The sequence below is a fragment of the Zingiber officinale genome, chromosome 7B, assembly GCF_018446385.1.
Source record: "Zingiber officinale cultivar Zhangliang chromosome 7B, Zo_v1.1, whole genome shotgun sequence".
Taxonomy (NCBI): domain Eukaryota; kingdom Viridiplantae; phylum Streptophyta; class Magnoliopsida; order Zingiberales; family Zingiberaceae; genus Zingiber; species Zingiber officinale.
Genome location: NC_055999.1, coordinates 20,794,460 through 20,866,548, shown reverse-complemented (window position 1 = coordinate 20,866,548; position 72,089 = coordinate 20,794,460). Strand labels below are relative to the sequence as shown.

The window sequence follows — 72,089 nt, the reverse complement described above, 5'->3', positions numbered from 1 at the left end:
TAAACCCAAGCTATGTACATCGGCATTGATAAGGGCAGAATCATGATCAACTGTATCAGGATCAGAATTCTAAGCTGTGTAACATGACATTTAAGCATGGTGCTATTTCTTGGAAACATCTCACTACTGCTTAAATTTGTGATATGTCCCTTATGTTCAAGCGTTTCAACAAGAGGGTTAGATAAGCAACTTGAAGAAACATGGGAAACATCTGTCGTCTTTGGGGCAAACTGAGCTGGCAAACATGTTAAAGATGTAGGCTGATGTCTGAAAGTGTTTGATTTTATAGATTCACAACCAATGAAACAGTCATCCACATCTTCCTTGGGTTTTGGTATGACAATGGTATCATCATCCCATGCAGATATTAAAAGGCCAATCACTATCTTGAATCTACTGAACAAATTGTAATTGTTCTGATGATCCTGAGACTTCACCAGCCATATTGCTTTCAGGTTCCTTTGAAGTTGTAGCCACTTCATCAAGCTTTTCTTGAGGTTGAATTGGACTTTTCATCAGAGCAGAAGGCAAAGTAGACCTTTTGCTAGTCTCTACATTTTGCCTGGCAAGAGTTTCAGAACATTGTATGCTTGAATCTATCCGACAATTTGAACCATGAAGACCCCTGAATGTGGTCAGAATATTAGTAAAAAAGATATTTTGTGGCATGTAAAGTTAAAAGCAACATACCATGAAGCAGATGTTGGTAAAGCATTGGATTTCCGGAGACTACTATTGGGAAGAGAACCTTTGACCTGGCTAGGAGCACTCTGTATGAACACCTAGTTTGGAAAAGAATGAGATAGAGCATAAAAAGAACAATGTGGATCTGCTCTCATAGAAGGTAGCATTTCTTATCAAAACAAGTGCATATAGTACAGTAGATTATTGACTTACATTATTGGCACCTTTGACTGGATGCTTAGTTCCATTACTGCTGGAGTTGTCTACAGGAGGTGGCAGCACACATTTCCAGTCCGTTGTTGTAAACTGTTCAAAGTAGTTTTAGGAACTCTACTCCTGAAATGCCAAGCTAATCCATGGATTAAGTCCAGTAATAGAAACAAGTTTATAAGCAGAAACTAGAGTCTTAGTGAGAAAAAAGTATGCTTAAGAGGCAAAACTAAAGAATCAGTTGGCTTGCTTCTAATATACTTAAATGGTGCAAGATAAAAATCAACTAGATGCTTATGTAATTAAAAACACTGCATCCGTATGCCCCACAATAAGCACTCGAGTATGTTTTGACAAGCTTAATATGTTTAATAGTTTTTGACCTTCACCTTCCAAGGTTTCTTTTTAGTTTTATGAAACTTCCAATAGCTTCTGCATTAGTAGGTTTATTTTGAATATCACCATAGTGATTTCCCCTAATGTTAAGATTCCAATAGCATGGGAAAGATGATTAAGAGGAAGAAATTATCCAACATTCTCAAAATCACTTGTAAGCACGCATATCAACAATATGCTAGTCCCACTATTTGGGGCGGGTCAGCCACATGGATCTGACCACTATTAACTCTATCCAAAGTTCTATCACTAATAATATCTAGATAAACTCTATCTTGTATATCCTTAATATCTAGATTTCTTACATCACATAAATTATTTTAATTAGACTTTCTTAGTCTCTGTCAATTCTTATAGAAACTTGTTTGATTATAAAATTTTATCAATAATCTTCAGACATATCTTAATTATCTTACCCTATTCCTCTTATTTTTATCATATATTGAAGCTAAACCTAATTGCTCAAAATAGTGACATTTTTTTCCTAGTCACCACATACACCATCTACTACACATATCCAATTTAACAATTGAGTGATCAGTGATACATATTGTACTAAAATACACATTCATCAAACCCAAGGGTTCAATCACCTCAGACAAACATCTCATTATACTAGGAAATCAAGATTACAAAGTTCATGCAAACTTTGTGAAAGAAACGTACCAAGTTACTTAACCATGCACAGCAATATTTTGTGGTACCAAAGCATGCTCTAAGAAAATCAATTGTCATAGAATAAGAATTTCAACTGATGAGTGCAAGAAATCAGAGGTCAGGTTATGTGTTCACCTCAAGGTTTTCCCCTCCAAAACATAATTATGTGTTGCTTGTATGCATCGAACAGCTTCCTCCTCTTTGGCGTATGTGATATACCTAGACATACATGAACGCATGGAATAGTTGAATACTTCACACTGGAGAAAGGATGACAAATACATGCCAGAAATAATTTCAGGACACAACTTCGCTTATCTGAAAGAAAGTACAAACAGTGATATCTTCAACATCACTTGAATGCCAGTTAACAACAGTTACCAAAGTGGTATGTAATAGCTATCCAGAACTAACTGTTAAAAACTTTGTCGACAATGACGTGTGTAGTAATGATAACACTAGCACATGAAAGAGCTATAGTAATGAAAAATAAAGATTAACAAGATTAGCAAACAATAGCCTAATAATGTTTGACACAATTAATTTCACTGCTAATAGATCATAAGTAAATGTCTTCACAATCAATGCCAGAGGAAAGCTAAAGGAGTGAGTTTGATGAGACATACCCGGCAAATGTTTTCTGAGAAGTGGTGCCAGCAGGACATGAAATTGAAGCCTTTAAAACTTTACCATACTGCCCAAAGTATTCATTGCGTTCAAGAATCTGGCAAACAAACAAAAACGTTCTATCAATAAATGTCAAGCGCACAATTTGATTTATTTCTATTTCTGAAAATGACATGAGCATACATTTTCATCACACAAGTTTCCTGGTAATCCAACAACAGATACAAGATTTTGTGCATTACTCTTAACACCACTAAGGTGTTTCCTAACTTCTTCAGAAATCTTTGGCTTTGCTCTTTGAGACCTTTGCTTTTTCTCAGAGTAAACCTCAGTTATTATCCTATCTTCAGGGTAAAGAATATTCTACACAATTCCTTAGTAAATGAATAAAAAAAGAAAGAAAGAAATACAGCAGAAAGAAAACAAAAAAAATGAAAATGCTAGCAACCTCTCAGAATTAGCAGCAGCCACTGTGAGGACTCTGTCCTTGTCATAAGGTGTACAGCATGCTGGACATTGAGATTCTGTGTCATCCTTTTCAGCCATTTCAATTATATGATGCCAACACCAAATACAAATCTATTCATAAGAAAAGCAAATCATTGAATGTATGATCATATGCCTCTATAAAAGGAAGAAGTTATAATTTTGAATAAGCTCGACAATGCTAGTACAAAGTAGTAAGACATCAATGAGAGAATTGCAACCCTAGCCGGTATAAAGGTTTTAGGTCAACAGAACAAAAGTGTTTCTTCAGCCTTCACAAAACTCATACCTCATATCCACACTTACAAGGTTTGAGCTAGTGGTCAGTCATGTCCATTTCCTCCACGCACAAAGGGCAAGTTCTTTCTCTGTCGTCACTCGTGGTCCTACACAATAACGATTTCAAACCATGAATTATGAAACAGTATGAACGGCTTGCTGGTTTCTTCCAAAATCCGAGCAATGGATAGATGGACAGAGCAATGGATAGATGGACAGAACCAAATGTTGGTATGTATTAGGCTAGCTAGAGGGGTGAATAATCTAAAAAGAAAGTTAGAAATATCTTGTTTTTCGAACTTAGCAAGGATACCATATTAATTAAACAATCAAAAGAAAATGCATAAAATAAGTAAAAGGATGCAAGAATTACTTGATTTTTTTATTTTTTATTTTTTTTAAAGAACTCTTATAAAAAGAAAAATCATACTAGAAGGGGGGCCAAACCTGACCTTCTAGTATTGCTTATTTACAAAGACTCCACTACTTTACAATAATCTCTAAAGTAATTCAAACCAACTCTGTAAACTTTACTAAAGTCAGAACATTAAAGAACTCTTCCTCAGCCAGATACAAAATAAAACCATATGAATCATGCAATCTGAAAGAATCACCAAACTCCACCTTCAAATAAGCACGAAATTTCAACAGAAACCCATCACAGGGACCATACTTCCACAAATGCTTCATCTTTTCAATCCCAGTCCCAAGCTCCAACAAAGTCACCAACACTGAAGTTGAGAGAAAAGCACAACGTGCCAAGCTCAATAACTTCTAATCTTAATTCCACCATTTTGCAACAGAAGAGAAAATCAACATCCCAACACCATGAAAACTTCTGCAACCGAATCCTTTACCAACAACAACCCCTCAAATACCAGCAAACTCCATATTAATCACACACCAGCTCCTATTCCAACTGAATGTCATGAAACTTCCAAAGAGAAATGGATGCCCGTTGAAAATCTGTCAGCAACTCCAAAGGTCTAAAACCACTCAAAACTTATCAGCCAGCATAGGATATTTAACACCAAAAGAAATGTCACTCTTACACCGCGATCAACAAAAACAGAAGAATTTCAGTCAGCAAGTCAAAATGTACCAGAAAACCAACATAGAATTCAAGAACACCAGCAGCGCTAAATTTAGATTGCACCATATGACAATGTTCCACGTAAAAAGAAAGCTCCACCAGAAAATCAACAAACACCTACACCCATGCACTTCTCTGTTCCCATGCATAAGTGGAAACCACTCCAACAAACAAAGAACTAGCAAAACATTGTAAAGCTCTAATATTTCCAGCCGCATATACAAGTCTCCAAACCTTTGCACTCTACTTATTTCTCAGCAAAAGTCTGCACACTTTTCCATATATCATCTAACCTAGCTTAGAGGAAAACTGAATATATGGAAGACCACTCTTATCCAGGTTGCAAATTCCACGAAGCTCCTTATCAATATCCTGATTATAAAAAATTCTACCTGTATACAAATCAAGAGGAACACTCAAGGCACTATCCACAGGAGAATTAAAAGCTTGATTAGCAATGTAATCAGCCACTGCATTAGCCTCTCTATACACGTGAGAAAAATAAACTTGATGCTTACAAATAATACCTTTGATTTTGCGTATCAGATTGCCAAACTCCCAAGAAAAATAAGAAGATGACAGTATCTTCAAAGCTACTAAAGAATCAGACTCAAGCCAGATCAGAAATAGTTGATTCTCCATACATAACTCTAAATCTTTTAGAATTGCCACCAATTCTGCTCTAACATTCGACCCCACTCCAATTAATCCATGCTTTGCCATCACAACAATACTACCATGATCACGTACAATAACCCCATACGAAGATACACCTGGATTCCCCTTCGAGCAACCATCCACATTCAACTTAAAACATTTAAACTTCGGCTTCTTCCAACTCACCACTGAAATGGTGTTAACAATTTTTGGCCTCACAAGAAACCCCAAATTATGAGCCACATCAGTAAAACTCTTCCAATGCTTTGGTTTAATAATCCCTGCAGCCATACCAGAAACAAGATATTGAAAAACATTCCAAATAATCTTCTTTGCAACCAGCATTATACCACAATGCTTGGCGTCGTTTCTTGCATACCATAAAAACCATATAATCAAGAATGGAATAGCCTCCCTAACATGACCACCATGAGACCAAAACTGACCAACCCTCCACCTTTCCAATACCTGAAACCGATCAAACTCTAAACAACTGGGCAAAATGACTTCACACTTCTAATGCAATAGCTCCATGATAAAACAAATGATCCCAAGACTCCACAAATCACAGCAATGACATTTAAAAGCTAAGCAAACTCCCCTCCTCTACAACACTTCATCCACAGGTAAACGCTTCCTTAAAAACCGGCAAACAAAGACAAAGATATTTGGGAAGATAGGTTTACTCCAAACTGCGCTCCAAACTCCATCCTGCTGCCCAAATCCAGCCTGTTGCTGATCATTCCGGATGCACTGCCAAGCAGTTTTCATAGAAAACCTACCATCCAAAGATGACTTCCATACAATACAATCCATCACACCAGTATGTCCAGCCCTTTCCACATTCTCCGCCCAAGCAGAAACCCCCTCAACAGCAGGTAAAGAAACATCAACAATTTCAGCAACAATCTGATCCGACACAAAACTTTGGAGCGTATTCAACTTCCATCCCCAATTTCAAATAAAATCCGCAACCTTACTATCCGGATTTCCAGAAATTGGACAAGAAAGATAAAGAGGACCACAGTCCAACCAATTATCATACCAAAATCTAATTTCCCCATTTCCAAGAATCCAACCTATATTGCTCTCTCAATAACAACGTATCTTCAAAAGCTGGCACCAACACAGGAAAGCATTGCTCTTTAACAGAACCACACTTGAAGACACTCCGCCACAATACAGTTTAGCCATATAAATTGCCCAAAGAGACTTTTGCTCCCTGAACTGAAACCAATGCTTCAAAGTGACTGCCGTAGCAACATCCGAAAGTCTACATACCCCCAATCCACCTTCTAATCTTGGTTTACAAACATCAACCCAACCAATCCAATGTGGTTTCTTATTTGAACTCGAAGATCCCCAAAAGAAGTTAGCAAACATCATTTCTAATTGATGAAGAATAGATACAGGGGGGAGTAAAACCTGCATTAGATAAAAAGGCACCAAGCTTAGGACACTTTGAATAAGCATAAGCCGGCCACCATGAGAAAGCCTTGAAAGGTTCCACCCAAGCATCCTTGTCCTCACTTTCTCTAACAGAGGTTGAAAATAAATTGCCTTTCGATTACCCAAAAATATCCGAACACCCAAGTATATGATAGGGGTGACCCTTTCTCTAAAGCCTGTGATACTCGCAATTCGGCACCGTCTAACTGTAGATATTGTTTTTAAAGGATAGAAACAACTCTTGGTAGCATTTATGAATTGGCCCGAAGAGACCATATAAAAATCTAAGAACTTTCGGATCCTTTTCACACAATTAATGTAATATACCAAAAATATAAATAAAGATATAAAAATAATTAAAATTTAATATAATTAAATTATTTTAAGGAAAATAAATATTTTAGGGGATAATTTATCAGGAAATATGTTTATATAAATTTATAGAATTTTTCTAGATTTTATATGAGTATTTTATATTTTATAGGGATAAAAGGGTAAAAACAAAAATATGTTTAGAATATCTATTTAAAATGGGAGTTGATTGAATCAATTTTGTTAAGTTTAATTTCCTAAACCTAAGTTTTATTCCCTCCTCTCTCTCACCCGTCCGCGTTTTCTTCTTCCCTTACGCGTCCGCAGCGTTGCTCCGCCGCGCGGACCGACCAACGCTACCGCAACGCAAGTTGCCGGGTTGCGTCCGTCTCCTTTCCTCGACACTTCTGCCAGGTGTCATCCCAACTGTCCACACGTCCCATCGTCGGCGCACTGCCTCCACAGCCACCTCCCTTCCCTTTCGCTCCCCGTCGCATGCATTGGTCGCTTGTCCACGCAATGACGCTCACCCACCGGAGTCACTGCTCGAGTGCCTCCCACCCTCCTGCCTCGACACCACAGTCGGCCACCTGCAATCGTGAGCCTTCAAAGGAGAAGACGCGAGGAACCGCCGCAGACCACATCGTCGCAAGCCACTGCAGCGAGCCGCTGCTGCAAGTCGCCGACGTTGTGCCCATCTCTATTGCAACCCAACGTCAATCGCCAACCTCCCATGCCGCCGACCGCAAACTCGCCAAGAAGAAGAAGCCAAACTAGTTTGTGTAACGAATTAATTAAATCCAATTATGTTTTGATTTACTTTGTTATTTTGGATTTAATTAAGGTTAGGTTAAATTGATTAGGGTTGACTTAATGCATCAATGAATTGATTAATAATGAGAAGTTGATTGAAGGTTGATTAATTAAGATTGATTAATTAATAGATTGATTATTAATCAAGAGTATGAGATGATTGATCAACGCTATTTGATTAATTTAAATGATAAGCTAAATAGTTAATTAGGTTAATTTAAATGGTTGATTAATTGAGGTTACTTGATTAAATAAATAAAGTAATGCTTAATCGATTAAGAGTAGATTGATGAATTAATTAATGAATTGATTAGTAGATGATTAATTAATAAATAGGTTGATTAATGGGTCAATTCTTAGTATATCTTATATGTAGATTCGAGCTAGAGACATGATCTTAGACTTGAAGACATCAAGGGACATTCTACGTTGAGAGGTGAGTAGTTTTGATCATATTGCATGATTAGTTACTGTCATGTTTTGATGAGGTTGCAGTTACGCGTTTACTTTAAATCTATCCTATATTGCTCTTGAATTTAATATCTTATTGTTTGTCTTAATATGTTGACCTATTGTTGATAGCTATGCTGTTATGTTTGTTATTTGTGATTGTGTTTATATGTATGCACGATATTACCATACCATAGTGTAGGACATTGAATACTTTGCTAAGACCTCTTGGTAGATGATTTGAGTTTGTACTTATTGTCACGATGATCATACCAAAGTATAGGATATCGAGCATCTTGTTAAACCTATGTTTGTTATTTCATACCGTAGTATAAGATAGTGAGTATTCTACTAGACCCTTGTTATTTAGGCCTATGACTATACGCTAGTAAGGTTAGACCAAGGTGTGGCTATAGTGTTATATTGATGTGACTTCATTTTTTGCTTATCGACCGTTGGTATATCATAACGACCATTGTCTTCCATTCGTGGTTGAGAGAGTCGTTAGTGACCGTTCGTATATCCTAACGACCATTGTCTCTCATTCGTGGTTGAGAGAATCGTTAGTGACCGTTGGTATATCTTAATGACCATTGTCTCCCATTCATGGTTGAGAGTTGTTAGTAACCGTTGGTATATACTGTCGACTATTGTCTCCCATTCGTGGTTGAGAGAGTCGTCAGCGATTAGGATACATAGGACTGTATGTTTTGTTATACGTGTGTTATATGCTTGTTATGTGCTGAGTTTATGCAGGTGGTTTTGGATGTACGGTATGTAATCCCAATTTGTTAGTTATACTTGGTTGAGCAGGTTAGTGTAGTGTTATGTTATTAGTTATGCTTTTAATTAGCAGAGGATTATGTTGGGACACTTACGTTTGTTAGTAAGTACTTTATCTGAGACTGCATCCTTTGATTTCCTGTCAGTATATTATGCAAACAATATCTTCTTTTACAAGTGGTTGTACTCACTACCCTTTACTTTTCCCTTGACTTTCAAGTTAGTTGATAGAGGAGGCGTTGTGTCGCTCAGAGGTCCTGGCTGCCAATCCCGCTCGAGTTGGGTTTCCGTTGAGTTGCTTTATATTATTGTTCTTGTTGATTATGGTTGCAGTTTCTTTTTGTATCGGATTTTGAGAATGTCCACATATACATGTAGACATACACGCATCATCTTTAATGTGTTTATTGATTTTATATCGCATTGGAGTTTGTGTGGGCTTGAATTTGTTTGATATCGATTTTTCCTATATTGTCGCTAGGGGGTACCGTCTGATTTGGCGGACAAGTATACCCTCGGGGCATTCATTAGAATCATGACATCATCCCCATAAGCTAAATGAGATAATTTCATGGCACAACCAACTTAAAAAAACATTAGGGGATATTTAAAAAATAAATCATCCAAACCTCCTGACAGAAATTCCGCTGCTATAATAAGTAGTAAAGGGAATATGGGATCCCCTTGACAAAAACCCCTTTTGGAATGAAAAAATCTGAATAACTGTCCATTAATTCTTACCGAAAATCAGCAATCACCGATGCAACGTCTTATGATGTCAATAAACTTTTCAGAAAAAACAAAAGCGGTGAAAACCTTAAACAAAAAACTCCATTGAATTCTATTATATGCCTCGGTCATATCCAGTTTCAAAATTAAATTCCCTCCTCTAGCATGTTAATTCAACTTATGGTTGAACTCTTGTGCCAACAAAATATTATTTGATATTAGTCTTCTAGCTATAAAGTCACTCTGTGACTGAGAAATAATGTTATCCAGCATCAAGCTCAACAAGTTTGCCAACAACTTTGATATAACTTTATTAGAAACATTGCATAAGCTAATTGGCCTAGACTCGTGCCTACAATGGACATTATCAACTTTAGGAATAATCACAATAGTAGTTGCAACCATACCTTTAGGAAGAGAACCCCCTTGAAAAAAATCCAAGACAACTTGATACACATCTTCCTTGATAATATCCTAGCAGGCCACATAAAAAGCTACAGAAAAACCATTTGGACCAACTGCACTATCTTCACACATCTCCCATACCACTTGCTTTACCTCTTCAATAGATGGTAAAGCTAACAAAGCTTGATTCTCCATTGAACTCACTAACTGTGGCATAATATCCATACTCACAGGCACACCCAAATCCTCCCCTATCAGTAACTCTTCAAAAAACCGAGCCCCAGAAGCCTGAATAAGGTCATTACTCTCCAAGCAAACCCCTTCTTCCCAAATTCTAAATATTAGGCTAGTCATTCTCTTTTTCTGTACCAGATTGTGAAAAAATTTAGTGTTCCTTTCACCTTCCCCAATCCATTTCACAGCCACTTTTTGTTTCCAATACATTTCTTCCATATCCAACGTACAAAACAAAGAAGCTTAGCAGTTAACCATATGCATTTTATTCTCCATAGTAGGAAAAAGATCAAAAGCCTTTTCTGCCAACTCAAAAACCTCTTCAGCCTTCTTAACATTCTTAAAAATATTTCCAAATACCTCTACATTCCACCATTTCAAATGGGCCTTCAGTCTTTTGAGTTAATTTGAGGCTTCTGAAGGTCAAAACCAGAACACGGCAGCATCCAATTCAAATGTACTGTAAGGGAGAAATTATGGTGCTTGGTCCACATTTTCTGAAACCTGAATGAGGCCATTGGCAGATGGAAACTGGGGAAAGAAATAAATAAAGGACAATGATTCGAAGCCACCTTACTCAAATGCTCCACCCGTACCATATATTCCTTATCACTCCAAGATGGAGATACCAGGATTCTATCTAGCCACTTCCATACTTTACCATTTGTCCATGTAATCCTATCTCCCACAAAACCAACATCCAAAAGTCCAGCCAACATTAGAAAATTATTAAATTCATGTGTAGCACACTTGGCTAGAGAACCTGCCGAATGCTCATTAGGACCAATAATTGCATTAAAATCTCTTCCCATTGGCCAATATTCATCCATAACTGGCTTAACTGCTGATACATCATCCCATAATATCCTTCTATCAATTCTATTGCATTTCGCATATACCACAGTCACCATAATGGAGATGGGAAAAATAGGAGAGCAAAGTTTAAGATGCAAGAACTGAACATGATCCACTAACATAGTACAAGCTATATTATGATCATACAAAAACCAAATTTTGCCAGAACAATTTGAAATAGCACCATGAAGACCCAACCTTCTAGTGATAAAATTAGCGTCAAGAGAAATAAAGGGCTCCAAAATCCCCATGAAATTAATACGATGTAACTTCTTCAAATAAAGTAATCTCCTCATAGAAGCATTATTCCCCAGCCCCCCTTACATTCCATATCAAGCCTGACATTAAAAATTATAAGAGGAAGAAGTTTTTTGTACCGGAGATTTACTTCTAGTAACCATTCGGTGTAACCCCAGATGGTACATTAATAGAAGTTTTCAAAAGAGAGCCCTTTGGATTACAAACCAGTGGAAAAGATGAAGACCTTTGTGAATCCACTGCTTCTCCATAATCAGAATCATCCTCTTCCATGAAGGACTTGGACACTTCATTCCCTTCAAATTCATCCTGCATAGCTGAAAATGAAAAGTTTCCCCACTGCCCAGAATCTTGTATTCCTGCAAAACCAACAGGACCAGATTGTTTCTGTAAAGGAGGAACTCCACCCCCTGCTGGTACCTTCCGCCCTGGACTTGGCACAAACTGCACCTGCCTTTTTTGAACCTATACTGTCAGTTTAGAGACTGCAGGCACCTTCAAATCTGGTGCAATCTGATTTGGAGCTGAAACCAAACCCTGCACATTCTGATTTGTGGGCTGTATAGTTTGTTTTGTGACCTGCACAACCTGTTGTAAGACCTCCTGTTTTGAAAATCCAACTACAAATTTCCCCTTGTCCATCCTTGGTTCAACATTTAGTGCATTAGTTTGACTGTCAACATGAGCTGGAGCTAGGACAGCAGCCAGGTGAGCATCCAACTCATCTAATTTTTGTTCCTCTACTTCCAAATTCTGAAAACCCAAAGGCCCCAACTGACTTTGCCCAATCTTAGTATCAACATAACCATCTCCTCCGGGATACATTACATTTTCTGTCGGGTCAGACGGCCCCTCTAATTCACCCATATCTTCTTCCTCTAAAGTAGATAAGACGTGAAAGCTATTCCTACTTTCACTCCCCTTCTTGTCCACCATACCTTTCTCACTGGCTTCACCCTTCTTAATCCATACTTGTTTTCCCCCATCAGATTTGTTTAACATCTTTTCCCCTTCATCAGATTCAAAAGGCCCTGTTACCTCCTGTTTTCCAACAACATTTCTTCTATTTACACCAACACTCAAATCTTCACCATCATTACCATCCTTCTCAGATTTCCAGAAAGGCTTTGGCCTATTTCCATTAGCATAACATACATCCTCCAAGTACCCAAGATGAAAACATTGTGTGCAATATTTCGGAACTTTTCAAAGATCACGTTGCAATCTTGTTTCCTCTCCAATACCAATCCAGAATTCATCCACCATGGGTTTCACAAGATTGATTTCAACACACACCCGAGCCATGGATAGCCTTGAACCATCAGTAGTCGCCTCATCAAGTTTAATTGGCTTCCCCACAATCCGGGCAGCAGAAAACAAAGAATGTTTGTTGAACATATGAATAGGAAAATCCGGAAATTGAATCCAAACAGGAACCACAGAAGATTCAACCGAATAAGAAAAATTTGGGAACCATTTGAAAATCCAAAGGGGCATACCCCCAATAAACCAAATTCCACGAGTCCACACTCTTGCCATGCCCTCGCTTGAAGATAAATGCAGAAAGATATAGCCCGCGTGAAGAAACCGTACGTTATATAAACCAAAAATGTAAAATATCGGAAATGGGAGAATCACCGTGACAGAATATTCCGGAATTTTTAAAAAAATTCTGGGAATTTTTCGGACACCATATGACTTCGGTTACGGGGATGATTTGGGCTCGGGAAAGCCTGTTTTGGCTACTCATTTAAGCGAGGAGAAGTTTGATTTTTCTTTTATTCTTTCCTTTTCTTTTATTTATTTTCTTTCCTTCGTTTTCTCCACCTCCTCCCCGCGTGCCCGAGGCTTCGCCCGACACCATCTCTACCGTGCCCTAATCGCTCGAGGTAGTTCTTCATCTCCTCCTCTCCTCTCCCGAGCTTTTCCCCATCTCCTTTGCTCGTCTCTGCCCTAATCTCTTCACGCGATAGCCATCCCCGACACCGACTTCTCTTCCACCTCTTCTCTCCCGAGCCGCACACCGTCGGCCGCCTGTCCTCAGCAAAAGAGTGCGCCGCTGACTGCCTCCTCTGCCCAGGCGCTAACCTAGTTCTGCGGCTACCAACCCGATCGCTGGCAAGGGTCTTCTGCCAGAGGTTCGAGAGAGGGGCTAGCTTCACCCGAGCCCTTTTCCTTGTGCAACCGTGCCCTAGATATCTTTTGTCGGCTCCGATCAGTCGTCGCGACTACACAGCTTTGCCCTAGCCGGCTCTGGAAGGTAAGTGTTATATCCTATTCGTGATATAGGACTAGGTCTCCTTCTCTGTTCTTGATCCTCCTATTTCTTGGCTGAGGATTTAGGTCACGGGATTGGAGAAGAAGAGTGAGGTTCTATTCTGTGGAACTGAAATTCTGTTATGTAAGATTCCTTGATTCCGGCAGAAATATCATCCAGTAGCTAATCTTGGTCCAGCAGCAGTAAGGTAAGGGTTTTGGTGTATGGATTGAGTTGGCACGCTCTTGATACATGTTGTTTTAGGTATGAATTGTTACATACATAATTGGTTATGGAATGATTTAGGTACGTTTTAATACATGGTAAATTATAGTCATGTTTCGAATTTGATATTAGTTAGGTATGATCATTTTTGTTGTAGATGAATTATATTCGATGGTTAGTTGATTAGGGGTTTACCCTAATTTAGCCTTAAGGATTTTATTTGGCCATTCCTTTGAATGTTAGCTAAATAAAAGTATATATATTGGTGACACAGGACTTTGACGCGAGACGAGCCTCTCGACGTCGAATTTGGACCGGTTTGGACTTTTCTTTTGGAGGCGGGTACTTTGACTTTATGTCATTTGATATGCATAGTAATGTTTTTAACAAATAGCAATGATTGTATTTCTCATTTGCTTCGGTTGATCACTACCCGATCTGTTACATGCTTGTTTGTTTATTTGTTATGCACATCATGTTAGTCCTTATCTGATTATACATGCTTACAGGGGTAGTGACACAACCATGTTATATATTATGTTTAGGACCTAGGGTTTTTGATACCTTATCTGATCTGTGTACCTTTGATTTGATTCATTGTCCTATGGTACACATTTTATATTTATATATGGATATTGCTATACTGTTCAGGATATTGTCATGCTTAGTGTCATGCACCATTCGCATGATTGCATGTCGCGCGATAGTCTGCTCTATTATTGTTGAGCACATCGTCAGTTTCATCTCTGTCGGTGCTCTGTTGGTCCGCTCATGGGTAGCGTGACGCAACGTGGTAGCACGTCAGTTTTGCTCTTTCGGTGCTCCGTTGGTCCGCTCACGGGTAGTGTGACGCAGCGTGGTAGCACGTCAGGGATCCCTCCCCGTCATCGTGTACCGGGAGATGAGAGCATTGAGCTCCCCCAGTTATGATTTGGGGTAGGAGGATAGGTGTACTCCGACAGCATCCCGTCCACTCGGTCACTCATCAGGGGCAGTGACGGCAGAGTGCACGGTTGTCACAGCCCTACCCACTCGGTCTCACCATTGTGTGTGAGATGGCTGACTGGCGTCAGGGGTGACCATGACATTTGCATCATATGCATGCTGCATTTATTGCTTGTGTTTGCTGCATATATATGGGTGCATATGATTGACATGCATACAGGATTTATGACACTCTCGGTCTGACGACCCTATTGTACTTATACCCTGGTCCTGGTTAGTACAGTTTTCTCCTGCTTGTTTCAGTTGCATTTATCCTTCTTGTATCAGGAGACTGTACGCATGATTAATGCTGAATGTTATTTTCTTTATTATGCATATCAGTTGATACCCGCTGAGTGTTGGACTCACACCCTCCTCCGTTGCTATTTTCAGGTTGATGCTGTCCGGAGAGTTCCAGTCGCTAGTCCCCTGCAGTCCACGAGGACGTTGTTGGTCTTTTGGGTTTCTCCTTTATTAGACTTGTGTTGTTTTGATACATCTGGACTTGTATCAGTTTACTATATGGATATTGTCGATGACTTTCATTCGGATTTGTTTTACTGCATGTCTGCCTAGACGACAGAAGAGGTGAGTGGATTTATTCAGTCGGATTTGTGCTTTATGGGTGTAGTAGAGTAGGAAATATGTTTTGAGCTTTATGGGTGTAGTTGAGTAGGGTTGTTTTTGAGTCTTCTTACCATTGCTTTAGTTGCTCACTATTAAACTGCGTGGATGTTTGGATGTGTGATGTATATTATTATTGTTATGGTTCCGGCCGTGTTGGCCGATGTATATGTGGCCGAGAGGGCATTGTAGAAGTTTCAGATTGTCACCCGTTTCTTCGGACAGGGATAGATATTCCTTCTCTACTCTATGTTGGTCTTTAAGTACTACAAAATCGTATTGTTTTAAAAAATACTTCCATTCACTTTTTCCACATTGTGAAATCTCCCTCGAATTTTGGTGGATGAATGCTTGAATCGACCATCGTCTTATTACTTCAGTCGGTGGTTAGTCAGGCAGTTGGGTTCTAATACCAATTGTTGGTCTGCGTTAGGCCAGCTAGAGGAGGAGGGGGGGGGGGGGGATAACCTAAAAAAAAAGTTAGGAATCTCTTACTTTTTTTTTTTTACTTAGCAAGGATACAATATTAATTAAACAATCAAAAGAAACAAACATATAATAAGTAAGAGGACATAAGAATTACTTGGTTACAGCCTAGGTAGTTGTTAATCCAAGGCAAGTAAAAGTCCATTAGAAATTCTCCTTTGTTGAAGGAAGAGTAACCTCTTATAGACTTTAGAAGCTCACAAACTGGCTAGGAAATGATTACAATGATTGTTATTAAATTTTTAGCTCCAGAGGATTTTTTATAGCTTTTGGAAAAAAGTTACTATTATTTGGAGGCACTTCCAAGGTCATCCAAGACATCTCCAACGTGGATAAAGTTTTATCCACGTTCTAACGGTTAACCAACGGCTCTGACTAGTTGGAGATGCCTTCAATGTCGTTGGAGGCGCCTCAGACACTGAAATTTTGTAGATTTACTCTAGTACCTGAGGCGTCCTTAATAACAAATGAGGCGCCTCAGGTCTTTAAGATCAACCTCCAAGTTGATCTTTTTCGATCCTGCTCGCTTGGGTGATATTCCGATCGTCCGGAATTGGGCTCACCCGAACCTATTTTCAACATTCTTCGAATAGGCTTCCTCCCCGCCTTCTCGTTCCTCAAACGTCGTACATATCTTTTTTGTCCACCGGTGTACTCCTATGTAGCACATCGTCCTTCAGATGTGCTGAGCTCGTCAACTCACTTCCCGTGTCATCCTTATCGCTAGTCGCGTCTTTCGCTTAACTCCTGTGTTCCTAAACTTTTGCACATTTAGACATAAGATATTAAACATAATAAGATATAACTTAACTTAGTTGACCATATCAAAATTAATCCAAAATACTTACATTAAATTATTTCGAGAAAAAGTAATTGAAGGAGCAAAGGTATTGTCTTCTGTAAACTTAAGCATGAATATCAACCACATATTTTTTATCATCGAAAACCAAATACACATTCCCCTAATTGAGATTATCATTTTTTTTTTTTTTTTCTGTATCCATTTTTTATTATTATTATCGCCATTACGCGACTGCCCCTTATCTTTGAGAAAATTAACAACCTTACCACCGCCTTCCAAATATGCATACGGCCCACCGAACAAGTCCGTCGTGTCATCTGGAAATCATTTTTGCGACTGTTTTCCAATTGAAAAACATATTTTATAAGAAAAAGCCTAATTTAAATAATTTAATTTATAAAACTGTAGTTTGTTCTTTTTCAGAATCTAGGATTAAATTTTGGATTACACGAGCAGTTTGCTGTGGGCCAATCATCCTATCTGGCTCTTTACAATTCTAAAGTCGGCTGTGGCGGCGTAGTGCATGCAGCGAACGAGCCTCCTGCTCTCGCTACGTGTCAATAAGCAGGAGCAAGAGACGGACCCACGTCGCAAATACACGTATTTAGCAGCCTGCTCTCGCCCTTCGACGAGATCGCATTGGGAGCCCATTCGCAGACTCCTCGATGCATGATTTCTGAGCAAAGATCGACAGACTTAAGTGTGAGAGGGACGTCGTCGTCGTCGTCGCTTCATTCTCCCGGTCGGAAGCTGAAAAGAATGCACACAGCTTGAGGCACGCAGTCATGCATGTCTATGCATGCTCAAATTAGAGGAAGAAGTACTACTTAGGCATAGATATTTGTTCTTTCGTGAATGTTAAATTAACGGTCTTTATGTTAATAGTTGACAATCAAGAAGATCATGGTATTTGTTGATGAGATCAAAGCAATTCTATTGATTTGTTGATGGCAATCGATAAATTCAAATAATAAGTTTGGAAACAGATTTTATTTGGAAAAAAAAAAAAATTAAGCCCGATTTCGGACTTGTACGACATGATGAAGTGTATAGGTCCATTTATGGGCCCGGCCCGTGGAGAACCCAACTCGTATTAATAATAGGTGGCATCATCGATTACATACGCACACGCAGCACCACCAGCGGCGGCGGCGGCGGCGGCGACGACGAGCGACGGCGTTCTAGCGTATTCCTCTCTTTAGCCACCTGAGGAAGGGGTGAGATTTCTATTCACTTTCTCGATTTATTGCTTGCGTGGTTTGCTTGCTTGAAAAAGGGGGGGAAGTGATTTTGATCTCTCTCTCTGGTAGAAGTAAAGGGAGGCTAGCTTAATTGTTGTTGTTGTTGTTGTAAATTCTTAATGCGGTTATTCATGTCGATTTGCATAGAATTTATTCTTGCTGGATTCATGCTATTTCCTGGCCTCTTTTTTATCCATGTTGAAGTTTGTGGGTATTGAATGAGAATTCAAATTTGTATTTCATAGATCTCCCATCTCCGCCGAACACCTGAGAGATTTATCAAATCCGAATCGAATTTAGAGCTTGGTTCATGGATCTCTCTGGGAATACTATTACTCCATGATTGGTTTTGGATGATATTTTCATGTAATTTGTCGTTGATGTTTGGAGTTCTCTTTGTGATGTTAAATAACCAAGGCTATCATGGAATCCCTGAAATTTCTCGTAGGAAAGCAAAAATTTTAATTTTCGCCAATCAAAATAAACCTAAAAAGAAGAGGAAAAGTTAAATAAAATTCTTACATGAACAGATAAGTTGAACGATGGATTGAAAGATACTTTGAAATTGAGAGGAATAAGTCCCATATGGGTCATTTTGACTTTGTTAGTTGTGATGAAAAGATGAATGGGGCTGAGTAGATCAATTTTAGCATTTGTATGGAAAGTTAATTAAAACTTGTTGGATAATAGATTATTCACCCTTTCTCTCTTGCTCTCTCTCTCTCTCTCTCTCTCTATATATATATATATGCACGAGGGGAGGACGAAGTGAGTAGGATGGAAGAGGGAGGAAGTGTCGTCGATGGGTAGGAGTGGGTTCTAGGAGAAGAGTGGAGCCTAAACTTTGGTAGAAACAGGAGCTGGAAGGCAACCTAGCATTGAACAGATGCTGAAGTTGTGATATTGAAATCACACAACTCAAAGAAAAGATCAATGTGGCACTCCAAGCGCATCTAAATCTACAATTATTTGAAATCAGTTCATGACACAACTTAGAGAATAATTTCTCTTTCATCATTCTCATTTGTTTTCCCATGGTTACTATACATCTCTTGCCAATCTACCATCCCACACAAAATCACCTGTATGCCTTAGGCATGCATTCTCTGCCAACTCCATTCAACCACATAAAGAAACTTATGTTCCTTAACCTTTAGATGAGAAATGTTGCAGTGAATAACTTTTTAAGCTTGGTGAGATTCTTCAGGTTGAACAAATGCATTCAATTTCTGAACAAAGGCTTTTTTCTTGGTTCTGAATGTCAGGTTATCATTTTCCGTGTCAATTTTGTTTAGCTTTAGGTTGTGTTCTTATGTAATGGCTATGCTTGATATTTCTTGATAACAAGCATTTGTCAAAACCTAGTTCTTTGTAATACCTTATCAAACAATATTTGGTAGAGACATGTTAATAATGCAACAATTGATCGGGGACATGCTTCCGCCCTAGGTCCTGTCTCCTGTGATCCGTTTGGTTGAATTCTTGTCATAAATCAAACCAAATTATTGGTTTTCTGAACTTCTACTCTAAATCAAAACTATGTAAGGTATTCACTTCAATAGCTGATCTTATTCACTGCAGCATTTCAGAGATTAGAACAAGCTTCTTAACTGCAAAGCCTTAGATTAAGTTGGGTAACACTATTAAATCAATCTAGAGATTGAGTAGAGCTGTCTTATAACACTTTATTTTTTCTATTGCTTCCTTATGTTGGGAACATTTGAGTGGAATTTCTAGGTTATTCAATCTTTTTAATTGTTAGTGTGGCTAAACAAGCTAAGAAGCAGGAACTAGTAGCTGAAGGTATAATCTCTGCATTTTACGGCTATGCCTTCCCATTAAATTACATGGTGGCCAAATTGCAAGGTCAATATTGTTGTGTTGTGTTGTGTTAGAATTTTGATCTTCGGCCAGAAAAGTACAAGTTGCTACCATTCCATGTCACATTTAGTAGGCTTCTGCATACTTCAAATCAGTGTTAATCTTTAATTCTCTTCCACTTAGCTCATTTATCTCACAATTGAGAATTGGATCTTGGGAAATAACTGGCACATCTATTTCATCATTTTAAAAGGAATAAATACAGGATAATTATTCTAAAAAGAAACTAAGAAATAGAAATGATCCCTAAACTAGAAGTAAATCTCATAACCATAGGAGAATAAATAGGTCTGTACAGAAATTCTAATAACAACAACAAATTACAATCCATTGATCTGAGCTCTCCTATCAACATACTGAGTCATCTGGGGCATCGCCCACTTTCCAACACATAACAATAAAAAGTATTGAATTAAAATTTTAAAACAAATGGGTTACCAAAGTATATCAAAGATGTTGATTAATAATTAGAGCTTAATAATGCCAAAATGATTTTCATGTATCTGAGAATACTAGTTTTTGTAGCATCCTATTGAGATAATTCTATAATTTTTTAAAATTCATGTTAAATAATGCTCTTAAAACATTTATATATTTCCATGAATATATCGTTTTTAATCAATGTAAGTTGGTATTGATTTCTCTATTGGAACTTGGAACTTGGAACTACAGAAGCCATAGAATAAGATATTGATATTTCTGTGCTTCTTCGTGTCCTTATTACTAGTGTTTTCCCTCCTCTCATATGAAGACAATATTGTATCAACTATTGATACCGGTGATACAGTAATGTTTACCATCGCTAACATACAAACCAGTCCAATTGAGACATATGTTTGAACTTGATTTGTGCCCCTCGATTCTCCTGGTTTTAACGATTTTTTTTTTTTTTTTGATTTCAGAACAGTCAGATGGGAATAATAACAAGCAGCTTGCCTTTCTTACTGGGAACAGGTTGCGGCATTTACATTGCCCAAAATTACAACGTCCCCAATGTGAAGGAGCTGGTCAATACATGGGTTTACAAGGCGAAGGGATGGGAAGACAAATACAGGAAGAGGGATAGAGATTAGCCGTAATGTCTTTCTTTTCGGTATCGTTGTTGTTGTGCCAATTCACATGCACAACAATATCTTACGTGTAGGGATTCTTGAGTATGATTTCACGTTTTTGTGAATAACAAAATTTTGTCACTTGGAGTACAAGTTTTTCTTCATATTTTTGTATAATTTTTGAGCTTTGGCATACTATCTTGGGCAAATACTCGGATTCGGACCTGCTTAGGAAGAATTTTGAGTTTATCTGTTCAAAATGACCCATGAAAGCTCTCTCTTTTTCGTTGGACTAATGATTCGACAATAAGACACTACTCTTTTCAACTTAAACATTAAACAAACATAAAATATAAAAGCGATAGAACATGCCAGGAATGTATTCAAATGAATGATAGAAGTTAAGGTGTTTGCGTAGTAACTTAACACGACAGAGCATGTTTATTAAACATTAATCTTTCAATATTGGCAGAGCATGACACTACAAATATAACAAAATGGTCCAGATTGTCAAGCATAGGAGGAGGATAACATCACCATGTACCAACTCCGTAGAATATAAAGTTCACGAGATATATTATCTATTGCATTAAAAATAAACAATAGAGTTAATTACGAGCATCCAGATTGCTAAATCCCAACTGAATAAATTTAAAGCGCAACAGTCTCCAACAATGAAACGTATGGATATACAACCATCGTTTCCAAACCAAGCATCAGGATATTAAATTGCATCACTTCCACTTCTTGAAAAACTTGTGCTTGCCTCCGAACATGCCATGCTTCCCCATAAATTTCCCATGCTTGAACTTGCCGTAGTGCTTGTGGTGCTTGAACTTTCCATGGTGGCCGAATCCGTGGGGATACATCCCTTGCCCATGATGCCCATGTGACAAATGGTGCACGCCATAGGCAGCTGCTGCTGCTGCTGCTCCACCGGCCAGCAATGCCCCCGTGTGGTTGGATCCATGTCCTCCTGTATCCAGAATATGCCCACAGGTAAACACCATGTCACCTATAAACTTGGTATGTGAATGTTGGTCATCAAGAATGGGACTCACCGTGGTGTGGAGCTGATGGACCAGGATATCCAGCCGGTGGATATCCGGAAGGCGGATATCCAGCTGGGGGATATCCTGATGGCGGGTATCCGGCAGGCGGATATCCCGATGGAGGATAGCCATGGCCTTGAGGATATCCCTGAGGTGGATACCCTTGTGGTGGGTATGCACCAGGTGGTGGTGGGTATGCACCAGGTGGTGGTGGATATGCCCCTGGAGGAGGAGGGTAGCCTCCAGGGTAGTATCCTTGCCCACCAATAGTGTGTGCTAAGTTTGAAAATAAACCCTTGTCTGATTCATCATGCTTATCTTTTCCACCTCCCATGTTCAATCTTCACTACAAAAGGGAAAAATATATATATAACTTTGTTGTCAGTGATTTCCAAGAAAGTTCTTACCAATTAGGATAAATATTATATGAAACACTGAAGATAAAACAGTGCAAAATCAATGTAGACTCCAAACAGAGACCAATTTACTTGTGTGAGAGAAGCATGTTCAAAAGCACCATCACCATCATTATCATCAAGCCATGTCGGTTTACAACTATTTGGGATCACCTGATTGATCTTAGCTGTTCAATGAGACACACTGTATTCAATCGCTTAAACTACTTCCATGGTAAGAATTCTCTTTGTTCTATCTATCCCCTAACTATCCAATTCAATTAGTGAAACTGGAGAATATTTTTATCATGTTTGAGGGGGTGCTTGTTTGGGAGGTTTGGAATGGGAATGGAATGAAACCTGTGCTTGGTTTGGGGAAATGAAGGTGGGACCCACGGATTCATTCCTCTAAATAGAGGAATGGGCCATTCCCCACTAATATGAGGGGTATGGGTATTATTCCCATTTCATTAATATTTGCAATCAATCCCATATCCTTTCCTATTCCCTTACCCGAACCAAGTGAATATAATTTTTTTTATCCCGTCTACGAAATGTTATAAACGAAAAGCATTTGCAATAAACACAAAGCTAACGTAGAATTACACATCACTTGCAAGAAGAGGCGCACTATAAAGATGATCAGATAATTAACATCATATGAGGACGATATTGAGCCTTTTGAGCATTAGTTCAACAACAAAACATAACGCATACCTAACAGAAATTCAGGATCAGCTATTCAGCTACAAGAATCAAAGTCCCATGCAAAGAGATTTTGTTTATAATCATCTAAGCCGTTGATTTAGCATTATCTTACCAAACTTAAAAAGTGGTAAGAACTTGAAACAAATTCTACACAGATTAGATTGTTTATATTCTGCACTAGCTTAAGATTTACAATCCAACTGTGCAAAACTCAAAAATCTTGAATATTACTCCTGAAATGAATCACTTCCAATCTATCCCATTCCCCCTATTGTATTCATTACATTCATATGATACTATTACATATCAAAATTACACTAAGACAATAAAAAATAATAGCAATAGAGAGGCAAACCCAAACTAAAAGGATACTATTCACCAGGACAAAGTATTGAAGGAGTTAAACAGAAAATCAAACAAAAAGGAAGGGTCAACAATTCGTATGGATGATGAGCAGTCTTTCATCAGCAGTATTCAGTAAGGCTTGGCAAATATATTTCCAGATTCTAACCCATATCCTAATAATTAAATAGATTGAAAGAGACATAAAACAATAAACTATAAAGAGATAAACATCAAGATAATTTTAGTTAAAATTGGCACTCGTTTTCAAGCTTTATTTGGGCCACTTGCAAGTCGTAGCGAAAGGTAATAGCATTGGTCACCAAAACAATACAAGTGATCCTACCAAACCCATTATCCGGTCTCTCATTGCTTGCTACCCATTCAACTTCAACAAAACAGAAGCAAAAAATAAAAAATAAAAAAATCACATTTTTATGATGAGAAGGAAAACGGTTTGCATCTAGAGATAAATCAAAGAAGGGAAAAAGGCATCGGCTTTCGAGTGGCAAGCTAGAGGACGACGAGATATAGATTCGTCTAGGGCTCGGCAGATTTCAATCTTTGAAAATAGATTTTCTCATCAAAATCAAACTTTTGGAATACCAGTCATGATCTAAGAACTAAATAACAGAAAAAAACCCTAATGTCACGATCTCGAAAATCAGATCATCGCGGAACAAATACAGAGTTTAATCCAATAGAAGCAACAAGAAGCGAGAAACCTAACAGGCTATTTCTGACGATACGATACCGATCGGCTACCTAAGTTTTCTCCTCGCTTATCAGAGAAAATGGATCAACCCGCTGTGCTAAGATATAGAAGAACAAGAGGAATCGATGGAGACGAAAGAGGCACCGCCATTATTTTTTGGTAACGCGCACTCGACGCGTACTCGCTAAGAACTTCCATGAACGGCACTCTACATTTCACCCTCATCTGAGTGACCCAACGCGCGGGACCGACGAGGAAAGAGAGGTAACCCTGCGGGTAGAAATAAAGCGAGTTCAATTAGTAAACCTTTTGGCTCGCCACGCGTAACGTCGAGACGAAGCAAACATATCCAAATATCATCGTTATCGTCGTTATTATTATTATTATCTTCGGGACAAAGAAAAACAATTATTGGATAAAAAACAAAAAAAAATAAAAAAAACACTGTATTTTTTTGAAATAATTAAAAGAATATTTTTTTATTTATTATCAAAATACTATTTCATTTCCGTATATTTTTATTTTTCGTAACCGTTATAAAATAAATGCTCCAATTCTAACCCATATAATCATATTTGTTATAATACGAATAATTCATCAGTTATGATTTCGGTTATAAAATAAAAAAATATTTGTAATTACTATTGCTAACTATTATATTGTCATGGCGAATATTATATTACGGCAGTCCAGATCCTGGATCATAATCTTTGATCCGCTTTTGAATAAGAGATTATTTATAAATGAGATTTTATAGATCCTATTTGTATAACAGATTGAATCCATAGAATTCTACTTATGAATGAGCTAGTCCATTTTCTGGACCATATTTTATGGTCCAGAGGATCCGTGCTCATGTTACGACAATTAGAAAATCATATCGTTATATAACTATGTATAGGATCATAGAAGATACAATTATAGAGGAGATAAATACCTCCTCCGTGTGCTAGTCACTATTCCAAAGACTAGTAGTCGTCCGTAATTTACCTCCTCCGTATTGACCTTGGGACGGGTTTATGGAGACGCTGGGGGCGAGTATATTCACCTTTTGCTACAATAGATGATACAATTATGGTCCCCTCGGGACGGTCTAGTAGCTAGCACATGAGGTGTTGCCACCATGAGGTCTAGGGTTTGAATATCGACAAAGCCGAAGTAAATGTCTCCCTTATGTGCTAGGCACTATTTCAAATGCTAGTAGTCGTCCATGATTTACCTCCTTCGTGTTGGCTTTGGGACAGGTTGGCGGCAGCGTTGGGGGCAAGTGTATTCACATTTTGATATAATTGTGTGAGGTCTTGGGTCAAAATTTTACGGTATGTCTTATTTCATACCTTGCCCATTTATACTAATGGTTAGTAGTCGTCCGTAATTTATCTTCTCCGCGTTGGCCTAGAGACGGGTTGGCGAAGGCGCTGGGGGCAAATGTATTCATCTTTTGATATAATTGTGTGAGGTCTTGGGTCAAAATTTTACAATATGTCTTCTTTCATACCTTGGCCATTTATACTAATGGCTAGTAGTCATCCGTAACTTATCTCCTCCGTGTTGACCTAAAGACGAGTTGGCGGATGCGCTGGGGACGAGCGTATTCACCTTTTGATACAATTGTGTGAGGTCTTGGGTCAAAATTTTACGGTATGTCTTCTTTCATATCTTGCCCATTTACACTAATTATTAGTAGTCATTCGTAATTTATTTCTTCCGTGATTCACTAATCACCTTTTACCCAGTTAATTAATTATTAACTTTTTTTTTATATAGATGATACAATTGTGCCTCAGTATGGTTGAGTTGGGTGAATTAGTAGATATTACTGCACTGGGTAAGGTCAGTGGCCAATCATAGATTGCATTTTTTTACCACAAGAGATGATATAATTGTAACTCGATTACTATGAATTTCTAAGAATTTTTTCTCAAATATGACGTATAATCATGAGCTTCTATATTATCTGAGATAATTGTAAATATTTTCTAATTCATACTAACTATAGATGAAAATTGTTTATATAATTAAATCAATCGTCCCAAATTTAATGTTACCATATTCATCTTTTACAGAGGATCTAATTGTGCCACGAAACATCCTAGGGAACAATCCTAGTGGAATAAAGTTTATCCTATCTAAGGAGACTTTGCTTGATTTCTATTTCCCTTTTAAATACATAGAGCCATGCCAACGCATCACCTTTAAGTCTTTTAACCACAGTAGAAGATATAATTATATAGCAACTACAAAATTATAACAGATACTATAATAAAAAATTTAAAAAATATTTTTAAAAATAAAAATGGACAGACTAATGGGATACTATCATATAATAAATAAAAAGTACATCTATTTAATTTGTATCCATTATTATTCCTTTCAACCACAAATATTTATTAATTTTCCTTTAATCAAAAAATAAAAACACAAAAATTGGTGCCCAAGCGTTCCATTTGAAATGAATGCTTAGCTGTTGAAGCGTTCCTGCTTATCTGTAACGTCTTGATTGATCCTGTTGTTCATGCATTACTTTCCAGGAAAAGAACTCCTCATCAACTATTTATTTATTTATTTTTCTCTTCAGGAATCGCCTTAGATTAGATTTGTACTTTGATAGAAAAAATACATATCCCGAATTACGCGAAAGAAAATAAATTACGAAATAATCGACCTTCACATAATTAATGTTTTCCTAATTGATCTCTGTCCCATGCTAATTACATTCGCACTTGGACTGTGCACAAGTAAATAAAATAAAATTGCCGAGTAAACAGTCATTAACATTCCTGCAGAAGTCACCAGCTAACAGTCAGAAAATTAATAATTGAAGGCTGATGAGGGAATTATATGCGATTGTACCACCAAACAAACATGAATGCTTCCTTCAATGCATGAACTACAATCCAAAACGTCTGCTCTGTTTTCTTGCCCTCATCGTCCTCAATTTAGCACAGTGTACGAACCATTACACCCGTTCAACCTTACTATTTGCCTGTTTCGATGCGATCCTCTCCAGGCCAACTCAACCCGTCACACTGATCCTGACTCAGATTTTGAAAGATTATAAGTTCATCGAAAGAAGCAACTACAAGTTAAATTGATATTGGCACACACTCACTCGTCTCCCAAAGCAACAAGATTAGACAAACGACTGAAACCTGAACAAACCGACTCTGCCTCTGTTTTTTCTTGTTTCTTTTAACCTACAATCCAGCGTCCTGCTTCCTTCACCTTTGGTCCAGCCCTGTTCTACTCCATCAATTCATCTTCTTCCTTCTTTTGGACGGTCATCAGCAATATTTTGCTTTTTTTTTTTTAAAAAAAAAAAAACAGAAATCGAGCTCTGAAATTACTGTGGTAACAGGGAATCCGATGGTGGAGCAGGAGATGGCCAGAACTGGGCGTGCTTCACCTTGGAGATGCTGCTGAGGACTCCCAGTGGCGTCACGTCGCCCACGACCGTCACCTTCTTGGACGCGAAATCGATCTCGAATGATGTCACTCCTAATCACGAAGCCAAAACGAGTAAATGGAGATTAAACTTCGAGAACTGAGATCATGCATTAGCTTAATTTGGGTTGATCGATCGGAATCATTCACCTGCCATCTTGGAAATGTGCTTCCTCACCTTCCCTTCACACCCCTTGCAGTGCAATGACACTCTCAGCGCCACAACCTGACGTGAATCCAAATTAATGGATGGAAAAAATCAGTTAATTCCTCGTTTGGAGCTTAAAAGATCGGATTTTGTCGCGTAAATTTTTGTTTTTTTTTTCAGAAAAAAAAAGAATCTCAACTTGGGACAGTAGCGAACCTGGTTTTGCCTTTTAGTGGCGGCGGCGGCGGCGGCGGCGGAAACAGAGCAGGCGTTAAATCCAACCGGTTCGCTCATCAGCGCTCTCAGCGTCGGCGGGTCTAGCGACACCAAGGGAGCCAAATCCTTCTCTGTTTCCTCCAAGTAGGCGTCGCCGTCGATGGTGACGCCGTCCTCCTCCTCCTCCTCGTCGCCGCCGAGCAGGTACCGCGCTGACCCCGGGACGCTGACCGTGCCGCCGCGCGGTCTCTCCGAGCTCTTGAGCCGGACTGTCTTGGACCTCAACGGCACCTGGGACACGGACGCAACAGCGGTGGACTTGGGCCGCCGGCGTGGGTCGCGGAGGTGGAGCGTGTGCCGGTCGAGGGCTCGGCTGCCGCCGCCGGTAGGCTGAACCGTGGACCGAAGGTCGATGCTGGTGCAGATGGCGGCGGAGGCAGGGGAAACGCAGGAGAAGTTGACACCTCCGCCGCCGCCTTTCTTGTCCTTGAAGAGCAGGGAAGCCATGGCTGGTGGCGGCGCTCACACAAGTCCAAAGCAAAGAGGAAGACGTAGCCAAAGGATGAAGACTTCTCTTCCTATATATTCGTCAATTTTCAATATTTTTTTTTCTTACTTTATTATTTTTTTTAGCTCACGAATTTTAATTATTTTTCAGCTATATATAGGCCTTAAAAAACATTTTCCCCTCCTATAATTAATATTCTCTCCTAATCCACTTAAAATGCTCCACAATTTTATATTCTAATAGTCGTTACGTGACGGGATCTACATCGATAAACATAACAAGTATACATTCTTTTTTATTTTTCTACAATATCCATTTTACCAGCTTACTTCCCCCTTGGTCATGTTCCACCAGTCTTAATTTCAATTTAATGCTGCTTGGACTGTTCAAGGGACACAACCCCAGAAGAGAACATATGATTGAGGAGCAACAGCAAGCTGTCAAAGTTTAACTAGTCCTAAAATTTAAACACTGGATTTTCATATGATATCAGGCCTAGATTTCACAGCAGAATCCAATGGCTTTTTTCTTCTTTGTTTTTCTGATAGAACAAAATAGTTACTGGACTGCATATGCCTGCTTTTCTAATGCACCATCAAGAACAAGATCATGCATGCTCTGTGCAGAGATTCATAGTGACTCTTCGGTCACTCAGAATATATTCCAAGGAACTGCTGAGAACAATGATATTCCTGCTCCACTTATACTGCGATGAAGAGGGAAGAAGAAATTGATGAAGACAGTGGGTGGCCTTTCTCCTCCATTATCTGAGAATTTTGGTCCATCATTCTCAAGGAATCAGATGCCTCTCCTTTCCCTTCCCCATCATCAGATTCTTGTCCCAAATAATTCAGGGAGCTATGAGACTATTTTCGCCTGGAAAAGAGAAATTACAAGGGAAATTTTACAGATGCATCGAATGGAAGAAAATCTAGGCAAGACACTGAGCTTGTGAACTCAAAATGTCAATATTTTAATAAAATTGTGAAGGCTTAATGATGAATTGAGGATGGCACCTTAACCTTACAAAAATTATACTTACAAGGATTCGTTTATTTTTATATATTTTTTTTGCTTGTTAATAATCGTCCAGAATTAATGCAACTCTCGATGTTTTGATCTAGAATTAGAATTAGAATATGCGACTGTTGCTAAAAGATTTTATTTTGCCAATCAAAGATTCTACCTGGATTGTTTTCTCAATCCCACCGGAATCAGGAGTAGGCCCGTTGCTTCTACCTGGATTGTTTTCTCAATCCCACCGGAATCAGGAGTAGGCCTGTTGCCTATAAATTAGGCTCCGATGTTATTGGAGAAGGTTAATTGCAGAATAGAATGGCGAGGAAGAAGGTTACGCTCGGGTGGATCGCGCACGACGCCACGCGCCGCGCCACCTTCAAGAAACGGAAGCAGAGTCTACTCAAGAAGGTGAGCGAGCTCGCCACCCTCTGCGCCATCGACGCCTGTGCCGTCGTCTACGGACCGGAGGATGAGGTGCCGGAGGCGTGGCCTTCGCCTGCGGAGACGGCGCGCGTGGCGGCGCGGTTCAGGGCGGTGCCGGAATCGGATCAGAATTGCAAGAAGACGGACCAGGAAGGGTTCCTCCGCCAGCGGGCGGCCAAGCTGCGGGAGCAGCTCAGCCGGCAGGATCGCAGCAACAGGGAGCTGGAGGCGAGCCTGCTCATGCACGAAATGCTGTCCGGCGGCGGATGGAGGATGTGCGACGTGGGCATCGAGCAGGCCGCGGAGCTCGTGCGGTTGGCGGAGATGAAGCTGGCGCTGGTGCGCAACAGGGTCGAGAGGGAGAAGGCGAGGACCACGGTGGAGCCGCCTCGGCAGGCGGTCGAACAGGTGGTGGGCATGAAGGTGGGTCCATCGATAGAATTTGTGAAGACGCCGGGGCAGGCTGCCGAACAGGTGGTGGACATGGCGGAGGATCCATGGATAGGATTTGTGTTGCCCCCGCTGCAGGCGGTCGAACAGGCGGTAGGCACGGTGGAGACAGTGGCGGAGGAGGAAACCCTAAACTGGCTCGTGGAGGCCTGGAGCGCCGGCGAAATTGCACCGTTCGCCGACGTTGGGGAACAAGAAGCCATGGCTTCATGCTGCATTGATGAGGAGCCGGGGCAGGCTGCCCTAAACTGGCTCGTGGAGGCCTGGAGCGCCGGCGAAATTGCACCGTTCGCCGACGTTGGGGAACAAGAAGCCATGGCTTTATGCTGCGTTGGTGAGGAGCCGGGGCAGGCTGCCGAACAGGTGGTGGACATGGCGGAGGATCCATGGATAGGATTTGTGTTGCCGCCGCTGCAGGCGGTCGAACAGGCGGTAGGCACGGTGGAGACAGTGGCGGAGGAGGAAACCCTAAACTGGCTCGTGGAGGCCTGGAGCGCCGGCGAAATTGCACCGTTCGCCGACGTTGGGGAACAAGAAGCCATGGCATTAAGCTGCATTGATCAGGAGCCGTGCATTGATCAGGAGCCGTGGGATGTTGGGGCATTAAGCTGCATTGATCAGGAGCCGTGGGATGTTGGGGAACAAGAAGTCATGGCTTTATGCTGCATTGCTGAGGAGGCGGAGGATCCATGGATGGAATTTGTGGAGAAAATGTTTGGCGCCGTGCCTTTGTCTTGCTTTGAGCCCGAGTCGGTGGAGCAGGATCACCCTCCATGGCAAGCTCCGTTGGTCCTCTTCAACAACAACTTCGATTGCTGATTAGACTCACTAGAACTCGAAATTAATGTACATATTATTATATTACCTCTCATGTTGTCTCAATTTAATCACTACCGTGATTTGTTTTAGACCAAAACAAAAATACCGTGATTGATTTTACAAATTCTTGTCTGAAAGTTTCCATCAAAGAAGAGATGACATTTTATTTGTACTTGGAATTCTTGCATTCAGGATTATTTTTGCACTCGATTACTTGTGGAACATAATCAATCCCAATAAGCTTCTAATCTTAAATCATTTGGATACAATGGAACATAAACGGTAGACTATATATATATGTAGATAATTTATGACGAACTTTCTGACGAAAAATTTTTCATCACGAAAGTCATCGCCAAACTCTGCAATAAAAATATGTAAATTTGTCACCAATTATACAATGAATATTATTTCGTCGCCAAATTCGTTATGATTTTATAGAGAAAATAAAATTTATTACACAATTCACCAAACACAATTTTTGAATGAAAATCAATTATCGTTCCAGATTTGGCGACGAATCATGTTTTCGTCACAAATTTGCAACAAAATGAATTCGTTGCAGATTTGTGACGAAAACAAATTCATCACCAAATGTAGGACGAATCCATTTTTGTTGCAAATTTACAATGAATCCCATTTTCATCATGGATTGGCAACAATAATTTCAAATCAAGCAATACATATAACCACAACCAAGTAACAACACAAAATATCCAATTAACCAAGTTCAACAACACAAAACCACATCACAACATAACCAATACAAAAAATTCAACAAGTTCCAAACCAAGTTCTAAAAGACTCATAAGCAAATTCACAAAATATTCCATAATCAAATATCCCAAAATATCCGATAAGTCTCTACACAAGGAAAAGATACAAAACGAGATCATTCTCTTCTTCCACAGCAAATACTTCATTCTCCTTCCATACTTCCTTCATCATAAGAAAAGGGAGGGTCGTAGGTCCAATGCCTAGTGACGAAGTAGACCGGCCAAGAGTACTCCGTCTATGCCCAACCTGTTCACACTTTCAACCAAAATTGCTGGAATAAAGTAAATAAAAATTTGATGCATAATGAAGAACATAAAAAAACTTATCATATTTACTAATAGATCAAACGGTGCACGAAATAAAATACTAAGATATCACATGTCATGACTTGAGGAGAAAATACAGTGCATTAATAATTACAAGAGTAATAATCATGGCACATCTTATCGAGGCGAACTATGTTCATTAAAACATGTTAATAATTCCATTAACACATATAAGAATTCCCAAATAAACAATGAAAATCAATCAAGTAACTAAACTATTGAAATAAGTGACTCTTCAAATTTTTTTTTTTTTTTTTGTGCCCAAAGAGAGCTTTCTATAAGCTTGATCCTATCAAAGTCACGATACAAGTTCGGTTTAATAAATCGTCCTTGGGAACACAATAGCAAATAGACAAGCCTGAACCATCTCAAACTTTTTATTCATCAACTAATGTCAACCAACAAATCTCAAGTTTGCAATAAATGAGGCATCAACAATGACAATTACTATAACTAGGAAACTGACACTACTTTTGTCTACCATTCCCACCAATCAAAAACTGAAAAACTCCTAGTGGCCTTAAAGATATTCTCATTATACATCCGGAGTACTTTAAGGAGATCACTTAAGGATAGAACTGAATATGCTGACTTTGTAGAAAGTCGATACAATGAATTGGAGTATAAAGTTAGATCATTTAAACATCACAACTCCATCAAGGAAATGTACAACTGTCAGATTGAACACCCCAATCTACTGTTGGCCTCAACAATGTTATAATTATATTTTCTGTCAAAAAATACTTTGTAAAAAGCCGATACAATGAACTGAAGTATAAACTTGGATCGTTTAGAGATAATCAAGGACATGTACCACTCTCAGATCCAACGAAGCAACACTAGTGACAATGACGTACTTGTTTTAACGAAAAAAAAAGGGAAAGCCTCTAAACCGACACAGGAATTCTAAAAGAATCAATACCAGTGCACTATTCTGAGTTCACCAATTAGATCATTCAGTAACAAGAGTTCAAGGAAAAAAACGCATTTTTATGCTTCCGAGCAAGAAGTGAGCAAAAGAGAACAATCGGAAAAGCGATGACAGTTGGGAAAAATGAGACCCAACGAAAAAAAAGCGAAGAGAAAAGCGTTCGGGAGCTGTGATTCTTCGCCAGATCAGAAGAAGAAAAACGCACCTCGGATCGAAGCCTGGTCTGGGACGTTGGCGAGCGACGGCGATCGCTAATTTGGGACCGGAGTAGAGTGGAGTGGAAGGAGAGAAGATGGCGACGCCGTCGGATAGAAGCAACCGATGGAGTGACTCTGACGCGATTAGGGTTGGTACGTGGGCTTTTGGTGGGACCAAGATGTCTCCGTCGCCAAAGAGGAAGGAGGGGAAGGGTTGTCGCCGTCGCCAAAGAGGGAGGGGGAAGCGTTGTCTTCGCCAAAGACAGGTGAATCAGGGTTTTAGGTTGATTTGGCGACGAACTCTGAATTCGTCGCCAAATTGGCAAGGAATTGGAGTTCGCCGCCAGATTCCCTTCACGAATTTTCGTGATGGGGGAGAGAAAATGGGTCGAGATTTTAGGTTGATTTGGTGACGAACTCCGAATTCGTGGAGAGCGAATTTGAATTTCGTCGTTGAATTTTTACTGATTTATTCTTTTGCAAATTAAGTCATAATTTATATTTTGTTACAGTGAAATATTTAAATTTATTTTGTTGTTAAATTAATTCATAGTTAATGCTAATTATTTTTTTTCATAAAAACATTTTAAAAAACTAAATACTTTCGTGATTTTGAATTATTATATAGAAGTTGGTTAGATAAAATGACAAACAAAAAAAAAAACAAGATTAAAAAAATAATAAATCCAATACTCTTATTGATTAATAAATTTTAGTATCCTTTGGTTGTAATCATAACTCAGAGAAAATAGGATATTTTTTTTATAAAATTTAATTATTCGTTCTCTTATTCATCCATTTAATTGAAGAAGCATCTGTTTATTTGGTAGAATGGAAATAAAAATTATATAAAATTTTCTACCGCGGCAAATTCACTTATTTGTTTTGTAAGGAAAAAAATTATTTTTCATTTTTTCTGTTTCTCTAAAGGGCATATGCATTTACGAATTCATACAAGGTTATTTTTTTCCATCCTATTCCTATAATTTTAGAATTTGTCGTCAAATTTATAATTAATCTTAAATTTATCGCTAAATTGATAACAAATTTAAAATTTATCGTCAAATTGACATTGAATTTAGAATTCATTGTAAAATTTAGCCGTCCGCAATCCATCCAAATCCGTCTGATCCCTTATATTTATTTAAATTTAATGACGAATTCTAAATTTATTGATGAATTCTAAATTTGTTATCAAATTTGACCAAATACAAGAAATCAAACATATCAGTCACCAATTTACAGTGAATTGTTGTGACAAATTTTTTTTAGAGAAGAAATAATTTTATTGTAGCTTTTGGGATAAATTTATTTTTGTTGTAAATTTTTTTGTTACTGATTATCAACTGTTACTTTTTTTCTTGTAAATTGTGTTGCTAATTTATGATGAATTATTTTCATCGTTAAAATACTTTTTATTTTGGGTAATATTAAATGGTCAGAATCTGGCCAGTTAGAATCAATACATGTAAGTGTACACATGGGTATTTTAGTAATATCATATGTGTACATTAATTACATACATGTACATGCATGTATTCTAATTAGAGGATAAAAAATTCTATCTGATCAGATTCTGGCCAACAAGAATTACCATTTTATTTTTAGTTTAGTGATCACTATATCAGACTACCCAACAATGCTTCGATGTGTCGTGCGGGCAGTGGTCACTGCAGAATTCCCTATGGAGTGCGATCTGAACATTATTTCTAAAAAACATCAATTGTTTTTTCTCGTTCTTCTAGGTTTTTTTTTTAGAAAAAAATAATCATAAATATATCTATCAGAATTTTATATCTTGAGATTTAAAGATTTTATCATTTGTAATAATGATATAGCTAAGCAACATAACATATGATTAGAAATTTACCGATATTGTCCTTCCTTTTTCTGTATTTCTCACAATTCCTGGATTTTCTTCTAAAAAGATTCGTTTTGAAAAAACAAACATTAAAATATCTGTTCTTTAGAAATACCACTGGGAATTCATCATACGATCTATTGAAATAAATATCAATGTAGACTTATGTTAATCCGTTGGAATATAAAAATTAAGTCAATTGGCACCAAAATGATAAAATTGTCACATCGAACAGCTCGTCCAAAGTTGCTCTCTACTTCTAGAAGAGAGATACATCACGGCTTATGCAAGAGGGACAGCAATATTTTTATATAAATTAACTGCAACAGCTCATGAAAGTAAAAAACATAAAATAAAAATTGAGTAAACTGCAAGTGCAATACGAGAACTCCTCGACCAGTTATCCATCCTTGTATTTTTCTCTCCCATGCAGTTCTAACTCCGAATTTTGATTAATTCGATTCTGTTTATACAGGTAGTGTCCTAACTTTTCATACTGGGACGATGAAACTCACATTTAAATAATGAATTTCATCATCTCATTATGAGAGGTTAGGACATTGCTTGTGCAGGTAAGGTAAAATTTATCCCGAATTTTGATGATCCGTTGGGACGTGGGAATTACAGACAATGAGTGTGATTGATGGTCCCGGTGGGTCATATTTCTTTTTTTCCTCGTAAAGGGACAGAGACCCGTGGGCCCAAACGATAATAATCCGTGTACGCAGATGAGAGTGTCGGTTTTGCAGGTGGCAATTAATGTGCTCACTCGCTCCGTAAACGCGTCACGATCATCAGCCGTCCTGCATCAGCGAGGGCCGAGGGGCGAAGGCAACGATCGTGTTGTCCTCGATGTGCGGCGTGGGCAAGGGCAAGGGCAAGTGCCACATGCACGTCGTGTCGTGGCATTGAGAGCGATGAACAAAGCAAAAAAATTCAGAGCTGAAGAAACGTTTCAGAAAATCTATTATATATAAATCAAAATCCCAGTATGTACATGAAATCTATAGCTAACGGTGTAATATTTATAAATCAACCAAACAAATGAAAAGAATCTGTTCTCGAAATAAATCTGCAACCACGACGGATCCCCTCAATCTGCAGTACTGCTATACGAACAGCGGCAGAAGCTGACACTGAGAGCTGCTACGCCCCGCCAACTTATCGAACTCGATACAGCACACGTTTGACTTCTTCACCTCGTCGCCGCGTCCAAACTCGCCGGCCACCGGCCGCTCCTCCACGTCCGCCGCCGCCGCCGCCAGGACTCTGTGCCTCCTCATATGGCCGCCCAACGCCTGTCCCAGCGCGAACTCCACCCCGCAGACGCCGCACCGGTGCGAGCCAGTACCACTCTCCTTCCCCGCCGCCGGCCGCTCCACCCTCGGCCGCTTGTGGCTCGTCCGGTGCCCGCCCAGCGCCTGAAACGTCACGAACCGCCGACTACACGTCTTGCACTTGAACTCGCCTTCCTCCGCCGCCTTCGCCTTAGCTTTCGACGACGCTGGAGTCTTCGGGCCGCAGGACAAGGAGAGCAACAGCAGCAGCTCCGCGCCTTCTACCTCTTCCTGACCTCTCGATCGCTTCAGCGAGCCCATGTTCACCATGAATTACTAAACCAGAAGATTCCGGATGTTGTTCTCGGTCCGACCAACGAATATAATGCTGAGACGTCTTGGTAATCCACCGCCGATCAATGTACTTTTTATAGTTGTGAAAATTAATTGAACCAGTGTTAATTCTCGACGCAAACGCGAGAAGCTTCGCGCGCGGTGGACGCGGATAAAAACAACAAGTGTAAGGAACTGAGCAGGTGCAACTTCGAGTTTGCTTCTGTGTGTTGAAGTCAAACGAGTATTTCGACGACTTCTACATTAAGCTTTTTGTTGGCGTGAGTCGAAGCCATCGATGGCGATTGCTTGCAACTCAAGCATAGCATGTTTTCCTCCGACATTATCAATCAAGCCCCTTAAACTTTAGATACTTCAATTCAACACCTCATAAGTTAACAATTTCGGAGGTCTCTTTAACACGTTACTGAAATTTGAAGCCCTAAAGTGAAATAGACGTTAAGAAAAAGGATCAAATTCGCAATCGTGTTGCTTCACGCGGTTTGATTGACTCTCTCGATGGAGTCGCGTTGCGAGTGTGGATCCGATCTATTTTGTTCTAACAGATTAAACAGCGCCGTCATTTGGGTAGTTTGGTTCATATGCGTGATCTGTCTATTTACTTTGCGTACTCTCGTTTTCTTTAATTAATAAACACCGTGTTTCATGTCGGTTTTATTTTTATATAATATTTTCTAAAACAAAATACGTGTGAAAATCTTGTACGTTTCAGTTTGCTTGCTTCGTATTATTTTTATTTTTTTAAAAAATATATTAAGGATAATGCACGTCATAATAGATTGATAAAATAAAACGAAAGTCAAATTCAGGGTTGGTTTTTTTAGGTTTAGTTTAGGTGGACACGCGAGTGATTCGCTGGCCCGTTTCCACGGTCGACAGCTACGGATTGGAAACAGACATCAAAATTTAAAAGCAAATTAAATTTAACAAAATCATAATTGATGCTGAAGAGAATATAAAAAGTGAAAGGATTCGATATATCTAATGATACGTATATATGAGGAGGGCTGGAAGTGTGATAATAAGGAAGACGAAGGGCATTATTGTCATGGGACTTGCTAAGGGTTTTGAGGATAAGGGGGAGCACGGTTCACGGGGAGCAGGGGGGAGGTCGCCGCTGTGCACAGGAGGGAGCTCCTTTGGTGCGTGTCCGCCATCGCCGGGGAGGAATAGGAGAGGGGTTTTTCCGCCGCCGTGATCGCGCGAAAGCCACGACCAGCACCCCATCCTCCACGCCGCCGCCGTCGACTTCTCCTTCCTCGCCGACAAACCTCCACGAACAGACCGCATCCCTCGCGACGGCCAGCAGCCGAACCTCGTGCTCTCTTCGTCCTCGTCTCTCTTTTACACACCGGCAGCGCATCGGAGCACAGCTGTCGCCTCATGTAGCCATCGTTGCTGCCTCTAGTGGCCGGAGCCGCCGCCTGCGACCACCACAGTGGCCAGCAGTCGCCTCCTCCAGCGCCGGCCGCCGTCTGCAGCGGCTGCCGCCGCCTCTTTCCGCGTTTACCACTGTACAGCGGCCGTTGTCTCCTGTCCCAGCCTCTACCGCCTCTTCCGGTAGTCCTACAGCAGACTCCGGCGTCCTGACAGTCGGCTCCGATGGTTGTACATTTGTTGTCTCCGCTGCTTTTGTCGTAGATCCGGCCCTCAGCGGTGTTTCTGTGCATCCGTTGTGTTTTCCGGCCATCGAGCCGTGATTCTTTGCTATTTGTATTACTGCTATGATGATACATCCATCCGGTAGAGCCGCGACGACTCGATCTGTATCCGACCAGCTCATCCATCCATCCGAGGGCGCCCCCCTGGGCCAGAGTACGTCATTGCATTCATTTCATACTTATTTTATTATTATCATGTTATTATGCGGTTACTTATATGTCTGTGGGATTCGCCTCGAGCACCGAGGTACCAGAGATCGGGGGAACCCGGTCGCTGGATACAGGTACAGTTGACCGGAGGAGGACTTCTGACGATCTGGTCAACGCAGCGGACAGCTCACCCCCCGGGTCATGAGGATGCGGTCAACCTTCCAGACACGTCACACCGGCAGGTTCGTTTTCTCAGCTTCCAGACAGGATCATCTAATCTAAGTGTTTATAAGAAAGATATTTATGAAAATCATTGCTTCCATCTCTTAAGAAGTTGGAAATTATTATTCGTTGCAACTGTCAACGAAATTATAGTGGCGCCACTTACTTGACTATTACGTATTTACGAACCAGACATCAGAACGCGGAGAGGCCACCGTTTGGATCGTAATTATGGTTCAAATTGGGTGATCGTGTGGATGAGTTTTAGGTGTGTTTTTTTTTAAGGTGGCGTTTGATTTAGAGGTTTGTAAATGAAAGAATGAATTTATTTCTAATTTTTTTTTCTGATATCACTCATTCTTGTTCGAGAGTCGATGCTATGGATGTTGGGGGGCGTGACGTTTTTGTTGACTGTTGATGAACTCTGAGTTAGAGACCTGCAACCATAGCAGTATCAGTACCGAGTCAGGAAGGAGTTCCCTGACGATGACCTTCCGATTCTCAAGTATAACCATAGCAGTATCAGTACCGAGTCAGGAAGGGGTTCCCCGACGATGACCTTCCGATGCTCAAGTCAGTCTTCGACAATGTATAAGCGAGGAATCAATGATGCAGAGTAACAGTAGCTATAGTAAAATATGCATACCTCCGTTGAAAGTTGGGGCTCTTTATATAGGACTCCGAAGGCTCGCGTGCACGCTCCTCGAGGCGCACACGCTTCTCAAAGCTTACCTTGAAAAGACATATCAGGAAAGCATCCCTGACATCATACCTTAATGACCTGAGCATATCTCTGACATGACAGTGAAAACTTCCATCGTACGATCCTCTATTGTCCATGCCGCCAACCATGCCGTCTATTAGTGGCGCGAGTTCCCACGAGGATATCGATTGATCCTCCTTTTGCCTGTTAGTGGGCTGAGCAGGACATCCGTTCGGCCAGACCCTAGCCATTCGGGTGGTCTAGCCCTTTGGTCGAGCGAAGTGGCCGCTTGGCCAACATTCCACTGTCAGAGCTCCGTTGTCATGCTGTGATCCTTTTTCATCTGTTCCAAGGTTCGATGTAAGTCCGAATGAGCTGGTCGCTCAACGTATGTCTTGTTTTGAGCATCGAAAGTTCGGTGCCTGGCCAAGCTGTGGTGATATCTGATCGGTACTTCTTTGTCCCGGTCGGGCGAGTGAGTTGTCCGATCGACCAACGACACATGGACATCTATCGCCTAGACTTTAACTTCCACCGTGGCCATGACCCTATGAGGGGTGGACCCTTATCACCGGATCAATTATTACATGGTTCTACATTATCAATTTCTTTTTTATATCATTAATAATTGCTCACAAATTTTAAAATAAAAAAAATAAGTTTAAAATTTTACTATTAATCTTAGACCCAAAACCTCAAATCTGTTGCACGAAATAAACAATTTATTATCGAAGATATACGGAGTATTAGCTAAATTTAAATACTCAAATTAAATTCAATTTACAGTAATCTGCATAGTATTGACAAAGCGGGTAGAGCGGCTGATCGGGATGTAGAGTCGAGTGATCGAGCAGATTGGCTGAGCGAGAGGTCGGCCGAAGCAGACAAACAGGTTGGGCAGACAGGCCGGGCTGTCAGAGGGGTTGGTCAAGCGGACAGTGACCGACTGGGCGAGCTGATAGGACGAGGAGCAAAGAGACTGGTCGGGTGAAGATTCCGAGCGGACGTAGAGACCGAGCAAATGGCCGGCCGAGCTTTGTCACCGAACGGGACCAGTAGAATAGAGCGAGTAACGGACCGAGGCCTGCGAGAGTCGCAGTTTCCTTGAAACAGATTCGCCCCACATCCGACTATGTTTCGAGGAGTACTAGGATCTTCTGTTTCTCAGGATACAACGACTGATCGTGATTTCCACCAAGCACTGATGGAAATCAATATAAACTAACCAACATACTTTAAAACTTCAATATAAAACTAAAATCTCATTCACAATAAAATTTCTATCCTCTCCCACCTCTTCTCTACTCATACATATTCAACAAAATCTTCCCTTCATAGTGGCTAGAAATTTTTTCAACTCTTTTGAATTCCATAAACCTCGGTCACAAAACAGAGTAAAGGAAAACACAATACAATACAAAGTTATATGGGAAAACTAGGAGACCGAGCTGAATGAAGACTTCGAGCGAGCCCAGTTGAACGGAGAGATGAGATGCATGTGTGCGCGTTGATTTCCTGGCCATTCCAGGGTTTCATTCATGACAAAATTAATTCCATTTTTTTAAATATTATTTTTTCTAGATTATTATCCACAAATTGGGCCAATTGGTATACGTTGCCACTTACACTTACGCAAGAATAAAACACACGAAAACAAACTGACGTGGCGAAGATAGTAGGGGCAACGTGGTAGGTCGCATACTCAGTTAAAGCATATCTCGATTAGTTCGACTTAAAACGAACTCAAATCCAATTGGATCAACTCATTTGAGTTCAACTCAACCAACCTAGGATTTGATCAATGAACTTGGATTAAGTTAGCTGATTCATGACTGAGCTCGATTCGAGTCAGCCCGAGTCACATTCGAGTCAAGTCCAATCAGCCAGATTTAAGATCGAGTTCGGATGTAAGACAACAGTAAGAATAGCGTTAGTTACAGAAAGATTGTGCTCTTCAATAATGAGGAAAAATGTATGATCTTTGAGAATTCTGATAACCTCTTTGCTCTCTATATATTGTAATGGTGACGTTATTAAGGTAAGGCCGACCCGAAACACTCGACAACAGATTATATCAAAGAGTTAGTCCATTCCATAATCACCAAAACACAAATGATGTGGAAACTCTTTCTACTTTCCAACAATAATTTTAAAGAACAAGAGTACATGATCACGGCTAAAACAAAAAGTAGTCATTAGCCACAGAATTAGAGATGGAAACTTTATATTATCAATGAAATTATATTTCTGTCTTTAATTAGAGACTACATTAAATTTTCATCTCTAAAATAGAGATGAACTTATAATTCTATCTTTATTTAGAGATGAAATTATAATTTCATCACCAAAACAGTCATTAATAATAAAAAAACATAGTTAATCTGGAATTAGTAGTGACGAAAAAATAATATTCATAGCTAAATAAAAAATGGAAATTAATTCAGTCTCTATTTAGTGACAGTATTAAATTTTCATCATTAATTACACAATGACATTTAAATATTAGAGACGAAATTTAAATTCCGTTTCTATATAGTGATAGAATAAATTTTCATCACTAATTTCGGGATCATGCATACTCGATCTCGCGTTCCCGATCTCTCCGGCAATATCTCTAGTGTCTTGCCCTCTTCGATCTCCGGTGTTCTCTCCAATCACTAGCATCCTCTCCTACTCGATCTTGGTATGCTCCTCTCCTTTCCCTCTCCTCTCGTTTTTAATGTCGTGAGCTCTCATGGCTGCAAGCTTGGCCGATCATGACCTCGCGACCAATAGCTTGGCAGGCCAGATCTGCCTTGGCAACGAACTTGGTTGGCCATGAGCTCGCAGCCGCTAGCTTAGTTGGCCAAATCTTCCCTAGTAGTGAGGCCTAAGCCGCGACCTTAGTTGTAAGGTTTAGGATAAATCCTAAATACTATATATTAAGAGTTTAACCTAGTTTGGGTAGTTGTAGGGTTTAGAGTCTAAATTCTAGTTCGACAAAGACTATTTAGAAATTTTTGATTCCTTTGACTGAGAAACTTCTTATATGCTTATTCTTTATGGGTTTGTAACATGCTTAGTTAATATATGAAATCATGTTTATAGTATCTCTCTTGTATTAGTGGATGTATGCTTAATAATATGCTTACATTAGTTATTCTTCTTTTGAGATTATTTTTATTAGTTTTTTTACATAGCAATGTGATATTTTTGCCCCTAACTTATATAAATTATTCCATAATTATTATAGATGATTAATATAGATAAGTTAGATCATGATCAGTTGAGATAATTGTTACACAAATTATTACTTAATTGCTAAGTTGTGTACTTGTGTTGGTCATGTTGAAAATTTTATTCTCATTAGGATACAATATACATGAATAAAACTTGGATGTATAACATATTAGAAAATATATTTATCCAAGATGAATATTTTGCTAGAGTTGAAGAGTTTGTAAACTTTGCTAAGAGTCATCCAGAATATGTAAATAGTATCGAGTTATGTTGTCCGTGTAATCATTGTAAATATAGAAATAAAACTTTACGTGATGAAGATATCATAAAAGTATATATATGTAGAAATATTTTTATTCCAAATTACTATAACTGGTATGAAGAGCCTTATTTGTCTCATCCAATTGGAACTTCAGTTATCATTTAACACAACTGCTATAGGGGAATTATCATTTAATAAGATTGCAATGCAATTAATAATTCACAACGCGGTGAATGTAGTAGATCATTCCAATATAGATGAAATATCAACACCTAAAGTTCAGTAATTGTATGACATGTTAAAGACTAATGAAAGAGAAGTGTGGGTAGATATTCCATCTAGTCATTCCCAGCTATCAGATACTGTAAGATTATTAAACATCAAGGTAGAACATCACTTCTTATAACTATGTTACGATGATATTTGTTAATTGATGTTAAAGTTGCTCCATGTTGATCACCTAATGATTGATAGCTTCTACAGTACAAAGAAATTGATGAAGCGTTTAGGATTATCTGCAGAGAAAATTGATTGTTGCATAAACAACTATATGATATTTTAGAATGAAGATAATAAACTGATTGAATACATAATTTGTACTCACCCTCGTTATAAGCATGATAGTCGCATATTAGGGAAGAAGAAAAAGATTGTGTAGAAAGTTATGTGTTACTTCTCGTCAACTGCTAGACTTCAACTCTTGTATGTATCTGCTACTATAGCAAACCACATGAGGTGACATCATGAGCATGTGCACGAAGGAGGATAATGTGTCATCCTTATAATCCCTTGCATGGAAATATTTTGATACAACATTTACCTCCTTTGTAATTGATCCGGTGGTAAGGTAGGGCCCGTCCGACAGTTGGTCAAAGTGGTCAACGTTAGGCGGCTATCCGATCGGGCGAACTACCTCCATGGTCAGCAAGAAGAGTAGCCGGTTTGACACTTCGACAGCTCGGTCAGACACCGAGCTTCCGACACTCATGAAGCTCAATCAGGGAGGTATGAAGGCCGAGCGGCCATCCCGCTCAGCCAAACAGTAGATGCAGCCTTGACTCGACAGGCAGGACTCCTTCGCCCGACGGGGTGTAGCCGACAGCAGCTCATCGACTGAGCGGACGCTTGGCCCGACCGTTGCATCGCCCGGACGGTCGACTGGCCGAGCGGCTCTCCCACTCGGTCCAATAACAGACAAAGAGAGCAGTTGGTAATATCTTCCTAGGGATCAGTGTCATTGACTGGCGGCGTGGTTGACGGCATGGTCAGACAGAGAATTGTACGTTGGAAGCTTCAACTGTCACGTCAGGGATATGCTCGGGCTGTTAAGGTATGGTGTCAGACACGCTTTTCCGACACATCCTTTCCAGGTATGCTTTGAGAAGCGTGTAAGCCTTGGGAAGCGTGCACGTGCCTCTCGGGAGCCCTATATAAGGATCCCCAAATTTCGACAGAGGCATGCTTTTGATCACTGTAGCTACAGTTATGCTGCTCCTTTCTTCTCTAGTTCATTCTTCATTCTCCTACTACCAGTGATTGACTTGAGCGTCGGAGGACCATCGCCGGGGAGCCCCTCCCTGGCTCGACACTAACGACTTGTGGTTGCAGGCTCAGCTCGTCAGAGGTTCACGTCATCTGCGGTCGACATCCAGTCAACGTGAGCGCCGTTTACCCAGCTTATGTTTACTCGCTCTCGGACAGGATCAGTAATAGAACCACGTAATGCGAGACTGAGACTTTTTGTAGATGAATTTCAACTATTTAGTTAGTCGGGATAGTAATATTCATTTTATCTAGTTATATTAACACCTTACAACTTATCGCCATCGACGTACTTGAAAGACAAATTCATGTTCCTTATTGTACTTAAACGAGGTCCAACGAATCTGAAAGAGAATATACATGTTTTCTTGCAACCTGTGATTGCTAAGCTGAATGAATTATGGAATGTAGGGTTGGAGACTTATGATGTTGCAAGTAAAACTAATTTTACATTGTATGTTACCTTATTATGGATGATTAGTGATTTTTTAGCATACTTAATGTTGTTAAGATAGAGCACGATGGGTAAATTAGCATGCTCACATTATATGACAGAGTCTGATACATTTTCATTATCTTGCAGTGGGAATGTATCTTGGTTTGATGGTCACTGCAAATTTTAACTAGTTGAATACCCTTTCAAACAAAAAAAGAAAAATTTCATAAAGAATGTTATAGTTATAAAACTTCCGCTAACAAAAGTCAGGTGAAAAAAAATCATTGACCAAATAAACAACTATGGATTCCTATCAATATCTCAGCCTAGTTCTGATATATATATAACATTTTCTAGAAGCTGACATATTGGAAGTATTTATTCATTCGACATAATTTAGATGTGATGTATGTTAAGATATTTTTTCGATAATATTTTCAATACTGTGATGAATATTATTAGAAGAATTAAAGATATAATAAAATCACGTGAGAAATTAAAAGAACTAGTTGTAAGTACGCCGGTTAGTTTTGGTGTGATCAACTGAGCTAAGTTATGCATTGTGTATTTGATGTCTTGTGTCTGAATGTGCAGAGACTTATAAATACAAAAAGTCTAGCGGAGGATACAGTGAGCGAGAAGGATATCACGAGAAGAGAGTCGATAGGTTTGGTACATCTAAGAGATGAGGAGTTACAGAAGAGTACATCGGTGGAGAGAGAAGGACACGCGCGACGTATCAGAGGGATGAGAAGCCGGGGAGGAAATCTGCTCGAGGAGAAGATTGGAGTTGAGTTTGGGCGAATTACCATGGAAGAGACCAAAGTTGCCTTAGTTGACTGGAGGGAGTTGTTGTGACATAGATGGGATTACAACTCATTAGAGGCAACCAAGATGTCATTGGAGGCGCCTCCAATGCCACTTCAATAAACGACCACTTCGACCAAAATGCTATAAATAACGCCTTAGAGCTAGGAGTTCTAAAATAGACTTAGTATTCATTTTCTATACTTCATTTTTAGCCTCCAATTGCTGTAAGGGGCTTCTCCGCCTCCGACCTCTATCGAAGGAGTTTTTTTTATTACTTTTATTGTTTTGGATTAACAACCTTCTCGGTTGTAAACCAAATAAAATTCTGAGTCACTTACTATTCTTTTGCATGTTATTTTTGTTAATTATTTAGTGTGTGTCTCTGCTATTTAAAAAGAAGGAGAAGTTGTAACTTTTCTTTATAGGTTATTCACTCTCTTCTAACCAACCGTTCCAACAAGTGGTATCACAGCCAACCGCCTTAAAAGGACTAGCCGCCGACTAAACCAACAAGAAGATGATAGGATGAAACATTCACCCACTAAGTTCGAGGGGGAGTTCACGCTTTGGAAGTGTCGAATAGAGATATTCTTCAAAACTAACTTTGATATTCTTCTAACAATTAAATATGATTTTGAAGCATCTAGGGATGAGAACAGAGAAGAAAAGTAGAGCACTAATGAACAAGAAGAAGCAGATTGGCTTTCTGGAAAATGGTAAGGTAGAATTTCATCTGCTAAGCATTCCACCATCTCGAGAAGTCAACCGAATCGATGCCTACAACTCTGCCAAAAAACTTTGGAGAAGTTCCTGGAGTTTCATGAAGGAACCTCCAAGGCAAAACTAGAAAGACAAGAACTGCTCCAAATTTGACTAACTAACCTCTGGATGCATGGAAGAGGGAGAAAAGGTGGCTCAACTGCACACACAGATCAAGAAACTAATCACCAAACTCAACAACCATGGAGAAATGGTAATAAATCGAGATTCACTAAGGTATACTCTAAATGTATTTCCGAGAACACTAGAATGGACGTCAATAGTAAACTCTTACTATATTTCCAAGGACCTCGAGGTAAGTACTTTAAAAAGTTTGTTTTCAACTTTAGAACTTCATGAATCTCAATGTATAGAACTCAAAAGAGAAAAATAACTAAAACAGAATCTAGCACTCAAAGCCAAAAAGATTGAATCAGATTCGGAGTCTTCCCTCGACGAAGAAGAAGAAACATTTATGGCAAGAAAATTTTCAAAATTTTTTAAATCTAACAACTTTGATAAGAAACAGACAGCAAAGCTACTTCAGAGTAAAAAAAAAGTAAGGTGCTACAACTACCAAGAAGAAGGGCATATTAAGGACAATTATCGAAGCTTAAAAAGAAAAGGAAAAAACGTCAAGAAAGTCTAAGCACAAGAACCTTAAAGCGACATGGAGCAAATCGTCGTCAACTGAGTCCGAGAAAGAAGAATACGATGGGTTAGCACTAATGGTCAGTCACTAAGAATCAGATGACGAAAACACCTCAATGGAGAACATCATTGAAGGGGGAGCATCCACCTATGAGTTTGACACGACAAGTGAGGTACGACTCTTACCTTCCGACCAATTGTATGATGTTATTAAAATACTAAGTAGATCACTCTGTAAAACTAGGACCAAATATATAAATGCAAAGAAAAATTATGCATGCCTACTAGAAAATCATGATAAACTTAAGGTTGAAAATACAAAATTAAATGAATGAATATAAAAATTAAAATCAGAAAAAGATGTTGTATGTTTAGATTTATATGCCTCAGAAAGTAATTTTAGGAATTATGGAGGACCAAATTGATACTTGAGAAATCATAGAGGCTAAATTGTAAAAATTTCAAGAGATAATATCCCTTGAAAATATTTAATTCATATAGTAGATAATAATTTATTTTGGATTCCAAAATATGTTCTAGCCTATTAAAATTAATTTTATGTGCATGCTTGAAATTAATTTAGTTAAATTTTTAAAAACGTTGGATAAATTAATTGTTCATACATCTTCTATTTTATTTTCTATCAACATAAATTTTTTAGTAATAAAAAATTATATTATCTATTGATAGAAAAAATTTTGAGATTTTTTTACTGTTAAATAATCTTTTAATGATTTTTTAAACAAAAATCTAATATTTAAATTTAAAAATATTTGGAGATTAATTTTGAAAAAATTGATTTTGCAAAAAATAAGTGTTAGATTTTAAATGTTCAGGCAAATTATCAAGACTTTTTAAGCAAAAATCTATTTTTAAATATTTATTTTACAAAACACCCATGTCTATAAAGAAAATATTTTCTAACTAAAAGAAAAATAATTTTCTCATGAATTTTTTAAGATAAGATTGATTATATTTCAGTATTTTTAAAAAATTAAAAATAATTTTTTAATTATTTTTTATAATCTGAGGTTTTACTTTTAAAAATCATTTTCTTTGAAAAAATAATTTTGGTAAAAATAAAAAACCTTAGATCATTTGTGAACATCCCTTAGAAAATTTTATCAATTTTTCTTCTACTATTTTTCATTTTCCCTATTCTTTTAACGTGATCAAAAGGGGAGAAATTATGAGGGTTAAGTTAAGGGTGATATTGCAAAGTTATTAATTGTTCTTAATTACAATATTTAATATTTTTAATTAATTGTACTTAATTGTAATTTATAAATTATTTTTCTTGTTTGTTTGCCCTAACCTTAACTCGGGTTGATACACATAAAAAGGGAGAGATTGTAAGTATCCTGGGTTAGCCATAAGAATATAAACTTGAATATCTTTTACCATTAACAATGATTAACTTTTTTAATAAATATCTAATATGAATATTTTTTTTTATATAAATAGGATGAAATGACTGCTAGGATTGCATAGACGTCTCAACTTGTTGAGAGAGGTGAGGCGCAGACTGTTGGTGTAGGGAACTCCAGAATCGAACATATATTTTGATATTGTCCAAGGTTCAAAATTAAGTCATGTTATAATTTAATGTGCTGACTAAGTGTGTAGGCTAAGAGACTTGACGAGTCTAGAGGACCAGATACTAGGCTAAAGTCCAGTTAGGTCGAAAGTACTAGATAACTGGCAGGAAGCCTAGATAAGTTAGAAAGGACTAGATATTTGACAAAAAATCCAGTTAGATCTTGGGCTGTAAACAAGTCAAGCCGAGCCAATCTTTGGGGTGCTTAATCTTGTTTGATGAGGTAGCCGAACATAGCCAAGCTGATCCTAAAATGAACTAAGCTTTTAAAATGATTGTTAAAACTTGGCTTGATTTATTTTTTATGAGCTTGAGCTTAGTTCAACCTAGGCTTGATCTTGGTTTATTTAGATGTTATTGATCTCTCAATTGAAGCTTAACTTAAGATTGATTTGTTTCAATGTTATCAAGCTCTCAATTCAAATTTGTTTGATTGTTTGAAACTTTTGCTTGTTAGACTGATCATTAAACATGATAATTTAAACTTGTTTGTTCATTTTAGAATTTTTATTTATTTATTTAGCATATTAATAAAAGTTTTATTAGTCAATATAGTTCATGAACATTATTCATGAATGATATTCACGAACATTAACGAGATGAATACATATGTGTTCAAGATTATTTGTTTAGTTTAACAAGTTATTCAAGGTTGTTTATTTAATTGATCTTGTGTATATTGAACAAATATAAATAAGCTCTTACCAAGCCGAACACCAAATTTGTTCATGAACATTCAGTTTATTTAAAGCCCTAGTTGGGTCAGTAGGACCAGATAACTAGCTAAAGTCTAGATGAGACATCTAGTAGGAAGACTTGGAGGGCTAGAAGATCAAACGTCAAGTAAAGTAATTCTGTAAATGGTAAGTTAGGTAAACAACTAGAAAAGAGAGATCCAATGAGGATGAGTCTCAGTGGAACTATAGGTGCTGGTCTAACTTAGATCTAACTTAAAAATCTAAGTTGAGACCAAGACTGGATCCTGGTCTTGGTTAGATAGGATCTAATTAACAATTTATATATTTGTGCTAACTCTTTTTTTTCAAGTAGTTTTGTTATTTGGACTAATATATTTTGTAGAAGCTTGAAATAAAAAGTAAAGTTGGGATAAACCATACGCTAGACGCCTCAAATGAAGGAGGGCGCTCTGAAGAGAAGCATTGGAGGCACCTTAGATGATTGGGGGTGCTCGAGAGCATATAAGATGCAAGGATAGAACTTTAGCGCTGGAGACGTCTCAGATTACTCGAGGCGCCTTTGTCTGAAGCACTGGAGGCGCCCAAGATCAGTGAAGGTGCCCCCAAAAGGATAAGTGCCTAAATTCTCAAATTAGAACAACATGTATGGAGGCATCCTGGATGAACCGAGGTGCCCTCAATGCCCTATAAAAGAACTCGTTGATCATAGCTTAAGAACATCAATTCTCTCTCATTTCTTTAATCATTTTACTGCACCGTCTCCTTGGAACTTTTGTGTTGTGACCCTACTACACCAGATTGATGCTCGAAAAAGCTTCTTAGCAAGAATGATGACTGCATCAAGCTACAAGTGTCGACATAAATTTTAGTGTTATTTACTATTAGTCTTGCATAAGAAAGTGTAGATTGTTACACTTTTTTCATTTGTATATTCGATATCTTTGTTTGAAGTTTTATTGGAGGAGAGTTTTAGTGGATTTCTCATCAAAAACTTCCCAAGGGAGCGTGAGCCTTGGAATATTAGTCACTGGACTGTGAACCAAGTAACTAATTATGTGTTGTTCTTATTTTGTTTTATTTTTTTGCTTCGTACTTGATTTTCAACAAGTCTTTTAAAATCGAAAAAAGAGAAGTTTTAAAATTACACATGATTCCCCCCTCTCATACACAAACAATCATACAAGTGGTATCAAAACAGGGGCGCTCAATTTTTGTGCAACCACAAACTTGAGCAAAGTATTTTTTTTATTTTTTTTCTAATTATTTTTGGTCAATTACTTATAAATAACCCAAAATGAGAGATACAATACCACTCACCCCTACTCTTCAATGGGAATGATTTTCTATACTAGAAGATGAGAATGAAGGTTTATTTGAAGATTGACATCGACCAGTGGTTCAGCGTTAAATGATGATACTCACTCCCAAAAGATGACTCTGGCGAGATCATTGATTCGGAAAAATGGAACCCTAAAATGAAGAAGAAGACTCAACTTGACTCGAAGGCATTAAATACCCTCTAATGTGGACTGATGAAGGAGGAACTAAACTGGGTATAACCCTTCAACAATTCAAAAGAGCTTTGGGATAAATTGATCGAGCTATACGAAGTCACAAATGACACCAAGGTAACTAAATGGGATTATTACTTAATAATTTACTTAACATCAAAATGGAGGAACGAGAAACTGTAAGCTAACTACATGCGAGGATCAAAGACATCCTTAACAGACTCCACTTGATCGACCATCAACAAGAAAATAGAGATGTTATAAGGTATGCCTTAAACTCATTTTTTCGAAATACACTTTGAGCATCTATAGTAGATTCCTATAAAGTTTCAATAAATCTTTCAAAGTTGAAGTTAGCGAATTATTTTTGTGAATTAGAGTTGCATGAATAGACTAACTCAAAATAAATTGAGAAAGGTATAACTTTTCTTGTAGGTTCTAGCAAGGAAGTTAAACCAAAAACCTAAACCAAACTTGAACCAGAAGATGAGTTCGATTCAGAATCAGATGAGGAGGAACAACTAGTGAACATGGTAAGAAAAATATTCACTAGAAGGAAGAAAGACTTCACCAAGAAGAACCTACAAAAATGATCAAGTCAACATCCAACAACACAAAGGTGAACATCACTTGTTATGGATACAACAAGAAGGCCCATTTCAAGCACGAGTGTCCTAATCTGAAAAAAGACAAGTCTAAGAAGACAAGAAGAAAAAAAGACACTTAAAGCCACCTAGGATGAGTCATCTTCAGAAGAATCAAACACTGAAGAACTGAAGCAAGCAAACTACCTGGTGCTGATGGCAACCGAACTCGAGTCAAAAAATGAATTAGATCAAGAATATGAGTCTGAGTATGAGTCAAGCCACGGATCTCTATCCAATTCAAAAGGTTCTAACGAGGTAAAATTTAAATTAACTATAAAATTTTTTAAAGTCATTGCGTGCTTAAACAAAAAATTAACAAAATCAGAAGTACAAGTTAAATTGCTTCATAAAGAAAACCAAGACCTTAAGGAACAACTTAACTTAAATTCTTCAACTGTACAAGTTCAATATGGAAACTCAAACTCAAGTTGCAAAACTTGAGGAAGAGAATTCCATCTTAAAATGTGAAGTTGAGAAATTCAGAGGACTTTTGGAAAAGTTCACTGCAAGATCCAAGTACTTAGATATGATACTTGGATCTAAAGTTGTCTACAATAAATTTGGACTTGGATACAAATCTAACTCAACCAATAAATCCTTTATATCACTTGTCAGTCAAAATAAGAAACAAATCAAAGCATGAGTTCCAAGGCTTACCTAATCAAACAAGTAGGACAAAATCAATATTATGTACCTTAAACTGGAATTCATTAATTAAACACAAAACAAAGGGTATATGATTCAGAAGGAAGCTAAAACTAGTTGATACCTCAAAAACATAACCTACCCACTTGAGTATCTAAGACTAGATAAATTAGGGATAGCTCTAACTTATTAAGAACAAGGTTAAGTACTAAGTTCTTTGGGCAAGACTAGTTGAAAATTTTTGTCTAAGGCATATGATTACTTTAATGATATACAAGTGACTCACCACAGTCTTAAAGTTTATTCATGGAAGATTACTTGGTGGGCTTAAAGCTATATTTGAATCTAACACAAGTTAAAATAACCCCAGAAAAATAACTTAACTCATCTCACAAAACTATAGAATTATATTGATTGAAAAATTAAACTGGTTGAGATGAATACAAAATGTAAAATTTAAAAAATGTAAATTAAAAACTTAAAATTAAAATTAAACGTAGATTACAAACTTAAAATTAAAAACATAAAATTAAAATTAAATGTAAATTTAAAACTTAAATTAAATTAAAAACATAAAATTAAAATTAAACATAAATTAAATTTAAAACATAAAATTAAAATTAAACATAAATTAAAAACATAAATTAGAAACTTAAATTAAAATTAAAATTTAATAAAATTTAAATGAAATTAAAATTAAACCTAATTAAAAAAATAAAAATAAAATGAAATAAAAATAAAATGAAATAAAAATAAAAATAAAATTAAATTAATAATAAAAGCTAATTAATAATAAAAGCTAATTAAATCTGAAATTCAATGATATAGTAATTCTACATTAAGTAATCAACCTAATTAATATGAAATTTAATAATTAATTAATCAATCTTAATTTAATTAATCAATTAATCCAAAATTCAATAAATCAATCATCTTAATTTGATTCATAAATAATATTAATCAAAATAATAATTAACTTTAATCAAAATAATAATTAATTAATAAAAAAATATGACAATAATTATTTTAACTTCATAACAATTAATTCCATTTTTAATAATTAAATTAATCAATTTAAGTTCAATTAGTCCATAAATAATTTATTCAATTTAAAATTAATTGTAACTTAATTTAAAATTTAACCGAATTCAAAATCAATTAATTGTAACGGTCAGGTTAGGAGGAAAACACTTTTTTTTTTTAAAAAAAGTTCAAAATAAAATATTTTTGAATATATATTTGGAAATTTTATCTTTAAAAGTGTTTGAAAAATCATTAAAAAAATAGACAATCTGGGGTGAAATCTCCGACAAATTAAAAAAAAAATAGTGACAACAAATTTTGGGATGAATTTTGAAATGAATTTTTTTTCATTGAATAAACCATTGTCAAATTCTACAATGAAAAAAATATAAATTTGATACCAAATTTGGCGACAAATTTTATTTTTTAGCCAAATTTGTCACAAAATTCCCAAACGCAAATCTAGGATGAAATTATGATTTTATCCCAATTTTTATGATGAATCCTATTTTCGTCATAGATTTGACAACGAAAATGGATTTATCACCAAATGTGGGATGCCCAAATTTGGCGACGAATAATAATTCCATCGCTAAATCTGCAAGCAGAATCTGGGACGAAACAAGATTCGTTGCAGAATCATCGATATCATAGTAATTTACGATAATTTAGTGACAAATTTTTCATCGCTAAATTCGTCCCAAAATGAGAAAAATTTGACCAAAATTTAACCATTTTTACATTTTGTCATGTAAATATAATCCATTTCAATCCAATTCAATTCTTTTACAAACCTATTTATAACACATCCTACTTAACATATACATCCAACACATCTTATTTAACAACATATCCTATTTAACATGTACATCATATCTTATTCATAACATAGACATCCTATTTAACATATGATCTCATCCGAAAGTCGAAGAGACGGAATGCTGGGATGTGGCACTCACGCTAACCTTCTGTGGACTCCGCGCGAACCTGCAACACAGACTACGTCAGTGCAGAGCCAGGGAAGGGGTCCTGACGTTGGCCCTTCGATGCTCAAGTCAGTCACCGACGATAAAGTGGAAAGCGGAGCAATAAGAAGACTGTAGCACAAATAGTGAATATCACCTACCTCTGTCGATGCTTGGATCCCCCTTTATATAGAGCTTCGGTAGCGCGCATGCATGTTTCCCAAGATGAACACGCTTCTCAAAACTTTACTTGAAAAGACTTGTCAATAAAGTGTCCCTGACACAATAGCCGAACATATCTATGAAGTGACAGTGGAAGCTTCTGTCGTACGATCTTTTGGTAGTCCATGCCCGGTGTCGGCGACACCAACTCCCAAAAGGATGTTGATGGATATCAATGTACTGTACCGCTATAGGCCGAACAGGTTGGTCCCTTGGCCGACTATTCGTCGCTATGGTGCCCCGTCCGGTTGGCAAGAACCTCAATACTCCTTTGTGTCTACTTGACCGAAGTTCCACTGCCACTGTCGAGACCTTTTGTCAGGCTGAGCAAGGCCGCTCGGCTCGGCTTCTGCATGCCGTTCTCCCTTGAGCGTCAGTTGTTTGATTACTCCCCGTGTCGAAGGCGACGACGGATCGGAGCCTTCTCCTCGGTCAGGGCATGCTTCGCCCGACCGACTTATACCATCTACGCGTTGACCGCCTTGACTTTGACCTCCATCGTGGTGGCGGGATGAGGCCCTTCATCATCACTGCATCACAAGCCTCCCCCTTAAGTCTAGTCCAAGGAGGTTGTAAGTCCGACTGACTGGATAATTGTCTGAGTAGATTTTCTTCCGATCGACCTTCGACATCAGCTTGGCTTTTGATCGGGATAAGACTGCTCCTTGCCGATCGGCCTGTTGAAGTTTGTCGTATGACCGTAGGTATGCTCCCTCAATCCGATCAGTACAACGAAGGTTTGTACTTGTAAAATCTTTTCTTGGACTCTCTTGGGCGAGCACGAGCCAGGCTTATGTTACCCATATTTCTGAGAAATCGTGCAAATCTCTATGCATTAAGGCTGAGCGCGCTCCCATGCTGTCATTAAATGCCAACCCATGGCGATGAGCCACGTGTCCTGCCCACTGCCACCGCACGTCTGACATGACAGGTGGATATCCGTTGTGATGTAACGTTTAGCGGTTCAAATTCAACGGTGAGATCTTGGCCTGGGTTTCCGCGACCTAGATCGGACGGCTCCGGTCGACCGACCCCCCGACTTATAAGTGTTAGTAATTAGCCCTAAGAGCCAATCATGAGATGATTAGGCTTTTTGGATTAATCATTGAGTTAGACTCGAATGAACCCACTCATTGGATTAAGTGTAATCCGAATTAGACTCATTGAGTTAGACTCAAATAGATCCAATTGTTGGATTGAGTCGAATTGCATGGGAATCATTGGGTTAGACTCATTGGGTGAACTTGAGTTCACTAAGGAAGTTGAATGGTCAAAATTCAACCATTGGATTGAATGGTTGATTTTGAGCCATTGGATTAGAAGATGAAAGGGTGGAGACTCTTAGTATTCCATGGGATGGCTATAAATATCATTTGGATGATATTTTTCATAAGATTTTCATCACTTGAGAAGGTTAAATGTCTCTTTGCTTCTTCTTCTTCCTCCTTTCCTTGATTGGCCGAACACACCTTTGAAGGTTGCTAGCACAACCTTGTGTGTTCTTCTCCATCTTGTTGAGTTTGTGAGACAAACGAAAGCAAGGCTTGTTCATGTGGATACCGTAGAGGCGCAAACGCTTGATCGTGCTATGATCCGAGCTGTCGGGAGATCGTAAGCACGCTTCAAAGGTATAACTCTATCATGTCTTTAGATCCAACTTAGTATAAGATTTTGTTTCCCTTCGCATGGATCTTCTGGAGGAAATAGGTTTTTCCGCTGCGCGTTTGCGTGTTTAAGCAACCTATTCCCTTACAATAAGCCCGTGCGTGTTTTCGCATTTGCGCATTTCGTCCGCGCGTTCTTCGACCACACTCCTGTGCTCCGGCGATATCCTTCTTCTTTGCTCCTTCGGCGGCCTTTCCAGCAAGCTTTTCTCCCCCTCTCCCCTTGTTTTGTCATCTTCTGGTATCTGTTCTTCCTTGTTCTCGAGTTTTTTAGCATCTCAGTACTCCGGTGACCATTCTGCCACTATTTCTTCTCTTTCTTTCTTGTTTTGCAATGGCAAGTTCATCGCAGCCTCCCGTCGGCATCCCGGGGCTCTGGTACACTTCTACCAAGTCCCGGTTTGACGCCGGTGACACTGAGAGTTTGACAGCTGCATTTGAGTTTCCTCCTGATTACCAAATCTTTCTTCCAACTCCTTCCGATCGGCCAAATTCTCCGCCGCCCCGCTGTATCACTTTCTTTTGAGATCAGTTTATCGCCGATCTTGTTGGTTGCTACTCGGAATATCGTACCGGTTTCCCTGTACAAAAATTTTGTACAAGTCCTAAACCTTTCCTAACAACCTATTGTGTTCTTTAGAAATTAAATTAGGAATCACAAACAGAACTTAACATTATTGGTTCCAAATTCAATTTATCTATTCTTAAAGGTTTAGACTTGGATCGCAAATGATGCTTAACATTATTAATCCAAATCCACCTATGTTACAAATTTGATTAAATATTTATTTCAAAGATTAACTTCCAGGTTAAACATGGCGAGGCACTAGGCCTTTTTGGTTATGAGAGCATCCACTACTTCCTAGATAAAGCCTTTCAATGAAATTCAATATTTAATCTCCTTATAGTAACCCTAGGTTTAACCAATAAGAACAATCGAATCACAAGATCGAAAAACAAAAGAAACACAAATTCGAATCATAAATCTGAAACCTAGAAACGTTAGCCTCTTGTGTTTGGTATTTCAAAATCCATACAAAGAAAACTAGTATGATGCGAAACAAGACAACTAGTTATACCTTTCTTTGTAGCTAATAAACCTCACGATATTCTATCGTATTCCTCTTCTTATCTCGTACGTCGTGTGGTGACGATCTACCGAGACAAGACTCCACCCAAGCCTCCTTCTTCTCCTTGCAAGTTTCAGCCACCAATAATCTCCTAGAGATGAAGAACTTCGGGCACTAACCAAGCTCCAAGGGATGCTAAGAAACAAAGCCTCCTTTCTCTACTTCTTCTCCAAGCAAAGTCCGGCCACCAACAAGCTCCTTGAGAGTTGATGTCGCCTGCCACCAAAGAAGAAGAAAAGGAGGAGAGGAAGAAGATGAGGGTCGGCCACCACCAAGGAAGAGAGGAATAATAGAAGATATATTATTATCAGGTGAGGCACCACTACCCTCTCTTTTATATTCCTTGGTCTTGGCAAATAAGGAAAGTTTTAATTAAAACTTCCTTAATTTCCTTGCCATTGAAAGGAAAATTTAATTAATAAAAAAATTTCCTTTTCTTCTATTAATGTGGCCGGCCACCTCAAATCCTCCAAACAAGGAAAGTTTTAAACACAAAATTAAAACTTCCTAATTTGTTTCCGAAAATTTTTAAAATAAAAATTTCTCTTTAAAAATTCCCTTTATGGTTGGTTATAAAAGGAAACTTTTATAAATTAAAATCTCTCTATTAAAACATGTGGATGATTACAATAAGGAAAATTTTCTCCAAAATTAAAATCTTTCTTTCAATCTACAAATAAGGAAAGATATCAAACCTTTCTCTTAATCTTTTATAGAAACTATAAAAGGAAAGATTTAATTTTAAAACTCTTTTTTAAATCATGCCTTCCACATAAGGAAAGATTTAAAAAAATAAAATCCTTTTAATTTTATTGTGGCCAGCCACCTAAGCTTGGGTTCAAGCTAGGCCGGCCACACTTCAACCCATCCAAGCCTTATCTTGGCCGACCCTTGCTTGGGCTCAAAGCTTGGCTTGGTCGACCACCTTGGGATGGGTAAGAAGGTGAGTTTAGGTGGGTATAAGACTTTATAACTAAGGGGCTACGACAGGGACCGAGAGGAGGAATTGGTTTTGGTCTCCTGATGAACTTGAGCTGTAGGTTCAGCGGAGGCCGGCAAGAGGGGGGGTGAATTGTCTGCACAAATTAAAACTACCCTCCTCGGATTTTTCAACTCGAAAGTGCAATAGCAATAATAATAAAATTAAAACAATAAAGCTAAACAGAAGGACAGAGAAGACCGGGAGTTAACCTAATTACAACCAAGAAGGTTGTTAATCCAGGACGATGAAAAACGCGCACTAGAAAGATCTCCTTCTCTGAAGGCGGAGAAGCCTTTTACACTTTGGAAGCTTAGAACTATTGCTAAGAAAGACTACACAGTTGATTGCTTAGAACTATTGCTAAAAAAGACTTTCAATATAGCTCCTGGAAAGTCTATCCCGAGGGTCCAAGGCGCCTCCAACAAGATTCAAGGCGCCTCCAGCTTGGTCAGCGGATAAAACTTTATCCGCAGCGCAAACGGTCATTTTGACCAGTCTGAGGCGCCTCAAACCAGTTTGAAGGCGCCTCCAATGCTGTTTGAGGCGCCTCCAGCACTGGTTTAAGACGCCTTGAGCTTTGTTTTCAGCCCACTTTCTCATTTGCCTTGACTTCCGACGCTCCGATCTTTTGGGTGATTACGGCCAACCGGAATAGGGCTCACTCGAACCCAATTCCCAGCCTTCTCCTCGAGCAGTCTTCCTCTCCGGCTTAACGTCCCTCGAACGCCACGCACGTTCTTCTCGCCCACCGGTATACTCTTCCGCAGCTCTCTCGTCCTTCGGACGCACCAAGCCCGTCGGCTCCCTTCCCATGTCGTTCTTCTCGCTAGCTGCGTCTTCCGCTTGACTTCCTATGCTTCTAATCTCCTGCACACTCAGACACAGGGATCAAACGGAAAGCAGGACCTAACCAACTTGGTTGATCACATCAAACAACCATGGGGTCCAACAATCTCCTTCTTTTTGATGTGCATCAACCCAAGTTCAAGTTAGGGTTAAAAATAGACAAAAAAGTAATTTTAAAAGAAAATTACTAAACTAACATGTTAAGCATCAATTTGTAATAAATAAAATTGCAACTACTAAATTAAGAGTTAGCCAGATTTTTTCAAAAATATTTTTAATTTTTAAAAAAATTCTCTCCTCCAAAACTTGTACTTCTCTCTCCCCCTTTGATCATAGCAAAAACGGGGTTATAAGAAGAGACATTATTTTTTTTAAAAAAAATTCTAAGTAAACTGAAATTTTCAAATTTTTCAAAGTAATTTCTAAGTCAATTTTTTTTTTTTGAATTTTTCAAAATAATTTCTAAGTCAAAATTAATTTTTAGAGTTTTTAAAAAAAAATTTCTAAGTAAAACAATCAAGAGACACTTTTCTAGAAATTTTTTTAAAATAATTTCTAAGGAAATGTTTAAAAACTTGTCAAAGCATTAGTTAATTCTTATTTTAATGCTTTTATCAGAAAGTTAATTAAATATTTTTATTTTGATATTTCGGCTTCCTGGTTGTGGCGAGGCACTATGCCTTCTTGGTTGAGCAACAACCACTTCCTTAGACAAAGCTTCCATAAAGAAACTCAATGTTTAATTTTCTCACTGTAAGCTTTTAACTAAAAAGAAAAATTTAAACTAGCAAAGATTTTGGAACCTAATAAAGGTTCCTTCCTACAGGGTTGGTCAAAAACTTAGGGGGTACATATCCTTTAGGTATTCTTCTAAGTTGGCCCTGATGTTTTCTTATACCAGTTTAATTTTCCATAAATTCTTAATTTTGATTTTGAAAATTTATTTAAGCATGCATCATTATCTTTCAATTTCTCAATTTCAAATTTTAATCTATCATTTTCTAATTTTAGATTATCATACATTTCTAGTGGACATGCTTTTGCTAGGTTCAATTTCAATTCAACATTTTCTTTTTCTAATTTGAATAAGTCTTTAGAAAGAGACTTAATAAAGCGCAAAGACTGAGTCGGGGTTAGATTACGTACCTTACTTACCTGACTTGGTGAGACTCCCCCTTCACTGCAGCTTTCCTCTTCTGATGTTCCTCCCCCTTCATCTATGCTCATCTCTGAGCTTGATTCTTCTTCCATCTGATGGTTAGCTATTGCGCTATTCCCGAGAAGACTTCGACATCTGATTCGGAAGACGACGAATCTGGCCAAGTGGCCTTCAGGTTCTTGTGCTTGGAGAATTCTGCCTTCTTGTACTTGACCTTTTCCTTTTCTTTCTGCTTGCTTTTTAATTTCGGGCAGTCATCCTTGATGTGCCCTTCTTCGTTACAGTTGTAGCAACGAACCGTTCTTCTTTTTCGCTCATGCTTTTGCGATCTAAATTTGTTAGATTTAAAAAAATTATTAAATCGTCGTACCATTAATGCAGCTTTGGATTCGTCGATCAAGGCTTTGGAGTCAGAACCGTTTATTGTTGCCTTTAAGGCAATGTTCTGACTTGCTTTCTCCACTTTAATGGGCTCTGCAATCCGAGATTCGTGAAGTTCAAAGGTAGAAAATCAATTTTCTAAAGTACTTATCTCGAAGTCCTTAGAGATGTAGTACGTATATACTAAGGAGGCCCACTCTGGAGTTCTGGGGAAGGCGTTGAGCGCGTACCGGATTGAGTCCCGGTTCGTTACTTCTTCTCCAAGATTGGTTAGTTGTGTGATCTGCTCTTTGATCCTTGCTTGGAGTTGCGCTACCTTCTCGCCTTGGTTCATCCGAAGGTTCGTTAATTGGGTCCGGAGGATGTCGCGCCTCGCTAGCTTAGCTTCCGAGGTACCTTCGTGAAGCTCCAGGAATTTTTCCCAGAGGTCTTTCACGGAGTCGTAGCTTCCGATTCGACTTACCTCTTGTGGTGGCAGCACGCTAAGCAGGTGGAATTCTGCCTTTCCGTTGGCGACAAAATTGGCTTGCTCCTTCTTGCTCCACGTGTTTTCTTCTTTATCTTTTGGAACTGCATAGCCATATTTCATAATTAAGCAAATGTCAAATTCTGTCTTGAAAAATACCTCCATCCGGTGTTTCCACATCGCGAAGTCTCTGTCGAACTTCGGGGGATGAATATTCGCTCCGGCCATCGTCTTGATCGTTGTGCTTCAGTTGGCGGTTAGTCCTTCTGAGGCGGTCTTGCTCTAATACCAATAGTAGGTTCAGCGGAGGCCGGCAAGAGGGGGGTGAATTGCCTGTATAAATTAAAACTACCCTCCTCAGATTTTTCAACTCGAAAGTGCAATAGCAATAATAATAAAATTAAAACAATAAAACTAAACAGAAGGACAGAGAAGACCAGGAGTTAACCTGGTTACAACCAAGAAGGTTGTTAATCCAGGGCGATGAAAAGCGCACACTAGAAAGATCTCCTTCTTTGAAGGCGGAGAAGCCTTTTACACTTTGGAAGCTTAGAACTATTGCTAAGAAAGACTACATAGTTGATTGCTTGAGTTGTTCAATATTTCCTAGCTCCAGGGGCCTTTATATAGCTCCTGAAAAGTCTATCCCGAGGGTCCAATGCGCCTCCAACAAGATTCAAGGTGTCTCCAGCTCGGTCAGTGGATAAAACTTTATCCGCAGCGTAAACGATTATTTTGACCAGTTTGAGGCGCCTCAAACCAGTTTGAAGGCGCCTCAAACCAGTTTGAAGGCGCCTCTAATGTGGAGGCGCCTCCAATACTGTTTGAGGCACCTCCAAGGTGGAGGCACCTCCAATGCTATTTGAGGCGCCTCCAAGGTGGAGGCGCCTGCAACACTGGTTTAAGGCGCCTTTAGCTTTGTTTTCAGCCCACTTTCTCCTTTGCCTTGACTTCTGACGCTCCGATCTTTTGGGTGATTACGGCCAACCGGAATAGGGCTCACCCGAACCCAATTCCCGGCCTTCTCCTCTAGCAGTCTTCCTCTCCGGCTTAACGTCCCTCGAACGCCACGCACGTTCTTCTCGCCTACCGGTGTACTTTTCTGCAACTCTCTCGTCCTTCGGACGCACCGAGCCCGTCGGCTCCCTTCCCGTGCCGCCCTTCTCGCTAGCTGCGTCTTCCGCTCGACTTCCTATGATCCTAAGCTCTCGCACACTCAAACACAGGGATCAAACGTAAAGCAAGACCTAACCAACTTGGTTGATCACATCAAAACACCACGGGGTCCAACATGAGCTTCCTGTGTTCGCCGCAAACACCCAACTTGAGTTCATCAATAATAACTCATACCACTAAAGAGTTATTATTGAACTACCGCATCAATCTCATATTACTATATGGGCTCCTTCTTATGATGAGTGTGTTAATCTCCCTGTGTTTAAGATATAGAATGCCCACTAATTAAATGAGTTACTGACAATTCACTTAATTAATATCTAGCTCCAAGAGTAGTATCATTCAACCTTATCATCATGTCGGACTAAGTCCACCTGTAGGGTTTACATGACAATCCTTATGAGCTCCTCTTGGGGACATCATCAACCTAGATTCCTAGGACACAGTTTTCTTCTATAATCAACAACATATACTATAAATAATATTATTTCCCAACTTATCGGGGCTATTGATTTATCGAACTAAATTACACCCTTTGATAAATTAAAGAAATAAATACTAAATATATGCACTTATTATTATATCAGGATTAAGAGCACACACTTCCATAATAACAAACGGCTTGTTCTTTTATGCAGTTAGTATAAAAAGAAACTACCTTAAATGGTCCTGCTCAATACACTCAGAGTGTATTAGTGTAATTTTATAGTCAAGATAAACTAATACCAAATTACACTATGATTATTCCAATGGTTTGTTCCTATCCATCTTAGTCGTGAGTTACTGTTTATAATTTATAAGGAATTGATAACATGATCTTCTGTGTGTGACACCACACACCATGTTCTCTACAATATAAATTAATTGAACAACTACACTTAGCATATAAATGTAGACATTTGACCAATGCGATTCTTTATTTTAAAATAAATGTTTATAAAAAGCTAGGCTTTTAGTATACACTCTAACAATCTCCCACTTATACTAAAAGACTATGCTGTCATAAACGCTGCCATACATCTGATTCTCATTCCTTCAACATGCCGATCAAAAGCTTTCGCCAGAAGGACCTTAGTGAAAGGATCTGCCAGGTTATCTGCTGATGCAATCTTGGCGACAACAACTTCTCCTCGCTTTACGATGTCTCATACATGTGGTACTTGCGCTCTACGTGTTTACTCGCATTATAAGCTCGTGGTTCCTTCGAGTTTGCTACTGCACCGCTATTGTCACAATAAATTGTGATGATTTTGGGCAAACCAGGAATCACATCTAAGTCCATCAAGAAGTTCCTGAGTCACACTGCTTCTTTGGCTGCCTCAGAGGCTGCCATATACTCAGCTTCCATGGTTGAGTCTAAAACGCATTTCTGCTTAACACTCCTCTATGCTATGGCTCCACCTCCTAAAGTAAACACATAGCTTGATGTAGACTTATTATTGTCCCTATCTGATTGGAAGTTAGAATCTGTGTAACCCACAGGGAGCAAATCATCTGCTTGGTAAACCAGCATATAATCTCTAGTCCTTCTCAGGTACTTTAATATATGCTTTATAGCAGTCCAATGTCCTTATCCAGGGTTTCTTTGATATCTGCTAACCATGCCCACGGTAAAACAGATATCCGTGTTGGTGCAACCTTAGGTCAAGGTTGACCTGATTGACCCGACTCGAGTTGACCTGACTCGAGTTGTATTTTGATGTTTGACGAAAACAGATGAGTTGTATGTTGATGGAAGATTGTTAGTGCAACCTTGGTCAAGGTTGACCTGGTTGACCTGGTTGACCCGAGGTGAGTTGACCTGACTCGGAAAAGTCCAAGTAGGGAGCTTGGCAGATCAATGTAAGTCCACGTGGAACGGAGAAGTCCAAGTATGGAAACTGGACGGTAGCTTGTTGTTCAGGTCAGAGAGGGCTCGGGAGCTCGTGCTCTGGACCGATAAGTCGGAGAGGGCTCGGTGGCTCGTTCTCCTGACCGAGGTCGAGAGGGCTGGGAGCTCGTTCTCGACCGGATGGAAGTCAAGAGGGCTCTGGCTCGTTCTCCTGACCGAGGTCGAGAGGGCTCGGAGCCTGCTCGGGCCGGATGGAAGTCGGAGAGGGCCTGGTAGCTCGTTCTCCGGACCGAGGTCGAGAGGGCTCGGAGCTCGCTCGACCGGATGGAAGTCGGAGAGGGCTCGGTGGCTCGTTCTCCGGACCGAGGTCGAGAGGGCTCGGAGCTCTACCGGATGGAAGTGGAGAGGGCTCAGCTCGCTCTCCTGACCGAGGTCGAGGGGCCGGAGCTCGCTCGACCGGATGGAAGTCTGAGAGGGCTCGGAGCTCATTCTCCAACCGTGGTCGAGAGGGCTCGGTGAGCTCGCTCGGACCGGATGTGAAAGTGAAAGTCCCGTGAGTGAAGCCGGGAAAAGTCCTGAGTGAAGCCGGGCAATAGGAAAGTCCGGTGAGTGAAGCTAGGCAAAGTGAGTAAAGCGGTGAAAATCCTAGTAAGTGAAGCTAGGTGAAAGTCCCGTGAGTGAAGCCAGGAAAATCCGGATGGATCAAGGGTGATCGGACATCCGGTGTTGAGAGGTCAGTAGGTCAAGGGTGACCGGATACTGACACGAAGAGAAAAGTCAAGTGGGTCAAAGGGATTGACCGGACACTTGGTGGTGAGTCTTAGTCGAGGAGTGACCGGATGCTAAGCATGAGATACCAATAGGTCGAGGTTGACCGGATATTGGTTGGAAGGCGTGGAACTTGGTTTGGGCAAAATTGCTCGATCGGCCCGCATCGATCTGATACGTTGTATCCGATCGGTGCGACCAATCGGATAACAAAGAAGGCGATCATGGTTAGGCTTACCGACGGCCCGGGACCGATCAAGATGAGCTCGATCGGCCCCGGACCGATCAAGATCCCGACGGTCCCGGACCGATCAGGACGCTACCACGAGGTGGGATCGGTCCAGGACCGATCGATTCCACAGAGTTGGGCAACTCTCAGCATTCGACGGTGGGACCGATCAAGATCGGTCCCCACGACCGTCGGATCAGCCCTAGACCGATCAGGACTGATCGGTCCGGATCTAGCCGTTGTGAGTAACAACGGCTAGGTTCTGTCTTCGTTGCAGGTTTTCGTAGGCACAGGTAATATAAAGAGGTCGAGGGCTACAGGGTGCGCTCTTCTTCCTCTCCTTCTTCTTCCTCCGAAGCTTCGTGTGAGCTTCCAGTCGACGGTCAGCTGCTGCTGTTGTCTGAGAAGTTGTTGCTTCACAGGCAGTCGACGAGAAGGCGAGTTAGTGTTTGTACATTGTTCTTGTCTTTCTACTTGTATTTCTTGTACTTCTTCTTGTTGTTGCAAGTTATTGTGGCGAGGTTTCTCCACCCACAAGGAGTATATATTAGCCGGTTCTCCGGGGACTCATCCACCGACGGATTGATAGGCTTCGTCCAACTTACGGACACGCCGAGGAGTAGGAGTATCATCTCCGAACCTCGTTACATCGCTGCGTCTAAGGTTTGATCATCTTCGTTTCGTTTCTATTTAGTTATTTCCGCTGCGCTAACCCTAATCGTAGGAAGAAACGCGAAGATTTGGGGTCGGCTATTCACACCCCCCTCTCTAGCCGTGATCATCGGTCCTAACAAGTGGTATCAGAGCGATGTTTCTCTTCGTCGGATTAACACCCGGGGGAGCACAAGCTAGAGAATGGATCGACTCGGAGAAGACATCACGTTTCCACCATTCTACGACTTCGCGTATTGGAAGGTAAGAATGAGGTATTTTCTTATGACTAACCTTGAAAATTGGAGTTGTGTTCAATTAGGTTTCAAGTCTCCGATGGACAAGAAAGGAGAAACCCTAGAGAAGAAGGAGTGGACCAAGGAGCAAATCCACCAATCAACCATCAATGATGAGGTAACGAAAATCATTGAATTTTCTTTACCTAATGACATTTTGTGTAGAATAGGTGGTTACAACAACGCCAAGGAGTTGTGGAATAACTTGGCCAAGTTTCATGAGGAGAGCTCCACTTCAAGCCATGAAGAGGAGTCAAGTGAGCCAAGGAGTTCATTTCATGGAGGAATGGATTTAGAAGTTGAGGGCCACTCAACATCTAAAGAAGAAGAGGAGAAGAGTTCTTCTTCAAGTTCGGAGCAAGAAGAAGAAGCGTCTACCTCCGGAAGGGATGAAGAAGAGAGCTCTCATCCACCCTCAAACCTAGGTAACTCAAGCATTTCAATTTCAAATAAATTGCATATATTATGCTTTGAGTGTAGGGAATTTGGACATTACAAGAGTAAGTGTCTAAAGAGGGTTAGGAAGACTCCACCGGCGCCAAAGATCAAGGAAGCCGGAGTCCCGATACGCAAGGGCAAGGAGCACGTGGTGTGCTTCCAATGCAAGCGAAGGGGACACTATAGGAGTCAATGTCCGAGGGGGAGGCAATCTCACAAGGACAAGAGATCGAGCACATGTATAGGGGGAGCTAGGGCAAACCCTAAGGTAATCTCTAAGGCACATTCTTGCAATTCTAGTAGGATGCATGCTAGTAGCCTTATTGCTATTGTCAAGAATGATAAGCATGATAACCTTAGGAACCAATACATGAGCTTAGGAGCCAAACATGTTAACCTAGATAAGGATAATACTAGAAATGTCAACCCTAGAATTAACCCATCTAAGGCTAAGGAAAATCTAGGTAGAAATCCCAAATCATCTAGACATATGCCTAGGAATACCTCAAAGAAGAATGATAAATTAAAGTTTGAGGTATTAGAGAAAGAAAATCAAGTCTTGAGGTCAAGACTTGACTCTCTAGAAAAGGCTCTTAAGGATTTGACTCTAGGGTTTAAGGGTCAAAAACCAATGTCCAAGGACAAGAAAGGTTTGGGTCACAAACCTAAGTCCCAAGTGGTCAAGCCCACTTATCATAATGTTCCATTCGATTATGGAACAAAATCTAGGGCTAGGAAGACCATCACCAAGGTCACAAGGGGAGTCACCCCTAGAGTTGATCTTGATGAGTCCCAAATGACCAAGGCTTCAAAGCCTAGGAGGGTCATTAGGAGGGTTGCTAGGGAAGTCATCCCTAGTGAATACTTAGTGAACCCAATGAGCTCCAATAGGTATTGGGTTCCTAGGAGCGTGATTTCATCACGCTAGATGAGTTAGGATGTGCCAACCTTACTTGAATAGGTAGTTAACCTAATCATGGCAAAAGGTGGCACTTTAGGAATTTTCAAGGTGCAATCAAGCCTTGAAAATGAAAGTGAATATTATTCCTAAGGTGATTAGAATGTGCCAACCACATTTGAGGAATTTTCTAGAATCAATCTAGTTGGCACATAGTGATCTAAAAGTCTTGAGGATATGATTTTAGGTCTATTACACTTAGGAATATAGAAATTATGGCAAAATGGTCAAAATTATCAAAAATGACAACTAAGGCTAGAATTAGGTATTTGCTATACCTTTATGTGCTATTTGCCATATATTGTTTGCCATATGCCATGTCATGACATCATATTTATTTTATGATCATTTAAAATGTCATGATAATGCTTAGGTTATTTATATGTCATGTTTTATTTAAGTCTCATACTTTATGTCATGACATCATAACATTGGCACATGTTATTATGTATGATATCATTTTATGCCATGTCATCATTTCTTGCATTTTTTTTATCAATGAAATTGATTTAAGGTTAAAAACACAATTTGATATGGAGATCAAATTAATGTTTAGAAAATGCATGAGACCTTAGCCTAAGATAACCTAAACCCATATCTCACATCAAAATTGACTTGGATGTGTTTGATACACCTTAGATGTGTGTGAGATATTAGGATGATGAGTTAGGAACAAGGTGCATAGTTCTTGTACCTAGATGAGCCTAATTCTAATTGGGGATCATAGGGAAAGCTTATGTACAAGTCATGTACATTTAGCCCTAATATTGTGGTCCTAAATTAAAGGGTTTAAAATCATTTCAAAATTGATTTGAAAAACCTTGATGAAGCTTTTCTAGTGATAGCATTCATCATTGATCAAATTGATACAAAGTTTTTGAAACTTTGAGCTATTTCAAAACTTTTCGAACTTTGTATCAAGATTTGAAAATGGAACTTATTTTCATAGAAAACTATTTTTCATGATAGTATATGTTATGAGGAATGTATCCTCAAAATTTTACAATTTTTGGAATTTTCTATAATTTTTTAGAGGTTTCTGAATTTCGGGAGAAGAAAAATTCAGAAATCAGAAATCAGAGTTGTGGACCGATCAGGAGGATCCCTGATCGGTCCAGGTCTATGTGGATCGGTCACTGGACCGATCCAGAGGAATCCTGATCGGTCCGGTGACCGATCAGGGCGTGCTAACTTGCTGAATTTCGACTGTTTGTCTGAAATTACAGCTGTGGAAGTGGTGTTTTGGTTTTCTAAAGGGTTGAAACTCTCCAAGACATTGTTGGTGCAATGGTCAAGGGGGATTTGACCTTTAGGGGGGAGTTTTTACCTATTAGTCAGGGGAGTTTTTACTCCTAAAGACTTGAGTGATATGAGATTATCACTAAGTTAATTGTTGACCTTAGTATCAAGGGAATTAAGAGTTTCAATGAAAGGTATGAGACTTTCATTAGGAAGAAACTCTTGACCTTGATTCACTCTTTTTGATGTGTGTCAAAAAGGGGGAGAGTGTAGGTTTGGGGAGAATGTTCAAGGAAGAACATTAGAAAACCTAAGTTATGTTATGGTTTTGTCAAACATCAAAAAGGGGGAGATTGTTGGTGCAACCTTAGGTCAAGGTTGACCTGGTTGACCCGACTCGAGTTGACCTGACTCGAGTTGTATTTTGATGTTTGACAAAAACAGAAGAGTTGTATGTTGATGGAAGAATGTTAGTGTAACCTTGGTCAAGGTTGACCCGAGGTGAGTTGACCTGACTCGGAAAAGTCCAAGCAGGGAGCTTGGCACGGGAAAAATCCAAGTATGGAGACTTGGCACGGAGAAGTCCAAGTATGGAAACTTGGCATGGGAAGTCGGAGAGGGCTCGGTGAGCTGTTCTCCTGACCGAGGTCGAGAGGGCCCTGGAGCTCGTCTCTGGACCGGATGGAAGTCGGAGAGGGCTCAGAGCTGCTCTCCTGACCGAGGTCGAGAGGCTCGGAGCCTGCTCTCCGGATGGAAGTCGGAGAGGATCGGTAGCTCGCTCTCTGAACCGGGTCGGTAGCTCGTTCTCTGGACCGGATGTGAAAGTGAAAGTCCCGTGAGTGAAGCCAGCGGTGGGAAAAGTCCCATGAGTGAAGCCAGGCAATGGGAAAGTCCCGGTGAGTGAAGTCGAGCTTAGAAAGTGTGAGTAAAGCGGTGAAAATCCTAGTAAGTGAAGCTAGGTGAAAGTCCCGGTGAGTGAAGCCGGGAAAATCCAGATGGATCGAGGGTGATCGGACATCTGGTGTCGAGAGGTCAAGTAGGTCGAGGGAGGACCGGATACTGACACGAAGAGAAAAGTCCAAGTGGGTCAAAGGGATTGACCGACACTGGTGGTGAGTTAGCAGGTCAAGGGAGTGACCGATGCTAAGCATGAGATACCAATAGGTCGAGGTTGACCGGATATTGGTTTGGAAGGCGGACTTGCGAAAACCAGCCTCTGCTCGATCGGTCCGCAGACCGATCGATATCGTTGTATCCGATCGGCCGGTGACCAATCGATAACAAAGAAGGCGATCATGGTTACGTGGGCTTACCGACGGCCCGGGACCGATCAAGATGAGCCCGACGGCCCCGGACCGATCGGGACGCTACCACTGAGGTGGGATCGGTCCGGGACCGATCAGATTCCACACAGAGTTGGGCAACTCTCTGTGAAGCCGACTGTATGGGACCGATCAAGATAGGCCCGATCGGTCCCCACGACCGATCAGTAGGCCCGGACCGATCGGTGAAGCCTGATCGGTGCGGATCTAGCCGCTGTGAGTAACAACGGCTAGGTTCTGTCTTCGTTGCAGGTTCTGCGCAGGCACATGTAATATAAAGGGGTCGAGGGCTGCAGGGCGGAGTGTCGCTGTTCTTCCTCTCCTTCGGCTAAGTTGCTGCTGGGTGCGATCTGAGCTTTTTTGGAGCGCTCCCGAGTAAGCTTCGTGTGAGCTTCCAAGCTGCCGCTGTTGTCCGAGAAGTTGTTGCTTCACAGGCAGTCGACGAGAAGGTGAGTTAGTGTTTGTACATTGTTCTTGTCTTTCTACTTGTATTTCTTGTACTCCTTCTTGTTGTTGCAAGTTATTGTGGCGAGGTTTCTCCACCCACAAGGAGTATATATTAGCCGGTTCTCCGGGGACTCATCCACCGACGGATTGATAGGCTTCGTCCACCTTACGGACACGCCGAGGAGTAGGAGTATCATCTCCGAACCTCGTTACATCGCTGCGTCTAAGGTTTGATCATCTTCGTTTTGTTTCTATTTAGTTATTTCCGCTGTGCTAACCCTAATCGTAGGAAGAAACACGAAGATTTGGGGTCGGCTATTCACACCTCCCTCTCTAGCCGTGATCATCGGTCCTAACAATCCGGCCTCGTACACAGCATAGCGTACATTAGGCTTCCGACAGCTGAAGCATAAGGAACTGTCTTCATGTCCTCTATCTCCTTTGATGTCTTCGGAGACATCTCTTTAGATAAAGCTACTCCATGCCTAAAAGGTAGAAAACCTTTCTTGGAGTCTTGCATGCTAAAACGAGCAAGGATTGTATCGATATATGAAGCTTGGGACAAGCACAACATCCTTTTCTTGCGATCCCTTATTACTTTGATCCCAAAAATATGTGCGCATTCTCCTAAGTCCTTCATATTGAATTGCTTGGACAACCATACCATTACTTCCAACAACACTTTGATATTGTTTCCAACTAACAAAATGTCATCTACATATAATACAAGAAATATCACCACGTTTTCATCACACTTCTTGTATACACAAGACTCATCCGGACACTGAATAAATCCATACGACTGGATTACTTCATTAAATCGGATGTTCCAAGATCTTGAAGCTTGCTTCAGTCCATAAATAGACTGATTTAGCTTGCACACTAGATGCTCTTTGTCTTTTTCAATGAACCCCTCTGGTTGCTTCATATGGATGTTTTCTTCAAGACTTCCGTTAAGAAAAGCTGTCTTGACATCCATTTGCCAAACCTCATAATCCATATGAGTAGTAATAGATAAGAATATCTGGATAGACTTAAGCATAGCTACTGGCGAAAAGATTTCCTCATAATCGATTCCCTCTTTCTGAGTATAGCCCTTCGCAACAAGCCTTGCTTAGAAGGTTTCCACCTTCCCATCTATCCCTCTTTTCTTTTTGTAGATCCACTTACATCCAACGACTTTTACACCATTTGGTGGTTCTACAAGCTTCCAGACCTTATTAGAATACATAGATTCTATTTCAGAGTTCATTGCTCTTTGCCAAGATACTGCATCTTTATCTTGGAGTGCTTCGTCATATGCCTTGGGATCAGGTTCATGTTCACCAGGGATCAAGTCCGAAGACTCTCCCAAAAACATGAATCTCTCAGGTTGCCTCACAACCCTCCCACTACAACGAGGCACTGTCTGTGGTTGTGTATCATTTGTGATACGTGTTGTAGTTTCTTGTGATATTTCATCTGGTACTGTTGGTATTAGACTAGACATGT

General features: G+C 39.5%; 5 protein-coding genes and 2 long non-coding RNA genes across 9 annotated transcripts; 3 read left to right on the top strand and 4 right to left on the bottom strand.

The window, feature by feature from the left end:
* The first annotated feature begins 17,874 nt into the window (after positions 1–17,874).
* Positions 17,875–21,079, top strand: LOC122003628. The gene is made up of 2 exons (XM_042558708.1): positions 17,875–17,972; positions 20,780–21,079. Exon 2 carries the CDS (start codon positions 20,789–20,791, stop codon positions 20,948–20,950), a length of 162 nt encoding a protein of 53 aa, XP_042414642.1. The 5' UTR covers positions 17,875–17,972; positions 20,780–20,788; the 3' UTR covers positions 20,951–21,079.
* A 402-nt stretch (positions 21,080–21,481) lies between these two features.
* LOC122005486 (glycine-rich protein A3-like) lies at positions 21,482–24,340 on the bottom strand. Of its 3 annotated transcripts, none has more exons than XM_042560521.1 (3): positions 24,192–24,340; positions 21,991–22,327; positions 21,482–21,905 (listed from the first exon to the last, which is right to left on the bottom strand). In XM_042560521.1, exons 2-3 carry the CDS (start codon positions 22,313–22,315, stop codon positions 21,664–21,666), a joined length of 567 nt encoding a protein of 188 aa, XP_042416455.1. In that variant the 5' UTR covers positions 22,316–22,327; positions 24,192–24,340; the 3' UTR covers positions 21,482–21,663. The 3 variants fall into 3 exon arrangements, with proteins under 3 accessions (XP_042416455.1, XP_042416453.1, XP_042416454.1); XM_042560519.1 differs by having other exon boundaries at positions 24,157–24,308; XM_042560520.1 differs by having other exon boundaries at positions 24,152–24,305.
* Positions 24,341–27,032: 2,692 nt separating this feature from the next.
* On the bottom strand, positions 27,033–28,520 carry LOC122005485 (protein SODIUM POTASSIUM ROOT DEFECTIVE 2-like). The gene is made up of 3 exons (XM_042560518.1): positions 27,950–28,520; positions 27,736–27,811; positions 27,033–27,639 (listed from the first exon to the last, which is right to left on the bottom strand). The coding sequence occupies exons 1-3, from the start codon at positions 28,454–28,456 to the stop codon at positions 27,485–27,487; spliced, it is 738 nt and encodes a 245-aa protein (XP_042416452.1). The 5' UTR covers positions 28,457–28,520; the 3' UTR covers positions 27,033–27,484.
* Positions 28,521–29,610: 1,090 nt separating this feature from the next.
* On the top strand, positions 29,611–31,169 carry LOC122004231. The gene has a single exon (XM_042559151.1). It carries the CDS (start codon positions 29,793–29,795, stop codon positions 31,167–31,169), a length of 1,377 nt encoding a protein of 458 aa, XP_042415085.1. The 5' UTR covers positions 29,611–29,792.
* A 662-nt stretch (positions 31,170–31,831) lies between these two features.
* On the bottom strand, positions 31,832–33,865 carry LOC122005484. The gene is made up of 2 exons (XR_006118405.1): positions 33,409–33,865; positions 31,832–32,192 (listed from the first exon to the last, which is right to left on the bottom strand). It is a non-coding gene; the product is annotated as an uncharacterized LOC122005484 (long non-coding RNA).
* Positions 33,866–36,214: 2,349 nt separating this feature from the next.
* LOC122005483 (zinc finger protein ZAT12-like) lies at positions 36,215–36,953 on the bottom strand. Its single transcript, XM_042560517.1, has one exon. It carries the CDS (start codon positions 36,866–36,868, stop codon positions 36,371–36,373), a length of 498 nt encoding a protein of 165 aa, XP_042416451.1. The 5' UTR covers positions 36,869–36,953; the 3' UTR covers positions 36,215–36,370.
* A 1,928-nt stretch (positions 36,954–38,881) lies between these two features.
* LOC122005482 lies at positions 38,882–46,239 on the top strand. The gene is made up of 2 exons (XR_006118404.1): positions 38,882–38,945; positions 45,682–46,239. It is a non-coding gene; the product is annotated as an uncharacterized LOC122005482 (long non-coding RNA).
* Positions 46,240–72,089: the final 25,850 nt, after the last annotated feature.

Coding starts and splice junctions, on each gene's coding strand:
- LOC122003628 (XM_042558708.1), top strand. CDS start 20,789: ATGGGAATAATAACAAGCAGCTTGCCTTTCTTACTGGGAACAGGTTGC.
- LOC122005485 (XM_042560518.1), bottom strand. CDS start 28,456: ATGGCTTCCCTGCTCTTCAAGGACAAGAAAGGCGGCGGCGGAGGTGTC. Junction 27,812..27,949: donor CCACTAAAAGGCAAAACCAG/GTTCGCTACTGT, acceptor GATTCACGTCAG/GTTGTGGCGCTGAGAGTGTC. Junction 27,640..27,735: donor GCACATTTCCAAGATGGCAG/GTGAATGATTCC, acceptor CTTCGTGATTAG/GAGTGACATCATTCGAGATC.
- LOC122005486 (XM_042560521.1), bottom strand. CDS start 22,315: ATGGGAGGTGGAAAAGATAAGCATGATGAATCAGACAAGGGTTTATTT. Junction 21,906..21,990: donor TCCATCAGCTCCACACCACG/GTGAGTCCCATT, acceptor TTCTGGATACAG/GAGGACATGGATCCAACCAC.
- LOC122005483 (XM_042560517.1), bottom strand. CDS start 36,868: ATGGTGAACATGGGCTCGCTGAAGCGATCGAGAGGTCAGGAAGAGGTA.
- LOC122004231 (XM_042559151.1), top strand. CDS start 29,793: ATGGCGAGGAAGAAGGTTACGCTCGGGTGGATCGCGCACGACGCCACG.